The 72089-nt window shown below is 41.9% G+C and overlaps 2 protein-coding genes and 1 long non-coding RNA gene across 3 annotated transcripts in view; 1 reads left to right on the top strand and 2 right to left on the bottom strand.

Annotated features, from left to right (window-relative positions):
- Positions 1 to 1403, top strand: part of LOC123454765 — a 3710-nt gene extending 2307 nt beyond the window's left edge. Inside the window, exon 3 of the long non-coding RNA XR_006633471.1 lies at positions 735 to 1403. This is a non-coding gene — a long non-coding RNA (uncharacterized LOC123454765). The remainder of the gene's footprint in view (positions 1 to 734) is intronic.
- An 11984-nt stretch (positions 1404 to 13387) lies between these two features.
- Positions 13388 to 30267, bottom strand: LOC101600999 (vomeronasal type-1 receptor 4-like). The gene is made up of 5 exons (XM_045133347.1): positions 29551 to 30267; positions 27995 to 28008; positions 16316 to 16400; positions 14302 to 14409; positions 13388 to 13438 (listed from the first exon to the last, which is right to left on the bottom strand). Exons 1-5 carry the CDS (start codon positions 30265 to 30267, stop codon positions 13388 to 13390), a joined length of 975 nt encoding a protein of 324 aa, XP_044989282.1.
- Positions 30268 to 40542: 10275 nt separating this feature from the next.
- LOC123454624 (vomeronasal type-1 receptor 4-like) lies at positions 40543 to 46026 on the bottom strand. The gene is made up of 3 exons (XM_045133346.1): positions 45310 to 46026; positions 43004 to 43016; positions 40543 to 40658 (listed from the first exon to the last, which is right to left on the bottom strand). Exons 1-3 carry the CDS (start codon positions 46024 to 46026, stop codon positions 40543 to 40545), a joined length of 846 nt encoding a protein of 281 aa, XP_044989281.1.
- Between the last annotated feature and the right edge of the window lie 26063 nt (positions 46027 to 72089).

The raw sequence follows: 72089 nt of genomic DNA, 5'->3' as shown, positions 1-72089 counted from the left end.
GGAGGACCTGGTCTGCCCATGGTGGTAGCAGCTGGGATGGCGGTCATAAGGAGGTCCCAGGTAATTAGGAAAATGAGCAAGAGTGCTGCTGTCTTGGTGAACCTGATAATCAGCACAAGGGTGAAGGAAATACACACAGAGAATGCTCAACTCCTACCAAACCAGAGATCCAGAGACACCAAGGCTCCCAAGACCTCATCACTAAAGTAGACCTAAAACGAGCCCAACATGGCTCAGGGAAATTCATGGAAGAGGAGGTGGGAAGATTGTTAGAGCCACTAATTGGGACATTATGCATGGAGACATTGCCTCTTACCCATACCTGATGACTATCTCCACAATGCATGACCTACAATCTCCAACAAAGAAGGTCCCTTCAGAGGGAGGAGGACAGGGAGAAGGCTAATGAAGGTACTAACATGTGCTGTTAACACACTGAGTATGTACATAACTAATGAAGAAAAAAAGAGTCATACTATATATCTGTATAAATAAGATTTTGCTTACATAAAAGAATTTTATCAATATAACATTAAATAGATCAGGTTGTACTGGAAAAAAATAATTATATTATTAATTTAATTCATAGGCATATAGTTATCTCAATATTATGACAAGTGTAATGATATCAATAAGTTTCTATTGATTCAAAAATCAAATGGTATGCCTATTCCCCTACCATCATGGATCTTCTCCTTGAGTCTATAAAATAAGCCTTTTTTCTTTCCCACAAGCTGCTTTTGGTCGGGTGATTTCTACAAGCAATGTGAACCTGACTGCAACAGTAATATTGATACCAGCAGTGATCATTTGCTGCCAGACACCTGACTATGTGGCTTTGGCCTTTTGGAGCTAATCTTCAAGAGGAATGTGAGAGGATTTGAAACCTTGGCCTAAGAGATGCCTTGCAGTGCATCAGCTTGATGGACTATTCTGGTCAGAGTTGAAAGACATGAATGCAGTAAGAACTATGGACTGTGGGTTTTGGGTTATGTGGGTGATAAAGAGCTTTGCTTGGACTGGTATAGAAGCAGTTCATGTGAGAGGCTTGCTGTTATGCCCATGACCTGAGAACTTGTGTAGCATTGCAGTGCATAGAAATGGACTGGCGTATGCAGAGAAAGAAATGGAAACTTTTGTCTGAAACTTCTTCCCATTCAGCTGCAATTGTATAAGATATTACAACCATTGAGAGATTATGCCAGCTGAAGGAGTATACTGTTCTTCAAAGTCTGCTTTACCCCCACCCTCCTGGATCAACAAATTGGCACACCACCTAGTATTACTGGGTATAGGAAATGCAGGAAAGAGAGGGCTATTGCATTTGCAACAAGGTCTTGTGTTTTGGAAACTGCCATTACAGTGTGAAGCAGGTTTGCTGGATTGCCTGCATGGAGACCCAATGGAGCCATGAGGATGCACCATGGGTTGAAGTGGAGATACTGGGACCACAAGATGGCTGTTACACGGAGCTGAAGGCCCCAGATGAAGTTTCCAAGGACTGTGAGCAGCCTAGCTAGAAGGGTGGAATTGAAACTTCAGAGACTTGTTGCTGCTAAGAATTATCAGACTTGGAGACTTGTCACCGACTAGAGTTGATGGACTTCGAGCTATAGAGTTTGATGTTGGCCCTCTTTAAATCTTGTATTGGTTGAATATTTTTTTGCTCTGCCAAACACCATCTTTTGCAGTGTGAGTGTTTATTCTGTGCCATTACGGGTTTTTTCTTCTTTTTTGGTATTATACTTCAGCTAAAAGATCTCAGACTATGGGAATGTTTGAATATCATTAGGATTGATAAAAACTATGGGGAATTTTAAAGATGGGCTGAATGAATTTCATTTTACATCATGAATGGTTATCAGTTTATGAGGGCCAGGGGTGGAATGTGATTGATTCAGGTGTCCCCATAAACTTATGTGTTCTGAATATGAGGTTCCTAGCTGATGGAGAGTTGGGAATCAATGCTTCCTGGAAGCAGTGTACTATTGGGGGTGGTCTTATGGGTATTATAGCAAGTTTCTTCTTGCCAATGTTTGGCATACTCTCTTGTTCCTGTTGTCCACCTCATGTTGGCCAGGAGGTGAAGTCTACCCTCTATTCATGCCATCATTTTCCCTTGCCATTATGGAGCTTCCTCTCCAGTCTGTAAGCCAAAATAAATCTTTTATTTCCCAGGGGAAAAAAGATTTAGTTTGTTTAATAGTTAAAAGCTTGACAGAGAAACATAGCTAACCTGATTAAATACTTTAGTCCAGTCTTTGTAAATGTTATGATGAGCAGATCATTATTATTAAAATATTTTTAGCCTTGACATAATAAAATCTATTAACTTATTAAAAAGTATTTAACCTGAGTGATATTATAATATTAAAGTTTATCTCACTGGAAATTTAAGCTAATTTGTCAGAATTTGTATTTTTAAAGTCTTATATTAATTTTATAACAGGAAATATAGCAAGAGATATTGGCACTTTAATAACCTGAGAGAGTGATATCTTCTAAGACTTCAAACTTAATCTCTGCTTAATAGTACTCAGAAGTTCTTTACATGATTTTACTATTTAACCATTGTAGCAGATATAAAATTACAGAAAACCATCAATAAAAACTTTATGGTTTCTCCACCCCCAGTTATCTTCCTTCCTGTATATCACCACTTACATTCTACTTGACTTATCAACATTAGGGTGGCCTCAACTTACAACATTGTCATTGGATATTTGTTCAACAGTGAATACTTCCCTGCCATTAAAGAACGGTGCTCAATCCAATCACAAACATTAGTCATCTCTGCTCCAATATAACAACTTTCCCACCTCAGGTAAAAGATGTGTTGAACTTACATGCATTTATCTATCTCAGGTCTTAGAGTATCACTTTTTCCAGGATATGCCAGGAAACATGATTCACAAATTACTTATGGATGGTGATCTCAGCACATGAACCATGTAACTGTTCTCAGCCAATTCAGCAGAAAGCAACAGCTCTATGATCATAAATGTATCTGTTGTCCCAGTTCCCACAGATGACAGGAGTGCCCATGTCTCTAGGTTACAGTAGTCTCATCATGCCCAGTTAACAGTGTGTTAATAGTTGTCTGACACTCTGGTACCAGGGATCTTGGCTTCCCCAGGTTAAAATTCATATTAGCCCCTTGATATTTTCAGTGGTTATCACTTCATACAATTAACAGTGGTCTAAGGCCACCCAGATAGTCATAACTCAACCTGGCACAGATTTCTGATCCCATAGTACTTATAGTTGCCCCAGCTACCCGAGGTACAACCATCTCTTGTTTTCTGTCTTCTCAGACCATCAGTATGTTATTCTGGGGGTGTCCACTATATAGTTTTCTCTGTTCCCAAAATTTATAATGATTTTTCTGGTCAGCAAGGGACTCTTTCTTGGCTAGTCCACCCATTCCCCCTATTTATAAGTTGTTACAAACGCAAATGAAATCACTGCTTGTCTACTCTAAGATGCAATAATTTCCTCAACTCCATAAGAAAATAGTAGTTCTCACCATACCCATCAAACAGTAGTCTCATGTCTTAAGTTTATCATTGATTTTCTGTTACCCTAACAGTGGTGCTTAGTCCAACAGAAAAGTTTTGTCCTGAGATCATCCAGATACAAGTGGGCTTCAGCTTCACCCCATAACAATGATTCTCAGCTCGTGCAGGTAAAGTGATCTTAGGTATCCATGCTATAAGCTGGCACAGGTAACTGGTTATCAGCTCACAGGCTCACAGGCATCTCTTATCACACAAGGGAGAGAGGTTCTTAATTCATTTGAGATACGATGATCTAAGCCTACCCAAGTAACTATGGTTCCCAGATGACACAGGCAGCAATATTCTCAGTTCAGTAAGCTAACTATTGTTCAAACAGGAAGCGATGGCTCTCAGATGAACCAGGGTAACAGTTATCCTCAGCATCTCAAGTAAAATCAGTTCTAAGTTCACACAGGAAACAGTAATTCACAGCTCACTCTGGTAACAGAACATGTATCTCTCTCAAGTAAAGTTTGTTCTCAGAGTCTGTAGGTAACAGTGCTCTCAATTCACTTTGGCAATAGGGATCTCAGAAACCCTGGGACCCATAGACTCAGTTATCCCAAGTAACATTGTTTCTTGGTGCCAACAGCCACCCCAGGTCTCACCTCATCTCAGTAGCAGTGGCATCTTGTCCAGGTAACACAGGCCTGTCATCCCCATGTAGATGATAGGGCAAAGTTTGATGCAGGCAGGGGTACCTAATAGGCATACATCTTTGGATGGGTACCTGGCTCTCTCTCCCATGTGTCACTGTTTGGTCTCTAATTTTGCAGCTTGGCTTTTAAAAGTCAAGTGCTTCCAAAACGTTTCTTTCTCCCCATGCTCTGGGCTTACTAAGACTACATCCTAGCACTGTTGCCCATGCACTCACACCAGGCCGGCTGCACGCAAGATTGTTCTTATCTGATAGCCAAAGGGATCTTGAAAGTAACAGTATATGTTTATTTCTAACCTGACTCCAAACTTTACTTCTGCTCCCATAAAAATATCCAGCCATTCAAGATAATAGTGGTGTCTTCATCTTTGCAGGTAAGAGTGGATTTCAGGTCATACAGGTAACAGTGGTCCCCTAAGAAAAAAATGGCTACATCTAGATTCCTCTGCCTCACCTGTAAACAAATGCCCTTATGAGAAAACTCATACTCCCCATGCCATGTCCGCTACTCCCAGGAACAGTGTGGGACATCCATGGCTCATGGATTCTAAACCCATTCTGAGGGCCTTCAGACCCTCTCTGTCCTGTTTTAGATCTACCAGAACTCCACAGGTTCATTCTTCTTCGTTGAACGTTCCATGAGGACACAAAACATGGCAGCCCCTATCTCTATTTCCCCTCATAGCAGATACAAGACTCATATTCTTCTAGGTACCCTGATATATCTCTGAGATTGTTGTCACTAAGTTACCTGCTTTGCTACAGAACACCAGAACGAGTTTCCTCTCTCTGCCTGTCTTTGGCTATTATCATCTGGCTCTTTTGAAAATTCTCCACTGCCATTATGGGAAGAATTAGAGGTCATTACATTAAGTTCAATAAACTTGTTGCAAGAGAGAATACCCCATAATCTCACTCATCTATGGAAACTGAAAAGTCCAGTCCTTCTTACCTCCTCCATGCCAGCAAGGAGTTGTGGAACAGCCTCTCAAAACTCAATGTGGTCTCAAATCCTCATCTTAGTGTCTGCTTCAGAGGAAGCCACAATATTACCTAATTATGGAAGCACTCACTGTGTGGAAAGGATAAGTGAAGAAGGCATAGCATAGACATCAGAGTGAAAGGCAAGAAACCAAGGCCACGGGAGACAAGATGGAAGCAATAAAACCCTTCCTGGTAGTTACCGAGGAAGAGAAATGGACAAACCCCTGGCCTTGTAGCATTCTCAGTATCAGACCGGCAGCTATAGGAATAAGGCTGCTTAATAAATAGTGGGCAGACAACATAGACTACAAATCAATATACATGACTCTGATGATAATGGGAGAGGGAATGGTAAGAGCTTCATGGTACCATGTAGGGAGCTGGGGATTTGTGAGGATGAGAGAGGTCTGAATGTTTAAATCATACACAAAGATAAGCCTGTAATGTATAAGACAGGTCCATAAGAGAAAGCTCCAATAGTCAGTGTTGAGAAGTCAGGTTAAGGTGGGTGATGGTGGGGACCAGAAACCAGGAGACATGTGGGAACAAGAATGAAGGGATAGAAAGGTGTATGTAACTGGTAACAAGAAGTTTCCACCCTGTGTAAATCAGGCCTTGGACCTTTGGAGGGAAGAGGAGACATGACTGTTGTATGAACTTCCCCTGAGGCGAAAAGCAAAGTATACTCACCCAGAGAGCCCTCCAAGGACAGAAAATCTAAAGAAAGGATTCTATCCCAGTGCAGCTTGTGAATGTAAGTGGGGTTCCTTACATGAGCCCTCATGAAGGTTACTTACTAGAGAAAAGGCAACTTATAGACAGGAATAGCCAACCTCTCTCTTTCTGTTTGCTATGAACTGTCAACTTCATAATGATTCTAGAGGATCCTGGAGCCTCAGGAGACCCTCCTTCTAGCAACTTTCCACTACCCATGGTGGTTTGCTTCAGGTGTCTCCCACAACTTAGGTGTTCTGAATGCTAGGTTCCCAGCTGATGGATATTTGGGAATTAATGCCTCCTGGAGGGAATGTATTGTTGGGGGCGGGCTTATGGGCTTTATAGCCAGTTTCCCCATGCCAGTGTTTGGCACACTCTCCTGTTGCTGTGGTCCACCTTACTTTGGCCAGGGGGTGATGTCCACCCTCTGTTCATGCCATCGTTTTCCCCTGCCATCGTGGAGCTTCCCCTTGAGCCTGTAAGCCAAAATAAACCTCTTTTCCCCAGAAGCTGCCCTTGGTTGGGTGATTTCTACCAGCAATGCGAACTGGACTGCAACAGTAAAGTAGTACCAAGGAGTGGGGTTGCTGCTAGACACCTGACTGTGTGGCTTTGGCCTTTTGGAGCTGATTTTCAAGAGGAATGTGGGAGGATTTTAAACCTTGGCCTAAGGGATGCCTTGCAGTGCTGTACAGCTTGATAGACTGTTCTGGTCTGAGCTGCAAGACTTGACTGCAGTAAGAACTATGAACTGTGAGGTTTGGCTTATGAGGGTGAGAAAGAGCCTTGCTTGGACTGGGCTAGCAGTTTGTGTGAGAAGCTTGCTCTTATGCCCATGTCCTGAGAAGTTGTGCAGGGTTGCTTTGCATAGAAATGAACTGGTGTGAGCAGAGGGATATGGCACAGAAGGAAAAATCTTTGGGTGAACTGGTACCCATTTAGCTGCAACTGAGAGATTGGAACCTTTGAGAATGGGCTAGCTGACCTGTGCTGGGGTAACAGGAAGGATGTAGACTCTTCTGAAGGGGCCTGAGTGCTCAAGGAGTGTCCTGTTCTTCAAAGTCTGCTTTATTCCTCCCTGGATTAACAAATTGGCACCCTACCTGGTATCGTGGAGTATAAGAAATGCTGGAAAGAGGGTCATTGAGTTTGCAACATGGTCTAGTGTTTTGGAAATGGCCATGGGCAGTGTGAAGTAGGTTTGCTGGTTGCCTGCATAGAGACCTCATGGGGCCATGAAGATGAACCGTGGCTTGCAGTGGAGACCCAGTGGAGATGCCGGGACCATGAGATGGCTGCAAAGGAGCTGCCGGCCCTGATGAAGTTTCCCAGGACTGTGAGTAGCCTAGCTGGAGGGGTGGAATTAGAATGCCAGAGACTTGTTGCTGTTTAGAATTATTGAACTTGAAGATTTGTCACTGGCTAGAGTTGCTAGACTTGAAGCTACAGAGTTTAATGTTTGCCCTGGTTGTTTTAAATCTTGTATTGGTTGAACATGTCTTTGTTATGCCTAATGCCATCTTTTGCAGTGTGAATATTTATTCTGTGCCATTATGGTTTTTTTGAGGTTATTTTTTGGTATTATGGCTCAGTTAAAAGATCTTGGACTCTGGGGATGTATGTACATCATTGGGATTGATAAAAACTATGGGGACTTTTAAAGTCAGACTGAATGCATCGTATTTTATGTCATGTGTGTATATCAGTTTATGGGGGCCAGGGGCGGAATGTGGTGGTTTGATTCAGGTGTCCCCAATAAACTTAGGTGTTCTGAATACTAGGTTCCCAGCTGATGGATATTTGGGAATTAATGCCTCCTGGAGGGAGTGTATTGTTGGGGGAGGGCTTATGGGCTTTATAGCCAGTTTCCCCATGCCAGTGTTTGGCACACCCTCCTGTTGCTGTGGTCCATCTTATGTTGGCCCAGGGGTGATGTCCACCCTCTGCTCATGCCATCGTTTCTCCCTTGCCATCGTAGAGCTTCCCCTCGAGCCTGTAAGCCAAATAAACATTTTCCCCAGAAGCTGCTCTTGGTTGAGTGATTTCTACCAGCAATGCAAACCGGACTGCAATACTACCTATGAAATCCCTAGGGAGAGGTGGGGTCTTAAGTACCCTTCAGTGTTCATAATGGAAATATATTGTGTTCCGTCTTGAGCTGGAAACATGATGGTAATCATGCCTGCTGATGATCAGAAGTCCAAAGTCATCCTCAGCTACCTTAACATGTTTGAAACCAGTCTAGGCTATATTAACCTTTTCTCCCCCCCCAAAAAAATTAAACCAGATGAATCAGAACAGTATGAATTTGTGAGTCCCACAATCAAAACTCAGAACATACACAAGGTTTACCCTGAATACAACATGCTGTTATTCCTTGGAAAGGCTTCCCACCTCCCCCACTTTCTCAGAAGCTCACGAGCTCACTTCCAGGGTCCAGAGTTTTTAGGATTTAAAAAGTGTAGTTGGAGGGCTGGAGAGATGGCTTAGCAGTTAATACTTGCTTGCAAAGCCTAACTACCCATGCTTGACTCTCCAAATTCCATGTTAGTCAGATGCACAAAGGTGAGGCAAGTGCAAAGTTGCACATGGCCACTAGGTAGCACAAACATCTAGAGTTCGATTGCAGTGGCTGAGGCCCTGACATGCCAATGCTCTCTCTCTAATATAATATAATAAAATAATTTAAAATTTTAAAACCCACAGAATGGGAGAAAATATTTGCAGATTATCCAATTGACAGAGGCCTAATCTCTAGAATCGACAAAGAACTCAAAAACCTAAAGAATAAACAGTCAAATAGCCTGCTCACAAAATGGTGCAAAGAGCTGGACAGGCAGTTCACAGAGGAAGAAATACAAATGGCAAACACACTTAAGAATATGTTCATCATCGCTAATCATCAGGGAAATGCAAATTAAAACAACTATGAGATTCCACCTTACCCCAATATGGATAGCAAACATCAAACAATCAAATGAAAATAAATGTTGGTGAGGATGTGGAGAACTAGGAACCATCATCCACTGTTGGCGGGAATGTAAGATGGTATGATCTCTTTGAAAAGCAATATGGAGACTCCTGAAAAAGCTGACTATAGAATTACCAACAGACCAAGTTATTCCCTTACTGGGCATGTACCCTAAAACCTTTAAACCACAGTCCAGAGAGATTTGCTCAACCATGTTTATAGTGCCTAAAACTCATAATAGCTAAGAGCTGTAATCAACCCACATGTCCATCACTAGAATGGATAACTAAGATGTGGTATATCTACACAATGGAATTCTATACAGCAGTAAGAAAGAATGACACAATGAAATTTGAGGGAAAATGGTTGAACCTGGAACAGATCATTCTCTGTGAACTTACCCAATCACAGAAAGAAAATTGCTGCATAGTCTCACTCATCTATAGCACCTAACCTGAATCTATCCAAGATGCCAACATACCCAGCAAGCATCTTGAGGACTAGATAATAGGGTGGGTGGGGATGGAGGGGAGGGTAAAGGGGGGGGTTGGAGACACAAATCTAGACCCAAACAGCAATGGTACCATAAAATTGTACACCCTAAAAGGCAGAACAAATGGTTGAACCTTCACCAGGCCCTTAGAGAGCACACCTGAGCCACAAGACACTGGAGAGGGTATGATGAAGACTGACCTTAATCTTCTACATCCTCTTTCTCTCTCTCTCTCTCTCTCCCTCTCTTCTCTTTTACTCTTTTATATTAGTTATCTTTTTCTTCCTTTTCTTAGTGGGCACTGACCTGCAACTCCCAGTACCAGCATGTGGCTATCATCTACAATGAGCTTTTGATCAGAGAGACCTACAAGGTTTCCTAAAAGAAAGACAGATTTCTGTCAGAGTACTTGGTGACCCACCAAAGGTTAGTGGTAAGACCCTACTGCTGAAGACACCATATGTGGTGGACACATAAAATGGAATGACATGGCTGGAAGCTGGAAGAGAGTCAGTCCCCAGACAGTCAGCATGTCTAGTGCCAGAAGGTGCTACATGGGTGACTGGGGGAAAATGACCAATATCTGTCCAAGCAACTCATGGTCTAACATACTTAGCAGCAAATAACCTGTTGTGATGCTCACACAAGTTCAGTAGTTGTACTGATCAGTTGGCTAACTGATCCCCTCAGTGGAAGGGGACCCATAGCTGGAGCTGGGAAATAAATCAGAACCATATCCAAACATGAGTCTGCTCTCCATTATCAAGCAACCACCAATCGTGGGATACAAGCAGGCCAGGCCTACACCTATTAAATTCTCTATAAAAAATAAGGATTATCCCATTTGCCTGGTGCTAACTTTACTCTCCATTGGAGACTCTGCTTTTCTTTTTCATATAGACACCAATCCTAAGGAGAGAACCACCCCATCATACCTCAGAAGGGCCCCAGCTGAAACTAAGAACAAGTGGTGAAACAAGCAAGGGTGCTGTTTTCTTGGTGAACCAGGTACCAGCACAAGGGTGAAGGAGATCAACACAGAGAACAATAAACTCCTACAATATCAGATATCCAGAGGTACAGAGGCCCCTAACACCTCATCACTGAAGTAGGCTAAAAATGAACCCAACATGGCTCAGGGAAATTTTGCAGAAGAGGGGGTGGAAAGAATGTCAGAGCCACATGTTGGGTCATGATATGCAGAGACATTTATCCTACCCATAACTGTGGGCTAACTCCACAATGCATGACCCATATTCCTCAACAAGGAGGGGACAAGGGGAGGGGGTAGGACATGGATGAGCCTAACAATGGTACCAACTTGACTGTATTCAGAGTACAAAACTAATTAATAAAAAAATTTAAAAATGTTTTAAAAGTTTAGCTGGAGATGACGGCTATGCTGGGGACAAATCTACTGGTGACACTTCATATCTCCAATGCCAGATATGACAACATGAAGAGGTCTATCTCTTTGCTCACCTGTAAGCTAGACTGGCTCAGAGACCCACTTGTCTCCATGGACCCTGCAACAGTATTACAAGGGCATGCCACTATGCTTAGATGTTTAAGTTGGTTCTGCAGGTCAAACACTAGTTCTCAGTCTTATGAACTTTTAACAAAACAGTTTAGCCCATGGTTTTGTACTACATTGTAAAAGACACTTCCAAGGTCTGAGGACAGAGACAGAGAAGAAGAAAATTCAGGAAACACATTGACCTATGTATGTCCAGAAGCCAAGCTCTGAAGTACAGGTCTGGTGGGTCAACACCTGGAAATTCATCTCCTGAAGAAACCACTGTCAATGGGACCTGCACTGTAGCTATACCCTGAAAGTGGACTTACCAAGGAATTAAGGGAACAGTGGTGACCCCACTGTGTCTGATTATCTCAGCCTGAGTCTTATGTCACCTGGACTCTGTGGACAGATGGGGAATGTGACCACAGGATTCAGTTTGGAGAGGATGAGGAACAGAGCAGCTTTATACTCTCCAACTACCAGAACATAGAGACAAAGGGAAATCACAGGACAGAAATTGAAGTCAGAGTCCTACATAAGCTCATCTGGATATAAGCAATCTGTTGAGACCTCACACATGTCATGGTCTTACCCCCAAAGATGAGAGAAGAGAAATGCCTTAGTCTACTTATGCTTCTATAATAAAATTCTCAAGATGATAATTTATGACTAAGAAAAATCCACTTCTCACAATTCTGAAGGCCTGAAGATCAAAGCATAGGAACTTGGAGGTTCAGAGTTTGTTTGGCATCTCTCTCTCCTTCCAAGACCTGCCTGAAAGCCTGTGGCTTCATCACTGGACAGAAAGATGGAGGGCAAATGGATGAGCAGAGCATAAGTCCACTTTCATGAAGGCTTTAACCCCCTCTACCAGGGTTCTGCTTTTATGACCTCATGCCCTTCTGAAGGCTCCACCCCCTTATGAGATCAAGTCAGCTAGGCCATTTCCCTGTGTTAATCTGGCGGACATCCAGAGTGTGGCAAGAGCTGAAAGCTAGATCAGAACACTTTTCTGGGTTGGTTCATCCTCAGCAATTGTGTCAAGGAGTCTGAGCTACAGCTAGCATGACAAGTGTTCCTACAATAGTGGGTCTGCAGTATATCTATGAATCATTTTACATGGTCTGAGTGTGTAGTGTACACAACGAGTTCCCTACCTGCGCTGGAATGGAGAAATGGAGATGCAGTTGGGTACCACTGTCCCAGAAGCCAACTCTAGAGCTCTAAATGTGGTAGCTGGGATGGGGGATGCAGTAGAGGTCCCAACAAGCTGCAGGAGGAATATTCTCACTGCTGCTCAAGGGCAGTGTGGGCTCTGTCCTGGCACACAGCCCTTGCAATACCTCCCTCCAGGTCCCTTTCCATGCAGGAGGCGGCTTTGTTCTGTGATTCTACTCATTGGATTCCATCTATCTAGAGGGCCCATTTCACACTAAGAAAACAGTGCAGGGAAATAAACTCTATCCTATTCACATTCCTCTTCAGATAGCCACCCTTCTCACATGGAGGCTGAAGGACCCATGGATTCTGTGGCATGAGGCTGCTTCCTCATACCTGAATCAACTGAAAATTGTAAAAGATGTCACTCTTAATACCCAGCAAGTGCGAGAGGCTCTGGTTTTCAACATGATGCAGGAAATAAGAGCCATTGGTAGGTGGGAGGGGAGCACACTTGTTGGTGCTTTTTAAATTTTTTTTTTGTTTTTTATTTATTTGAGAGCAACAGAGAGAGAGAAAGAGGGAGAGAGAGGAAGAACAGGCATGCCAGGGCCTCCAGCCACTGCAAGCGACCTTCAGATGTGTACGTTCCCTTGTGCATCTGACTGACGTGGGTCCTGGAGAACCGAGCCTTGAACCGGGGCCCTTAGGCTTCACAGCCAAGCGCTTAACCACTAAGCCATCTCTCCAGCCCTTGTTGTTGCTTTTTTTAAATGAAGCCTCATTTCTCACTCCATTTTGAGATCTTATCTGCAGTGTAGGACTATTGCAATGTGCTTATTGATAAGCCTGGAGTACATAAAGGTTTTGTCTGACTTGAGACTTTATGATGAAAGCAAGCCACAGTCCCCACATGGCCATACCTTGGGCTTTGAGCAAAAGCTAAGAGAGGTGAAAGCGGCTGGGTTTAGGTGTCATAGTACTGGAAAGTTCTATGCAGGATGCTGGGGGAAAGTCATGAGCAGTTTTAAATAACAGTGAACCCTGCTAGCTACATAACCAGCCAGAATGGCGAGTTGTGCATACTGGTACAACAGGGATTTGCTTGTTATGCAGGTAACCAAGTACTTTCTGATTGGGCTTGAGATCCTCTATACTGACAAAATTCATATCTAGTACTGAAAACCTAGTCAAAAGCCCATTGCTTGAAAGGTCATAGAACCTAGAGGGGAAGCTATTATTGTTGCTTGGATAAATGGGTTTTCTGTGCCTATCAAATTGAACTCTAAGTATGTTTATACATACAGATTATTACTGATCTCATTTTGGATCAGAAAAGCTTCTCGTTGCATATAGCAGTGATGGCAGAGGTGACTCCAGTCTTAAGAAAGTGCAGAGAAGAAGTGACAATTAGTGTTCACAATTAAAACAGACATCTCTATCCTACCCTTCAAGTCTCAAGGATCATTGCAGAAGGGAGGGCAGCAAGAATGTAAGAGCCAAAGGATATGGCAAAGAACACTTAGGAAATCTGCTTTCTGCACACAGAGCACTCGATGAATTCATGTCCTCACAGTGATTTTCATTACCTGCGCACTATTAAATTATCGACATGCCATTATAGATGACAGATGAGGACAAAAATGATATCAATATATAAGCAAGACTAGGTGTAAAGAAGCGGTTAAGTGGAAGGGGAATGGAGCAAAAGAATGTAATGAGCTGGTATTATGATCAAAATAATTATGAACAAGTTTGAAAACTGATAATAAAAAAGGGCCTTGAGGCAACTTTCATACATGCAAAAGGGCTGTCCCTTTCACCTAGTGAAGCATTGTGGGCACTGGTTTCCTGGCATGATGGTTCTCAATGAGGTAAAACTATACCCATCCTGCCAAACTGGGGCACAAGGAGGAGCCATGCGGAATGGTGACATGGGTAAGGCCTGACCTCCAGGAGAGCACTCACTTCCTCAAGGACACTAGTTTACCTTCTGGGAGGAAAACCTCACTTGAACAATCTTGAACCCTACTGTCCATGAAGTGACCACCAGCCACAAGAGGATACCAAGCATCAGATTTACGTGAATATGAACTGATGTGTTTTAAAGGTGAGACTTCTTGTCAAGTGTTTTTCATTTATTATACACCAAGAGGGTGGTCTTGAATAGAATATTTAAATCACTTCTATGTCCACAGAAAATGAATAACTAAAATGTACTATACACATATAATAAAACATTACTTTGCTTTTAAAACCTGAGTCCAGGGGCTGATGAGTAGGCTTAGGCCTCAGATCTGTGTTCTGCAGAGGACACGGAGTCTTCTGGTGCGCTGGCATGGCGAAAAACGCCTGTGTAGAAAGGAGAAATTTAGATGTAGTGCTGTTTCTTGTTACTCTCCTTAAAAGGCTGAAGACTGAACAATTGGGATCACCCAATTGGTCACCTTCTGTGAGGTCAGGCTAGAACTGGTCACTTGACAGACGTGTGCTGGAGGTGCATCTCCGTTGGCTGCTGAGCTGCACATGATGTGTTTGCAGCATCTCTGGTCTGTTAGACCTCAGGGGAGCCTCTTCCACAGCAAGGCACCATTAGGTGAGCCACACCCAGGCAAGAGACTTGTCCTCTCCTGTTGCCTTTAACTTCCAAGGCAACCCAAGGTACACCTCTTAATCAACAGGAGTTCTTGATGCCAGTACAAAACACACAAACACAAAACAAAAGATTTCTGTTCCCATAGTGCAAAGCAGAATGCTCACCTTATTCTGTCATGACTTCCTCCCATCTGCCCCCTCCTCCCCTCCCCTCCTTTCTTCTTTCTCTCTTTCTTCCTTTCTCTTTCCTTCTTCCTTCCTTTCTTCCTTCCTTTCTTTTGTCTTAATGGTGTATGTTTAATGCATGCATATGAGTGTACAGGCATGCACATCCTGTGCACATACATGGAGGGTAGAGAAGAACATCAGGTTTCCTCCTCTACTACTCTTCCACCTTATTCCCTGAGGCAGAATCTCTCATGAACCTGGAGATCTACGCATTTCTATTAGGCTGGCTGACCACTGATCCCTAGAAATCCTCCTGTCTCTGCATCTAGCACTGCAGAGGTGACAGGAGCTTTTGACATGAATGTTTGGGATGGATCTTAGATCCTCATGCTTACACAGCAATCACTGTTACATATATAGACATAACCCAAGCCTCCTTTCTGTTTCCTTTATACAGAAGCACAACAACTAATGACAAGAAACAAGCATGTCCTCACCCCATGCCCTGGTTATCAGGGAGCAGAGCAGGGCAGCAGATTATGTGCAAGGACACAGCTCAGGTGGGGAGCTTGCATACTCTGCACAAGGTTCTGAGTTGTGTTCCCAGCACCAAAAGTGAAATAAGAAAAATAAGCAGGCATGCTTTCTGTGTAAGCACTAACATTTTTCCTTAGCATCAGACACCCAAGCATGAGCTTCAACCCTCCACCTACAGCTTCAGGGAACTCATCCTCTTAGCGGCCCTTCAGACACTCCAGAGTACCCTGGAGTTGACATGAGGGTTATTTTGACCTGAAGCTAACTAAAAGTCAGTAAATACAGGAAAGACTATTTTATTGCCCCCATCTGCATAAAGACATGTAAAAAAAATTCCTTTTATGAAGAGATCCTTGTCCTTAGGAAGATGCTTCTTCATGCTTCAGTCTGGAAAAACAGACACTTCTTTAACTCATGTGTCTGTGTACTAGTTACCGTCCTCTGAAGGCCAATCCTTCCTCCTTTGCTTAGTCACCTCCCTTCACATTCATCACTGTTAAAATGCCATGCAAGGTCTGGGACCTGACCGCTTCTTGGTGTTTTCACTGCCTGTCCTGTGTTATTGTGCATTACATCAAAATCTTATATGACTATCAAGTAGAACTAGCATTTTCTCTGATTATCCTTCTTTGTAAGGTCACAGCCACAGACAGGGTGGAAGAAATAATTTTCTTTCCCTGCTTTCCAGGCATTGCCTATGTGCTGGGAGCCAGCTTAGCAAATAGAGTACGGCAAGTGATCCTGTGAACACCTGGGCCTAGGGGTGATGACGCTTGTGCTCTTGGGTGTCCTGAACCAGCCCCCAAGCCAGATCCAGCCCACTGACTCTTCTGAAAAATACTAGTTTCTCTAGTTAGATCCTGCGTGTTTGTTTACATTGTCATGGAAGCCTGTATGTCCCAGGGTGGAGATGAGACCATGTCACAGAAGACCAAGTAATGGGATTAAAGCAGTTTACACTCTCCAAATACAGGAAATCCCTGAACTCGATGGATTCATTGCCCAAAGCTATGACCTTTGACAGGTAACTAACAGTAATTATTCTTAAAACAAAAAAAGAGAAAAGCATTTATACTATGAAGGTATGTTACCCTGGCAACAGAATCAGATGAAATGCAACACAAAAGAAGTATAGACAAATCTCCCTGATGAAGTTAGACATTAGAATTCTCAGCATAACACTTACAGAGTGCTAGAAATCATTAAAAATGTTGAGCGCTGTAGTCAAACTGGTTCCATTCCAGAGATATAAGTGCATGCAAATCTATAATGTAGTAGAGCATAGAAATACACTCAGGAATTGATAGCACACATTTATCTGAGTAGATGTCCCTTGACAAAATTGAACAACTCTCTATCATAGAAGTCTGTAATAAGTAGAAATAAAAGGATGTAGCTCAAAATAATATAGACAACAAATGAGCAAATTATATATAACAGTATGCTTAAGAATTAAAACTTGAAATAATTCCCTGTAAAATAAGTCACAAGGTAAAAGTGACTTCTCTCCTAACTCTGATTAAATATAATGAGCTAAGTCTTAATTCAGGTAATAAGGTAAGAGAAAAGCATAGAAGAAACAAAAATAAAAAAAGGACAAGTCCATTATTCATATTTGTTAATTATATGATTCTATAGTCAGAAAGTACCAACAAATAATTCTCAGATATGATGACAACTTTCAGCTTATTACCAAATTCACAAAGTCAGCATGAAAAATACAGTAGTTTTTCTATATACTAAGGGTGACATTATTGAGAAAGAAATCATAAGAAAAAAATTCCACCCAAAATGCCATCAATGACACCTAACAATAAAACTATTCAATGAGGAAGGTGAAAGGCATCTGTAAGGAAAACTTTAAAATATTGAAGTAAGAAATTGTGGTAACCACTAGCAGATGGAAATACTTCTCTCATGAACTGGCGAAATTAATACTGAGAAAATACCTATATGAGCCATAGTATTCCACAGATTCAATAGACTTTCTGTGAAAAATTTCAATGTCATCGTGCCCACAATGAACCATTAGTCTCAAATTCATATGGAAACCCAAATGAACAAGTGCAGTAAATGTAATCCTAAGCAGAAAGCGCAATACTAGGGCTTCACAGTACCTGATTTTAAATAATGCTTCAGAGCCACAGGAACAAAAGCAGGAAGAAACTGCTACTAAAAAGATACATATATCAAAGCCGGGTGTGGTGGCGCACGCCTTTAAGCCCAACACTCGGGAGGCAGAGTGGTAGGAGGATTGCCGTGAGTTTGAGGCAACCCTGAGACTACATAGTGAATTCCAGGTCAGCCTGGACCAGAGTGAGACCCTACCTCGAAAAACCAAAAGAAAAAAAAAAAAAAGCTACATCTATCAATGCAGCAGAAAAGAAGTCACAGATACAAACTCATGCAACTACAGCCACTTAAGTTTTGAAAAAGTTACTAAGAACATAGGCTGGGAAAATGATAGCCTCTTGACCACTGATGTTAGAAAAATTGAAGATTCATTTGTAGAAATATAAAAAGAGATATAACATGTCATCCAGTTTCTCTTCTGTGCTTCCCAGAATTCCTTCTTTATAGCAATATTAATCTGTTTGTTATGATATTTATAAGGTGTTCATTGTCTTGAGAAAAGTTGAAATTTTCCTAGTATATTTGAAATTACTTTTTAAAAAAAAATTTATTTATTTATTTGAGAGCGACAGACACAGAGAGAAAGACAGATAGAGGGAGAGAGAGAATGTGGGCCACCAGGGCTTCCAGCCTCTGCAAACGAACTCCAGACGTGTGCGCCCCCTTGTGCATCTGGCTAACGTGGGACCTGGGGAACCAAGCCTTGAACCGGGGTCCTTAGGCTTCACAGGCAAGCGCTTAACAGCTAAGCCATCTCTCCAGCCCTGAAATTACTTTTTTAATACCAATCAAAGCTATGACTTTAAGCAGTACTCACTAGTAAAAGGAATTCTAACAAGGGTTATTTTCTCACTTTTTTTTTTTTTGTTGGAAACTTGGACACAAATTATTTAGTGATGCAGGGAAACTGCTATATTGGTTGGAGAGAGCACAAGTGTATGATTCTTTAGGAACTTGATTAAAAGTCTGTTCACTACAGAAAAAACAAGGCCAACTGCTGGCTGCTTATAAAGGAAGTCCTTGGGCTGGAAAGATGGCTTAGCAAATAAGGAGCTTGCATGTGAAGTATTAGTACCCATGTTCAACACTTAAGATCCCCTGTAGGCCAGATACAAAAGGTGACATAAACATGCAAGGTTGCACATGCATGCAAGGTGGTACACACATGTGGAGTTTGATTTTAGTGGCTGGAGGCCCTGGTGGGCCAATTCTCTCTCTCTTACACACACACACACACACACACACACACACAAAGGGCAGTCTGTTGGGTTTGTCTCAAAAAAATTTCCTTTTCCCTATATATCCAAAGATTTATGTTTTTGTGGTTGGTTAATAAATAATTGTAAGACATCAAACTCATAAGCACAAAAAGCATATTAAATAACACAGAGCCCAATTAAAAATTTTAACCTATTGAAATTGGGGGAAATAAACTTCTACTGCTATAACTCCATGCATCATATCCTGACAGTTAAAAAACAAAAACAGCCCTAAATGGTGCATAGCAGGGAATGCTATAAAGACAGGAAAAAGGTCTGGATCAAAAAATCTTTAAGTACAATGGTGCCCTTATATCTGCCAGTATCTGGTGTTTGAAGATGGAACCAATAAGATATGTCTATAACAGGATTGTTGAGATCCACAATTATGGACCTCAGTCTGCACTCTGGTGTGTAAAAGGTGTCACAGTGGTAGAACACAAAAGTTTTCCTCAGATTCTCACTCAATTGTAAGAAAAGTTGAGATTCCTTTGGCCACATCACAGGGAATCATTCAGTGACTGATATTCAGTTTATTAGCGATTTTCCAGAAATAAATATGTAAAAAAGAAAAGAAGAAACAAGAGAGGAATGAAGAATAGGGTAGAAAGGAGGAAGAAGAAGAGAAAGACATGAAGAAGAAAGACAGAGGAGAAAGATGATAAGAAGGAAGTGGAAGCAAAGAAAGAAGAGGAGAAAGGAGGAGAAGGAAGACAAAGAAAAATAGGTGGAGGGAATGGAGGAGACCTTGTTTCATGATTTCCTTTAAGGGCCCTCCAACCTCATCTATGGAGATCTTTTTTGGTTTTGTTTTGTTTTTCAAGGTAGGGTCTTACTCTGGTCCAGGCTGACCTGGAATTAACTATGTAGTCTCAGGGTGGCCTCGAACTCATGGTGATCCTCCTACCTCTGCCTCCCGAGTGCTTGGATTAAAGGCGTGTGCCACCATGCCCGGCTCACCTTTGGAGATCTTTACACATAGTCTACGTTATAGGAAAACAAACTCTTCCCCCGCAGAACTACCCAGGGACCAAACCTGTGAAGCCTGGGGCTCTGGGAGCGATTGGAATGGAAGCTGCAGCAGGAGGGCTCATTCCTTCCCAGTTGACCCCTGCTCTACCTGTCAGCCTGGAGAACGGCACGTGGGATCTAGCTGTCTGGGAGAGCCTTCTGGCCAGCAGGCGGGGCACAGTGACAAGTGCTATTTCTAGGGGAAGAAAAGACCACAGACATGTTGCTAGTGGCAACATGGGCAGCAGTGAATGTTTCAGCAACCTTCAGAACACAGTGGATGTCACACACACAATCAGCCTGTTAACTAACCCTCAGCATACACCCAGAGTGAGCAAGAGGAAGCATAGGAAGATCAACTTAATCTCCAGAAATGACACCTCTGTTTGTGCTTCTGTCTTTAGGGACTGAACAAGTAAACTCTGGTGCCTGGATTCTTTTTTGATACTTAAATTTCAACACTGGATAGCAAAATGGTTACTGGCACAGAAGCAAGGCAGGGTAAGACAGACTCCCAGGGAAAGTCCTGAAGATCCAGAGAGTGAGATCCCAGCAGTGAGCTGCAGAGGACCACATGCACATCCACCTCCAATACAAGGTGGGGATGCTAGGCAGAAGTCAGAGTCATGGAGTCAAAGGTAGAGTGGGAGACTGTGTGATGTGCAGAGAAGTCTCTGCAGGAACAGCACCTGACCTTGACACTACAACAGGAAACAAGGTCCCTTATCTCTGTGCTGGAAAATAGACAATGAAAGGGAAATTGAATTGAGGTTTGGTCCTTGTGGATCTGAAAAGGGGTATCAAGGATGGAGTCATCACCCTGGTCCCCTGGGTCACCATGCAAACTGCAAATACCCACCCACACACATACACACCCAACATCATCATGACATCAGTCATGTGAGAAGTTACTTCAGGAGCCTTTCACCCATGTACAGAACTGCTTAGAGGAGATGAGTCATGAAGGATGAAAAATAACTACTATGAGTGTCACTTACCCTTGATGACTTGTGGAAGTGAATATCTTTATGGGGGAAGTGTCTGTGGACATCCAGACTAAGTCTCAATAAGTATCCGTATGCCTGCCAACTCCTTTCCCTCCTTACTCTATTCTTCTTCACTCTTTCCTCCTTTCTTCCCTCCTTCCTCCCTCCTTTTAAGTGTATAGTGCGTCCAGAAAGTTACTGGCTCCAAGGAGTAATCAAGAGGACTTACACCAGGCAGGATGATTGGATCTTTAGCTGTGAGAAACTGGCATAGTGGCTCCACTTCTGACCCAAGTACCTTGTGCCCAAAAGTTCCTATGACAGAACTGGGGTATAATTGTAGCTCTAGATAACTCTGTGTCTTATCTAGGCACTGCAGAGGACACTGGGTTCATATGGGCTCAGCACAGAAGCTGAGATGGGACAGAACACCTGTGCCGAAAGCTAAAGTTTGGATATAGTGCTTGTTTATTTCAGAAACTGCCCTTGAGGGACACAAGACTGGTAAGTATGAAGATCCTGATGAAAGGCCCAAGAATTCAGAAGCCCAGAAATACTATCACGTTCCAAAGGGAGCTTAAGCGGGCCCCCTGCATACCTCAAACTCCAGGCTTTACTCTCTGTTGAAAGCAAGTAAAGAGTCCCTCTTCTCATTATATCAGAGCCCGCTCCTAATATAAAACTAGGTAAAAAGGGCATGAGATAGCCCTCAAGGATGGGAAATGAGTAATGAAGTGAACCACTTATTTGGTTTCTGTAAATAGCCTGCACCATAAGCCTTACTAGCCCACACTGTAAGCCTTAGTAGCCTGCACCATAAGCTGTAGCAGCCTGCCTCAGACCACCAAGGTCATAGGAGACTGATACCACACTCTGCTACCCCCACCCAAGGACCTGCGCAAATGCTGACCTCCAAGGTCATAGGAGACTGATACCACACTCTGCTACTCCCACCCAAGGACCTACGCAAATGCTGACCACCAAGGTCATAAGAGACTGATTGGTCCATGAGGGGCTTGAACAAATTAAACTAATTGGCTTAGAAACTATGGGGTGGCACAAACTGACTGGCTCGCACCCCGCGGGCTCCTGATATTAAAAAAATGATTGCTCTAATACACAGGCTTTGTTAGAAACCCTATAAAAACTGTCCCATTCCTGCATTCGGGGCTCTGCAGTCCTCTACCCCTGTGTGGTGTACAACTGTGGGCCCCAGCATGCTTGGAATAAAATCCTCTTGCAGTTTGCATCCAGACCGCTTCTCGTGAGTGATTTGAGGTGTCGCCATATCCAGGCAGAGAGTGGGGTCCTTGTTTTGGGGGTCTTATACTGACTGGTCACCATCAGTGACATCAGGCTGGATTTGGAAAATGGTCAGGGACATGCTGGGGACACTTCTCTAGTGGCTGCCTAGCGTCAGTTGTTGGGTTTGTAGCATCTCTGGTCTGTTAGACCTCAGGGAAGCCTCATCCATAGCAAGGAGCCAGCAGGTGAGCCCTATCCAGGTTCTTGTTCTCTTCTGCTGCCCTAAGCTCTGAGGCAACTCCAGAGATACACCTTAATCAACAGGAGTTCTGGACACTGATATCAAACAGGAAACACAAAACAAAAGATTTATAATCCCAAAAGGCAAAACAGCATGGTCACATTGTCCTTTACAGGCATGTTTGCTTCTGTCTTCCATTAATATTTGGTGTGTGTTTAATGCATGTGTGCGAGGTTCAGACATGCAAACACGTGGAGGCCAGAGAAAAACAGGTTTCCTCATCTATTGCTCTTTCCTTATTCCCTGAGACAGAATCCCTCACTAACGTGGAGATCTCTGTTAGACTGACCAGGAATCCCAGCAATTCTCCTGTGCCACACCATGCAAAGGTTACAAGAGATATCTTGCTTTTGGCATGAGTACTTGGACTAAATCAGGTCTGCATGCTTACACAACAATCACTCTTTCATACTTAGTCATCTCTATAGCCTCATTTGTTTCCTGTACACAGAAGGACAACAAATGACAAAATAGGCAGAGCATACCCCTATCCACCACCAAATCCTTACCCCCATGCTTGGTTATCCTGGAGTATCATAGGATAGCAAATTAGGGGCAAAAGACCATCTCAGGTGGAGATCTTCCTTACCCTGCACAAAGTTCTGGGTTTTGCACCCAGGACCAAAGCAAAAATAACCAAGTTACCCATTTTATTGTGTAAACCCTAAAATATTTCCTTATAATTATACACCCAAGCATGACCTACAACTCTCCACATATGGCCTCATGAACCGGTGATCTTCCTAGAAGCCTTGTGGGACTCCAAAGTCTGCCAGCTTGACATGAGGGTTATTTTGATCTGAAGCCAACTAAAAGGCAGTAAGTGCGGGGAAGACTCTACCCCTCCCACATCTGCCTAAAGACAGGTCATTAGTTTTCTTTAATGAAGGTGACCCTGTCCTCAGGAAAATGGCAGGGCAGGCTTCAGTCTGCACAGACAGGCCTTTTTCAGTGTTGTTGTCAGTGTCACATTGTTGGGATTAACATCCAAGCCAGGCACAATTTAGAACTGGAAAGGGTTTCTTTCAGATTATAGATTCAAAGCGATGTTCCATCAGTGGTAGAAGAAACTGCTTCCATACTTCCAGTCAGAGCAAAACACCAACACCAGGACACAACAAAAGTAGTAAGCATCCCCTGCCACCCCAGCGCAGACTTTTCTGTAGATCTTTAGGCTGCAATTCAGGTCTGCCCCTAAGCATACCTTAGGGTTAGTCCCTAGTCACACCTCTTACAGCCAAGTGGCTGGAAATCAAAATGACAAGCCTTACTAAAACACCTGAGTTTATGGGGGAACACACATTCAAACTAACACATTCAGTCATCTTACTTTCCATGCGTGTGCCATCTAAAGTTAACTCCCCTTGGAGGCTAATCTATCCCTCTTCTTCTGCCTAATCATTTCCCCACACATTGACCACTGTTAAAATGCTATGCAAGGTCTGGGACATGATGACTTCTTGGGATTTTCATGTCCTTTCCTGTGATATTCAGTGTAATGTCAAAATATGAATATTATTAGGTATGTCAGCATCTTGGGAAGATTCAGGTTAGGAGCTACAGATGAGTGAGACCATGTGATGATTATCTTTCTGTGATTGGGTGAGTTCACTGAGAATGATCTGTTCCAGGTTTGACTGTTTCCCTTCAAATTTCATTGTGTCATTTTTCCTTACTGCTGTGTAGAACTGATACAGATCCTGAGGAGAGAGTCCGCCCATTGCACCTCACTTGGGCCCCAGATGAAACCAAGAGTCATTGGGGAAATGAGCAAGAGGGCTGCTTTCTTGGTGAACCTGGTACCAGCACAAGGGTGAAGGAGATAGACACAGAGAACACTCAACCACTACCAAACCAGAGATCCAGAGACACAGAGGCTCCCAAGACCTAATCACTGAAGTAGACCTAAAATGAGCCCAATGGAGCCATTCTGGCTGGACTTGTATCCATATCCCTGGGCTTCTGGCCGCAGGACATTAGCAAAACTTTAACAGCCTTCCTGCAAGTAAGATGTGTATCTTCAGTGTGGAAGCCCTCTGGCAGCAAGACATTAGCACAACCATAAACAGCCTATCTGTAAGCAAGATTCGGTATCTTCAGCCATTGGCTGGTCCTTTGTACTGAGAAATGATTGAAATGCAAAAACTCTGTAACAGAAAGGTTTTTTTTTTTTTTAATTTATTTATTTATTTATTTGAGAGCGACAGACACAGAGAGAAAGACAGATAGCGGGAGAGAGAGAGAATGGGCGCGCCAGGGCTTTCAAGCCTCTGCAAACTAACTCCAGACACATGCGCCCCCTTGTGCATCTGGCTAACGTGGGACCTGGGGAACCGAGCCTCGAACCAGGGTCCTTAGGCTTCACAGGCAAGCGCTTAACCACTAAGCCATCTCTCCAGCCCCAGAAAGGTTTTTTGATAGGAACTTGTAAAGCTCATAAAATCTTTGTCCATGGAAAAACTGTTTGTAAAAAGATATAAAAAGGAATGCTGTGAAATAAACCATGTCTTCAGTCCTGGCTTGAGGCCTTGCTTCAGCCCTGGACTGGAGTCCATGCTTTCACTCTTTCTTCTGTCTTTCCTTAATCCTCACTCCCCATCAGGCTCGAACCCTTTCAGCCGGCAGGCTCCGGCAGCCCAACATGGCTCAGGGAACTTTGCGGAAGACAGGGCAGAAAGATTCTTAGAGCCGCATGTTGGGGCATTAGTCACAGAAACATTGCTTCTTACCCAAATCTGATGGCTAACCCTGCAATGCATGACCCACAATCCCCAACAAAGAGGGTCCTGGCAGAGAGGGGAGGACAGGGAGGAGGCTAATGGTGGTACCAACAAGGTTGTATACACATTGTATACATAACTAATAAAAATATGAATATTAAATAGAAGTTGCATTTTCTCTGTTATTTTCTTTTTCTTCTTCAGTTTATTTTGCAAGGTCACAGCCACAGACTGTGACAGGGTAGAAGAATTGAGTTTGTTTCTCTGCTTCCCTGGCACAGCATCTGGGCTGTGAGTCACCTTAGCAAGCAGTGTTTGGAGGTCTGGGGGTGATGACTCTTGTGCTCTTGGGTGTCCTGAGCCAGCCTGGATGATAGGGGAGCCAAATTACAGCCACCAAACAAGATCTAGGCCACTGACTGTTTTGAACATACAACTTTCTCTAGCACAATCCTGCCTGTTCATATTGTCATGACAGCCTGAATGTCACAGAGTGGAGCTGAAAACTTGTCACCAACACAACATAGCCTGTAAGCCTGAAATAGTTTGCTTTTTTGAAAAAAAATGAATTGCTTCCATTTTTCCTTGCTGTGCTTCTTCCTGTTTATGATGATTGTGTGTGTTCATACATGTGTGTAAGGGCAGGTATGTGCCATGGTATCCATGTGGTAGGTTGTCTATGTGACATGGAGCTCAGGAGGAGGTCAGAGGATAACTTCGGTGTCAGTCCTTGCCTTATTTGAGGTGGGGTCTCATTGTTCATTTTGTTGTTCACCAGACTAGCTGGCCCATGGACTTTAAGAAAATTCTACTGTCTCTGCCACCCTTCTCACCAAAGGTACACTAACGATAGCAGAAAATTGCAACTGAACCCTCCTTTATATAGATTCTGGGTATCTGAACTCAGCTACCTTGCTGGCATAGAAACCTAATTAAAACTATTGTGTGTGTGTGAGAGAGAGAGGGGGGGGGCAGATATGGTGTTTGTATGTATGTAGGCGTGTGTTTGATGCAGAGTTTCATGTAATCCAGGCTGGTGTTGAACTCAGTACATAGCAGAGAATGAGCTTGAACTCCTGACTCTCCTGTCTCCATCTCAGTGTTTGGACTAAGGGTGTGAGTTGATGTAGTACTGGGTTTGAGCCTGGGACTGTGCACATGCTAGACAGCCACTCTTCCCCTGAGCTATATCCTTAGTCACGTTTACCATATTTTGCCTTACAGACAAGATTTTAAGTTCCATCTACCTGCTGGAGAGTCTCTGAGGAGAGAGAAAAGCCTCCTGTGCTCCACACCCTAAGAAAAGCACCAGGGGCTGCAGTCCCCTTATCATGAAACCACCAACAGGAGGGATCCTGGGAGACCTATCAGACCACTTTGTAGTCCATCAGTAGTTCCCAAGCTTTGGACATTGAAACATGACATTCCAGATATAAAAATGTTGGGCCACATTCATAGCTATTCTTGGATGCATGTGCAAGCTGGACATGCCTGGTAAGTCACTCCAGGGAAGACATAATGAAGTGATGATTTTATGCCTCTACACTTTAGGCAACTGATTACACAGAATGAATAATGAGCACTTATTCCCCCACTCAAGAATGTCACTGCTGAGCAGTCCATATGCCAGTGACTCTAAACCACACGTGAGCTGGTTCCTGGCACTTTCACAGCAGAACTAATTGCCATAGTTTTCTAGAGAATCATGATGTGTCACTGAGAACTTGTAGTCAACCATAGGCTTCTGCTTCCTTGTACATCACCTAATTCTCTGCAACACCATGACCATATTTCCTCCATGGATTTGGCCTTTTCCTTGAATCTTAAAACTAGTGAAGGAGGGTAAGAGCCAGTGATGGACAGTAGTGAAGATGGCTTGCATTGAAAGATATACCCATGTGCAGTGAGTGATGTGTGGCTATATAAGTCATCTGAAATTCACACACGGCATTCTAGGACAAATAATAAAGAAAAACATCAAAATATGGAACACTAAAAGCTACAACCTTCTTTCATGCAGGATGATTCAATTTGTGTAATGTGCCAAAGGGAAAATATGATACCTTATTTTAGATATCACATTGTGTTCACTATGGGGACAGCAGGGGAGGATGATGCAATGCCTCTGTGTTACTAAATTTTCTTTGTTTTGACATAGGAGCTGCCTGCAAGAGCTGTGCTCTTATGGTAAAATCTCAATGACTAGTGCTCTCATGACAACATGAAGCTATTTAAGCAAAACCATATTAGATATATTTAAAAATACAGTTTGGTGCAGGGATGTGGCTCAGCCAGTAAAATGCCTGCTGCAAAAGAATGAAGACCTCCGATTGTATTGATAGAACCATATAAATACCAAGAATGACAGTACTTGCCAGTAATCCCAGGTCAGGGGAGGTAGATGCAGAGAATCCCTATGACTCATTAGCTCTCTGGTCTAACTGGTCTGCGAGCTCTAGATTCACTGAATCACCCTGTCTCTAAAAAAAATGTGGGCAGTGATTGAGGAAGAGACCCAGCATTGACCTCTGAAATCAAACTTCACGTGAACACATGTGTAAATGGACCAGCACACACATCCATAAACATATATAAACATATATCCACACACATGCTGACACACATACAAACACGACAAACACAACAGATATTTTATAAATGCCTGGAGAGAATGTTCATTGTATGTAGCCCACACTGCACATGCATGAACCACTGAGGTTGGAACTGCAAACATCATATGAATATTTGGGTGCTGTAGCAAGAGCATCTACAAACTGTGTCCCTACAATGAGAAGGAGAGCACAGAGATAAGAATCCCCCATAAGCTCATAAAAGAGGTGCAATGGTAAACACAGCAGTGAACAAGAGACACTGCCTCAAACCAGGGAGAGGGTGTGGAAAGACACCTGAAGATGTCCTCTGACCTTCACGCATGTGTTGTGTCTTGTGACCACCCATATATACATACGTGAACACACATACCTTTCAAAACCATGCTAAAATTTAAAGGTAGAAAAAGCAGTACTAAAGGAATATCACTTTTTAACAAAAATAAAAGGGAGAATTATGTGAATAAGTTCCACAGAAGAAATGCACATAGGACAAAGAGAAAGTAATATGAGGACAATGAAATTCATAGAATTTATTGAATTATAATTCCCATATTTTTCCATTACTGTTGTAACATACAATATGTACATTTCCATATTCCATACTGCACAGTACCAAATGTGTTCTTTTCATGAGTATAAAGTATGTAATACAATTCAAATTAACTGATTAAATCTTTTACAAAAATGCCATAATAGTTAATGTAAATATTAAATATACTTAACCAGATTATAAAATAGATTACATGATAAAAAATCAAATGATAAATTATACTGGTAAGTCACTGACAATTTAATTCTTTACTTCCTTAGGTATAATTCATTTGTCTGTGTGGTGTGGGTATGGGTCCTTAATTATATGCATGTTCATGTTGGAGGGATCACATATGTATGTGGGTAAGTGTATATGGAGACCAGGTGACTTTGGACGTTGTCTGCAAGAAAAACATCAAGGTCTTTTGAAAAAAGGTCTTTAACTGGTAATCAATTATGTTACACTGGATAATCAGTGAACACCAGTGATCTATGTTGTCAACATTGAAATAGAGACACATGTCACCTCATTCAGCATTTCACTAGTGAATGAGAACTTAACTCTACTTCTCATGCTTGGGTGTCAAGTATTTTACTGGCTTGTCTATATTTCCAGCCCCTTGGTAATATTTCAAAACTAAAATTAAGGCTGGAGCCATGGCTCATCAGTTAAGAATACATGCCATGTAAGGATGAAAACTTTTTGGACTAAAGACTATCATGTTTGACTCACAGACCCATATCAAAATCAGAACACGAACATATACATTTGTCAAGGTCAAAGACCTAGCATTGCTGGGCTTCCCTGATGGACATCAGCTGAGGGTTGAGGGAGAGACCTGTCCACAATGAAACACACAGAGTGGAGATAAAGAAGGGTATGTGATGTTTGCCTTGGGCCTTCAAGTGGCCCAATGCATGTGGCACATTAGCACCTGAATCCAGGTGTGCATGTAACTCACTACACACATGCTCCACACACAATTCACAATTTATATAAGATTTCTTCTTATGTAAAAGGCAAGCAGCATAATCCTTGCCATGAAAACTGAATATAATAACTTGGACAAAACGAATCTTTATGTACTGGCATGTATACCAGCCACTTTCAGGATATGCCTTTCTTGTCAGTGCTGTTGAATGTGCATTGATGATGGAACAGACAACAACACATTGTGAGAAAACAGAAAATATCCAAATTTATGTTTTTATGTTTCATATCTGGTTAGAGCAGAGAGTAGATTTACATCTCATCAGCAAAAAGGGACTCAAACATGGGAAACAGCCAGCAGCTATTCCAGCCATGTTTACAAGCCACCAGCTGGGATTATAAGCCAAACCAATAAAAATTTTAGAAATGCATGAAAATATGTAAAAAGTGATAAAGGTGCTCACCAAAAGAAGAATGGTTTTGGTAGCCCTGGAATAAGCATAGGATCTTGGGGATACGTTTGTTCTGTGCACACAGCTCATTTTCTGTGTGTGTCTGTACAAGACCAAGACCATGAAGCTGCTAGACAACAGCATTAATGCCATGCCTAACACATCGGGAATTGACTCAAGCGTTGCATAGAGTATGGTAAACTTTTTTGCATGACGAACTGAAAGACAGTACCCAAAGTCTGTAAAATGTGTGATGTTTGCCTTGGACAGTTTTCCGAAGATGTGCATAGGAAACATTACATTTACAAGGATGGAAAGGGCCCAGGTCAGGTTTACAGAGCAGCCAATGTACCTGAGAGCTTTGGCTCTAAGCTTTGCCCAGCTGAGTCCAGCAGGGCTGATGGTGATGGCCTGGATCACACTCAACAGGCAGGTAGTGCCCATGGACACACTTCTTCCCACTCTGTGGAGATAGAAAAGGAGTTTGCACCCAACATCACCAAGAAAAACTTCCATGCCCAGCGCTGTCATTGCCTGGGGTACTCCTTTACACAGGAGAGTTGAGAAGTTGGCTACTATCAAGTGCATCACAATCACGTCTGTGGACCTTAACCTGCTCCCTGTGATGTAAAGGAACAAATACTGGAAGAGGAGACAGAAATTGCCCAGAACTCCAGCTGAAGTCTGTGATATGAAGATTATTCCCATAGTCATCTCACTGGCTGCCATACTGTGGCTCCTGTTGTTGAGTTAGGTGATCATCCCTGCATGGAAGATGGGGCACAGGCTGAATGCAGCAAGCCAATATGCTATGTTAGAAAGGATTAAGGGTTGAATAAGATTTTTCTTTTGCTGAGAGGATTCCAAAAATCGTGCTAAAAGTCTGGAGAGAATTTATAATATACGCATCTTAGATTGATAGGACGTGCATATATTAAATTCTTAATTGTTTGGAATCTATAACAGTGGTGTGATTTTAATTTTTTTTTTTTTTTGGTTTTTCAGTGTAGGGTTTCACATGAGCTCAGGCTGGCCTGGAATTCTCTATGTATTCTCAGGGTGGCCCAGAACTCATGGTGATCCTCCTACCTCTGCCTCCTGAGTGCTAAGATTAAAGGAGTGGGCCACCACACCCAGCTTATGATTTTAATTTTTATATTGATAGTTCTATGAGTAGGCATCAAAGAGGTTAATGTTTGTAATTACTGCTAATAAAGTGTCAAGTAGGAACCTAAGAGTCTTTGCATGTTCAGAGATACAGTGGTGCAACTTGCTCCCTAAAAGTAACTAGACAAGATTTTCTGAAAATATTCAATATTTTATTTTGTATTTTTTTTAATATTTTTTGTTCATTTATTTATTTATTTATTTGAGAGCAACAGACACAGAGAGAAAGACAGATAGAGGGAGACAGAGAATGGGCGCACCAGGGCTTCCAGCCAATGCAAACGAACTCCAGACGCGTGTGCCCCTTTGTCCATCTGGCTAACGTGGGACCTGGGGAAGCGAGCCTCGAACCGGGGTCTATAAGCTTCACAGGCAAGCGCTTAACTGCTAAGCCATCTCTCCAGCCCTTATTTTGTATTTATACATTAAATTCATATTCCAATCCTGAGTTGGACTATCATTTTGTGTATATGTTTATATTTTAAATGAAAGTATTCAATTTATGAAGACAATATATATGGTTAACAGATGTTGATTTTATTTTCAGTTTCAGATTTTAAATTAATAGTTTAGAAAGAGAAGTTTCCTAAGAGAGGAAAAATAAAATAGAAGATAGAGAGAAAAAGAGAACAGGAGAGTTGAAATACAGCTGGACTAAAATAGGTTGGAGAGAGGATAAAAGGAGAGAGATAAGGTATGCATTCACTAGGAAGCAGAAAGTCAAAAGGCATGACTTTAATGTATCATGGGAAGAGGATTGTGGGGAAAGTTACCTTTGATGAGCAATATTCAAGAATGCATTGAGGGTTCAGTATGGACAACTGTATTGCTTAGTTTCATTTTTTTCTGATAAACATGAGTCCTGTAACAATTGTGATAAGAATTAGTCAGTAATTAAAGACCATGCCATAACTTCAAATGAAAGGAACAGGAAAATGAAAAGGGACTATAAGCTAGAAAGAAAACTAAAATAGGTTGTTGCTGATTAACCTATATCCTAATTTAATCATGAGTTAACATTTTAATAACAAGGGAAGGTGTTTGAAAACACATTCACCTGTAGTATGTTTATCTGTATCGTGCTGTTTTCTAATCATTCACAGTTAACTGTTAAAAAGACAAACCATGGTATTTCCTTCCCCTCCTCCACTTTCCCCTTCATAACTCTGTGTCTGTCATATCCCCTCCCTCTCACCTTTAGTCTCTCATTTAGTGTACTTTTGAAATAATAATTTTTAGAACTAGTAAAATTATGGTGATACATATTAGATAGGTTTCATTAGAATATCAGAATGACACTACTAGCTGTTTGTTAAAGATTCCTCAGTTGACAAGAAGAGAAAAACAGCCTTATCATTACCTTATCCTCTGAGCATTCTCTCCAACTCATTTCTCTGCTTCTTATCTGGCTTTCTCAGTCATGCATGTTCAATCCCATCTCAGTTTTCTTGAGAAGATTGCTTACCAAGATTCCTGACTTGGGCTATCCCTTTATAAATTCTGCCCCTTATACAGCCCGTAGAAACAGCATGTTCTCCCTTATGCCACAATGGTCAATTTAGTGCCATGGTTCTTTGACCGAGAATATTCTGGAGTTAGAAAGGCAGTGCCTGAGATATAGGTCTGTTACTCTGTTGCCTCATCTCCCTGCAGAACTGCAGTTCTCATTTCATCAGTAGTAATAATTGGTTTTCAGGCCTGGGGAGTCAAGGACATTTCTGAGAGTTTTGTTCCCTTATGACAATTATAAAATTACCCACTGTGTATTTGCTACTAGCATCGCTGTCTTTACATGGTATTGGGTAATTGAATCAGGATCAGAAAGTTTTGCAAGCAAACACCTTTAACAACTTCATTATGTCCCCAAACCTATAGCTGTCATCTGCACTGAGAGCACTGGAGAGTTTAGGAAGACTCTTGCAATCTATGATCCCTGCAGGCAGACACAGTCTTACGCAGAGTGATGAGAAAACCTTGCTGTCTCTATGTGTTGGTCTACTAATATGAATATTCATGTCCATTGTGCTCTTGGCCTCAGGACTCATTTTTCTTCCAAATCTAGTTATGTCTATTACTTTTGTTTACTGAGTGGGGCCATCATCTTTTTTTCCTAGAAAGACAAAGACATGATAAAAAAATTTCTCAGGACAGACTTCCTTTTCTAATATTCAATCGTTTGTATGTTTGTTTATTTGTTTGAGAGAAAGACAGAGAAAGAGGCACTCAGAAGGAGAGAGAAAAATGCATGCAAATGGACCTCTTGCTACAGGAAAATAACTCCAAATACATGTATTTCTTTGTACATATGGCTGTATTGGGTACTGTGGGAATTGAACCTTGGCTGTCAGGTTTTGCAACCATGCTTCTTGAACAGCTGCCCATCTCTCCAGACCAACTTCCTTTTTGGATAATGGATAAAAGTGTCTTAATGATAATAAATCATGAAGTTCTTTCTCTTAAATGATTCTCTGTTATAATTTCACCACAAATTAAAGATGAAAGTACATTTTCATGCTACTGACACGGATACCCTCACTTATTTCTACATAAAATGTTATATGAACATTTGGTGTTCCAGAATCTGAATCAGAATCTTCAATGTTTTTCTCAGTTCATCAATATTTTGACTGTATCGTCAACACTTTAGAAAACATTCACTCAGACAAATATATAACATAAATTGCAGAATATGTGCGGGGACCATCTATGATGTAACCATGCACAATGTCCGTATCAGATTTTAATTGTAGGAAAGGGAAACTCATTCCCAGGGAGAGGCTTAGGTTGTTTGTGGAAAACCACAGGACTAGTGAGCTCCTTGAGGTAAGAGATGAGAAGTCAGGTAATCCTTTGATATCTATCCAGCTGAAAATTCCTGGAGAAAACATTACTTCCTTTGCTTTTAGCATCCAGTCACCCTAACCTACTTAACAAAGCTACCTAGTCCCCTCCCAATCTGAGCAGTTTCTGTGGTGAATAGGCATCTGTTCATGTACCCTCATCAACAATAACAACACATATTACAACTTGCATCTAAGGGGATGAGAAGAACCAAACCTGAGCTGGTCAAGATCAGCTGCCTGGACCTTGGAAAGGGTTGACAAGATACACAATTTTTGCTAATGTGGGGGAAAAATAAGTGAAGGGGCAGTATCCAGAATACTTTCCCTGTAAGACACGGGACAACATCTTCTTGCTATAGTGACAACGTATGTTCCCTCGCATAGATAAGAGGGCCTGCAACGAAGGATGAGCTACCTGAAGGTGGAGTGCCACTAGCATGTTTCACAAATGCCGGCACCTGTGGTGTAATTTATACCTTTTAACAGTGTCCCACTGCAGATATACAGAAATTCTCCAACAACAGTTGAAGGAGTAGAAGTATGTTTTATAATGTCTGACAGCAGCATGTGTCAGACAGGATCACAAGGAGGATGTTACAGCCTTCCCATGGGTTTTATCATAGGCAAAAATTTTAGGAAGGGAAAAAACCAACAAAGAAAAATCCAGTCAAAGCCTTGTTTGTGAGGATCCAGGACATGTGGTGCAGAGTATCATAGGAATGGTGAAATACCATAGCATAACAACCTATTTTCCTTGAGACAGAGGCTGTTTAACCTGAAATGATACATGACAATGCATTTCCTGATGTACCAGTTCACATGACCCACCAGGACTATTGGCTTTTGCCATCTTAGTCCCTTATGAATCCAAGGGAATAAAGCACAATACAGGAAGGACAGACAAAAGTGAAGCACCTGAATATATATGTGGCAGTTACTGATACTCAGTTAAGCCAATAGAACTATTTTCACAGCAAAATTGAGAAAAAAGGTAACTCAGCAAAGATCTTGGGACTGACTACAAAGGAACTATGGGGGTTTTGTGGATGTATATATTGCAATGTAGATTGATTTGTAAATTGCTAACACAAATAAAGGAAGGGGGACAAGAAAATGACAATGCAGCTGAATGAATCTGCCCAGTTCACTAGATTACAAGTGTGGCAAGATTCATGTAGAGCTGAATGTCATTGAGGAATATTATGAAAAGAAAGTGTAGGTCTAGTGAGCATCTGGAAGATATAATGCTTTACCAAGAGTATCCAGGAGACAAGTGGGTAGTTATTCCTCCAAAGTGTTCTGTGCATGCGTAGTAATGGTGAGAACTGTTTTCCAATTTGTGGCCCTGTCATCAGCCAGGAGTGTCCGGTTGCAAAGACCATGATTGTTTCCCAAACCATCATAGAGCAAAAGGACCATCTCAGCAGAAGGCGTCCCACGTTTCAGCATGACGCAGCACCCTTGTGCAGTGTCAGGCCTAGTGACAAACTGGCCCCTCCTTAACCTCTGAGATGTACTGTGCCCAACACAGACACACCCTGTGATGGCTGAGGCTATGTCACATTGTGGTAAGTCTTGGGACAGCAAGAGGAGCCAGATGAGACCTCTGTGAAAATCAACCATGCTGTCATTTGAAAATGGAGCTGCCTGAAGTGGTGTGCTCATCTGGGGAAATCTCAGTGACTGGTGATGTTATGACTTACACGTGAAATTATTCTAAAGGAAACATAATAGATGTATTCAAAAGTACTCTTCAGTGCTTGGGAGGTGGCCCAGTCAGTAAAGTGCTTGCTGCACAAGCACGAAGTCTCAGTTTGCATGGATAGAACCATGGAAATACTAGGAATGCAGTAAGACAAGTCACCCCAGATCTGGGAGACATGGAATCCCGGGGCCTTACTAACTACCTAGTCTTACTGAATCTGTGAGCTCTAGATTCACTGAATTACCCTCACTCAAAAAGTGTGGAGATTGACTGAGGAAGATACCCAACATTGACCCCTGATATAAAACTGCATGTGAACACATGTGTACATGGGCCAACACACACATACATATATCCACTTGTATATAGAAACCTAAAAACCCAGCAAACATATTTAAACACCTGGAGACAATGCACATTTAATCTATCTCTTTCTGCACAGCAGGAACAACTGAGCTTGGATTCGAAGCCTTCACAAAAATGCTGGATACTGCTGCATGTACATCTATCTTCCATGTGAGCTACAATGAGTAGGATAGCACACATCTAAGGATCTCCTCACAGGCCATGTGCCATGGTAAACACAGAACTGAACAAGATAGCCTGCCTTAAACCACGTGGAGGGTGTGTAAAGATAGCTGGAGATGTCATCTGACATTCATGCACATTCTGCACATGGTGAACACCTTCATTCACACTCATGCACACACACACAAACACACATATACACATGGTAAATGCAATACAAACAAAATTACACTTTGGTAGTCAATAAATAAAAAAGGGAAAGAGTACTTGTAGTGCAAAGAAGGTGAAAAAATTAACGTGAATGGCAGTGTGACTGTTTTACAAAATCATGCTCAAGTTTCCTATCAAAAAAATGTAATAAATAAATACCACGTTATAACACAAGTAAACCGGAGAATAATGAGAATAAGTTTCCTGAAAAAATTCACACAGGATAAGGAGAAATAATACAAGGGCAATGAAAAGCACATGATTTATTTATTTATAATTCCCATTGTTATTATAATATTAAATACTCATATTTTCATGTCACATACTGTACAACATGTGAATGTGTTACTTTCATGTGCATAAAATATGTAAAATCATTCAAATAAATCCATTTTACATTTTTTGCAAAAATAGTTATAAGAAGGTAATACAAACATTCCATATATTTAACCATGTTATAAAATGGAATACAAGCTAATAACAAATCAATAAATTGTATATAAAAGCACATTGTCAGTTTTAATTAATTAATTTATTTATTTATGACAGAGAGAGAACATGAGAGGGGCGATGGGCACGCCATAAAAATGAACTCCAAATGCATGTGCCATATGCATCAATGCGTTAGACTGGATAACCAGTGAACACCAGTGATCTCTCTGTATGTTGTCAACATTGACTTAGAGACACATGTCACTTCATTCAGCATTTCACATGTGAATGTGATTTTAACTCTAGATCTCATGCTTGGGTGTCAAGTATTTTACTGGCTTGTCTATATTAACAGCCCCTAGGCAATATTTCAAAATTAAAATTAAGGCTGGAGCCATGGCTCATCAGTAAAGATCACATGCCATATAAGGGTGAAGACTTCTTGGACTGAAGACCATCATGTTTGACTCACAGACCCGTTTCAAAATGCAAACACGAACACATACATTTGTTAAGGTCAAAGACCTAGAATTGCTGGGCTTCCCCGATGGACATCAGCTGAGGGTTGAGGGAGAGACCTGTCCACAATGAAACACACAGAGTGGAGATAAAGAAGGGTATGTGATGTTTGTCTTGGGCCTTCATGTGGCCCAACGCATGTGGCACATTAGCACCTGCATCCATGTGTGCATGTACCTCACTACACACATGCTCCACACACACAATTCACAATTTATATAAGATTTCTTATTATGTAAAAGGCAAGCACATAATCCCTGCCATGAAAACTCAATATAATAACTCGTGAAAAATATGTCTGTATGTACTGGCATGTATACCAGCCACTTTCAGAATATGCCTTTCTTGTCAGTGCTGTTGAATGTGCTTTGATGATGGAACAGACAACAACACATTGTGAGAAAACAGAAAATATCCATATTTATGTTTTATTTTCATATCTGATTAGAGCAGAGAGTAGATTTACATCTCATCAGCAAAAAGGGACTCAAACATGGGAAACAGCCAGCAGCTATTCCAGCTATGTTTACAAGCCACCAGCTGGGATTATAAACCAAACCAATAAAAACTGTAGAAATGCATGAAAATATGTAAAAAGTGATAAAGGTGCTCACCAAATGAAGAATGGTTTTGGTAGCCTTGGAATAAGCACAGGATGTTGGGGACACCATTGTTCTGTGCACACGGCTCATTCTCTGTGTGTGTCTGTACAAGACCAAGACCATGAAGCTGCTGGACAACAGCATTAATGCCATGCCTAAAACATCGGGAATTGACCCAAACATTACATATAGTATATTGAACTCTTTTGCATGACGAACTGAAAGACAATACCCAAAATCTCTAAAATGTGTGTTGTTTGCCTTGGTCAGTTTTCCAAAGATGTGCATAGGAAACATTACATTTACAAGGATGGAAAGGGCCCAGGTCAGGTTTACAGAGCAGCCAATGTACCTGAGAGCTTTGGCTCTAAACTTTGCCCACCTGAGTCCAGCAGGGCTGATGGTGATGGCCTGGATCACAGTCAACAGGCAGGTAGTGCCCATGGACACACTTCTTCCCACTCTGTGGAGATAGAAAAGGAGTTTGCACCCAACATCACCAAGAAAAACTTCCATGCCCAGCGCTGTCATTGCCTGGGGTACTCCTTTACACAGGAGAGTTGAGAAGTTGGCTACTATCAAGTGCATCACAATCACGTCTGTGGACCTTAACCTGCTCCCTGTGATGTAAAGGAACAAATACTGGAAGAGGAGACAGAAATTGCCCAGAACTCCAGCTGAAGTCTGTGATATGAAGATTATTCCCATAGTCATCTCACTGGCTGCCATACTGTGGCTCCTGTTGTTGAGTTAGGTGATCATCCCTGCATGAGAAGATGGGGCACAGGCTGAATGCAGCAAGCCAATATGCTATGTTAGAAAGGATTAAGGGTTGAATAAGATTTTTCTTTTGCTAAGAGGATTCCAAAAATCGTGCTAAAAGTTTAGAGAGAATTTATAATATACGCATCTTAGCTTGATAGGACGTGCGTATGTTAAGTTCTGAATTGTTCGGAATCTATAAGGATAACAGTGCTGTGATTTTAATTTTTTTTTTTTCAAGGTAGGGTTTCACATGAGCTCAGGCTTGCCTGGAATTCTGTATGTAGTCTCAGGGGTGGCCCAGAACTCACGGTGATCCTCCTACCTTTGCCTCCTGAGTGCTGGGATTAAAGGAGTGGGCCACCACACCCAGCTTATGATTTTAATTTTTATATTGAGAGTTCTATGAGTAAGCATCAAAGAGGTTAATGTTTGTAATTACTGCTAATAAAGTGTCAAGTAGGAACCTAAGAGTCTTTGCATGTTCAGAGATACAGTGGTGCAACTTGCTCCCTAAAAGTAACTAGACAAGATTTTCTGAAAATATTCAATATTTTATTTTGTATTTTTTTTAATATTTTTTGTTCATTTATTTATTTATTTATTTGAGAGCAACAGACACAGAGAGAAAGACAGATAGAGGGAGACAGAGAATGGGCGCACCAGGGCTTCCAGCCAATGCAAACGAACTCCAGACGCGTGTGCCCCTTTGTCCATCTGGCTAACGTGGGACCTGGGGAAGCGAGCCTCGAACAGGGGTCTATAAGCTTCACAGGCAAGCGCTTAACTGCTAAGCCATCTCTCCAGCCCTTATTTTGTATTTATACATTAAATTCATATTCCAATCCTGAGTTGGACTATCATTTTGTGTATATGTTTATATTTTAAATGAAAGTATTCAATTTATGAAGACAATGTATATGGTTAACAGATGTTGATTTTATTTTCAGTTTCAGATTTTAAATTAATAGTTTAGAAAGAGAAGTTTCCTAAGAGGAAAAATAAAATAGAAAATAGAGAGAAAAAAAGAACCGGAGAGTTGAAATACAGCTGGACTAAAATAGGTTGGAGAGAGGATAAAAGGAGAGAGATAAGGTATGCATTCACTACGAAGCAGAAAGTCAAAAGGCATGACTTTAATGTATCATGGGAAGAGTATTGTGGGGAAAGTTACCTTTGATGAGCAATATTCAAGAATGCATTGAGGGTTCAGTATGGACAACTGTATTGCTTAGTTTCATTTTTTTCTGATAAACATGAGTCCTGTAACAATTGTGATAAGAATTAGTCAGTAAATAAAGAACATGCCATAACTTCAAATGAAAGGAACAGGAAAATGAAAAGGGACTATAAGCTAGAAAGAAAATTATAATAGGTTGTTGCTGATTAACCTATGTCCTAATTTAATCATGAGTTAACATTTTAATAACAAGGGAAAGTGTTTGAAAACACATTCACCTGTAGTATGTTTATCTGTATCGTGCTGTTTTCTAATCTTTCACAGTTAACTGTTGAAAGGGACTTGTATATTTGGACAAGAAACCATGGTATTTCCTTCCCCTCCCCCACTTTCCCCTTCATAACTCTGCTGTCTGTCATATCCCCTCCCTCTCACCTTTAGTCTCTCATTTAGTGTACTTTTGAAATAATAATTTTTAGAACTAGTAAAATTATGGTGATACATATTAGATAGGTTTCATTAGAAAATCAGAATGACACTACTAGCTGTTTGTTAAAGATTCCTCAGTTGACAAGAAGAGAAAAACAGCCTTATCATTACCTTATCCTCTGAGCATTCTCTCCAACTCATTTCTCTGCTTCTTATCTGGCTTTCTCAGTCATGCATGTTCAATCCCATCTCAGTTTTCTTGAGAAGATTGCTTACCAAAATTCCTGACTTGGGCTATGTCTTTATAAATTCTGCCCCTATACAGCACCTAGAAACAGCATGTTCTCCCTTATGCCACAATGGTCAATTTAGTGCCATGGTTCTTTGACCGAGAATATTCTGGAGTTAGAAAGGCAGTGCCTGACATATAGGTCTGTTACTCTGTTGCCTCATCTCCCTGCAGAACTGCAGTTCTCATTTCATCAGTAGTAATAATTGGTTTTCAGGCCTGGGGAGTCAAGGACATTTCTGAGAGTTTTGTTCCCTTATGACAATTATAAAAATACCCACTGTGTATTTGCTACTAGCATCACTGTCTTTACATGGTATTGGGGAGTTGAATCAGGGTCAGAAAGTTTTGCAAGCAAACACCTTTAACAACTTCATCATGTCCCCAAACCCATTGCTATCATCTGCACTGAGAGCACTGGAGAGTTTAGGAAGACTCTTGCAATCTATGATGCCTGTAGGCAGACACAGTCTTACGCAAAATGATGAGAAAGCCTTGCTGTCTAAATTTGTTGTTCTACTAATATGAATATTTGTGTCCTTTGTGTTCTTGGCCTCAGGACTCATTTTTCTTCCAAATCTAGTTATCTCCATGTCCTTGTTGTACAGAGGGAGGGCATCATATTTTTTTCCTAGAAAGACAAAGACATGATATATAATTTCTCAGGAAATACTTCCTTTTTCTAATATTCATTCATTTGTTTGTTTATTTGTTTGAGAGAAAGACAGAGAAAGAGACACACAGAAGGAGAGAGAAAAATGGATGCAAAAGGGCCTCTTGCTACAGAAAAATAACTCCAAATACATGTATTTCTTTGTACATATGGCTGTATTGGGTACTGTGGGATTGAACCTTGGCTGTCAGGTTTTGCAACCATGCTTCTTGAACAGCTGCCCATCTCTCCAGACCAACTTATTTTTTGGATAATGGATAAAAGTGTCTTAATGATAATAAATCATGAAGTTCTTTCTCTTAAATGATTCTCTGTTACAATTTCACCACAAATTAAAGATGAAAGTACATTTTCATGGTACTGACATGGTTACCCTCACTTATTTCTACATAAAGCGTTACATGTTAACTGAACATTTGGTGTTGCAGAATCTGAAGCTGAATCAGAATCTTCAATGTTTTTCTCAGTTCATCAATATTTTGACTTTATCATCAACACTTTGGAAAACAATCACTCAGACAAATATATAACATAAATAGCAGAATATGTGAAGGGACCATCCATGATGTAACCGTGCACAATGTCCGCATCAGGTTTAAATTCTAGAAAAGGGAAATTCCTTCCCAGGAAGAGGCTTAGGTTGTTTGTGGAAAACCACAGGACTAGTGAGCTCCTTGAGGTAAGAGATGAGAAGTCAGGTAATCCTTGATATCTATCCAGCTGAAAATTCCTGGAGAAAACATTACTTCCTTTGCTTTTGGCATCCAGTCACCCTAAACTATCTAACAAAGTATGTTCCCTCGCATAGATAAGAGGGCCTGCAACGAAGGATGAGCTACCTGAAGGTGGAGTGCCACTAGCATGTTTCACAAATGCCGGCACCTGTGGTGTAATTTATACCTTTTAACAGTGTCCCACTGCAGATATACAGAAATTCTCCAACAACAGTTGAAGGAGTAGAAGTATGTTTTATAATGTCTGCCAGCAGCATGTGTCAGACAGCATCATAAGCAGGATGTGACAGCCGTCGCATGGGTCTTATTATAGGCAAAAGAAATTAGGAAGGGGAAAAACCAACAAAGAAAAAGCCAGTCAGAGCCCTGCTTGTGAGGATCCAGGATATGTGGTGCAGAGTATCATAGGAATGGTGAAATACCATAGGAAAACAACCTATTTTCCTTGAGACAGAGGCTGTATAACCATAAATGATACATGACAATGCATTTCCTGATGTACCAGTTCACATGACCCACCGGGACTATTGGCTTTTGCCATCCTAGTCCCTTATGAATCCAAGGGAATAAAGCACAATACAGGAAGGACAGACAAAAGTGAAGCACCTGAATATATATGAGGCAGTTACTGATACTCAGTTAAGCCAATAGAACTATTTTCACAGCAACATTGAGAAAAAAGTTAACTCAGCAAAGATCTTGGGACTGACTACAAAGGAACTATGGGGGTTTTGTGGATGTATATATTGCAATGTAGATTGATTTGTAAATTGCTAACACAAATAAAGGAAGGGGGACAAGAAAATGACAATGCAGCTGAATGAATCTGCCCAGTTCACTAGATCACAAGTGTGGCAAGATTCATGTAGAGCTGAATGTCATTGAGGAATATTATGAAAAGAAGTGTTGGTCTAGTGAGCATCTGGAAGATATAATGCTTTACCAAGAGTATCCAGGAGACAAGTGGGTAGTTATTCCTCCAAAGTGTTCTGTGCATGCGTAGTAATGGTGAGAACTGTTTTCCAATTTGTGGCCCTGTCATCAGCCAGGAGTGACCAGTGGCAAAGACCATGATTGTTTCCCAAACCATCATAGAGCAAAAGGACCATCTCAGCAGAAGGCGTCCCACGTTTCCGCATGAAGCAGCACCTTGTGCAGTGTCAGGCCTAGTGACAAACTGGCCCCTCCTTAACCTCTGAGATGTACTGTGCCCAACACAGACACACCCTGTGATGGCTGAGGCTATGTCACATTGTGGTAAGTCTTGGGACAGCAAGAGGAGCCAGATGAGACCTCTGTGAAAATCAACCATGCTGTCATTTGAAAATGGAGCTGCCTGAAGTGGTGTGCTCATCTGGGGAAATCCCAGTGACTGGTGCTGTTATGACTTACACGTGAAATTATTCTAAAGGAAACATAATAGATGTATTAAAAAGTACTCTTCAGTGCTTGGGAGGTGGCCCAGTCAGTAAAGTGCTTGCTGCACAAGCACGAAGTCTCAGTTTGCATGGATAGAACCATGGAAATACTAGGAATGCAGTAAGACAAGTCACCCCAGATCTAGGAGACATGGAATCCCGGGGCCTTACTAACTACCTAGTCTTACTGAATCTGTGAGCTCTAGATTCACTGAATTACCCTCACTCAAAAAGTGTGGAGATTGACTGAGGAAGATACCCAACATTGACCCCTGATATAAAACTGCATGTGAACACATGTGTACATGGGCCAACCCACACATACATATATCCACTTGTATATAGAAACCTAAAAACCCAGCAAACATATTTAAACACCTGGAGACAATGCACATTTAATCTATCTCTTTCTGCACAGCAGGAACAACTGAGCTTGGATTCGAAGCCTTCACAAAAATGCTGGATACTGCTGCATGTACATCTATCTTCCATGTGAGCTACAATGAGTAGGATAGCACACATCTAAGGATCTCCTCACAGGCCATGTGCCATGGTAAACACAGAACTGAACAAGATAGCCTGCCTTAAACCACGTGGAGGGTGTGTAAAGATAGCTGGAGATGTCATCTGACATTCATGCACATACTGCACATGGTGAACACCTTCATTCACACTCATGCACACACACACAAACACACATATACACATGGTAAATGCAATACAAACAAAATTACACTTTGGTAGTCAATAAATAAAAAAGGGAAAGAGTACTTGTAGTGCAAAGAAGGTGAAAAAATTAACGTGAATTGCAGTGTGACTGTTTTACAAAATCATGCTCAAGTTTCCTATCAAAAAATGTAATAAATAAATACCACGTTATAACACAAGTAAACCGGAGAATAATGAGAATAAGTTTCCTGAAAAATATTCACACAGGATAAGGAGAAATAATACAAGGGCAATGAAAAGCACATGATTTATTTATTTATAATTCCCATTGTTATTATAATATTAAATACTCATATTTTCATGTCACATACTGTACAACATGTGAATGTGTTACTTTCATGTGCATAAAATATGTAAAATCATTCAAATAAATCCATTTTACATTTTTTGCAAAAATAGTTATAAGTAGGTAATACAAACATTCCATATATTTAACCATGTTATAAAATGGAATACAAGCTAATAACAAATCAATAAATTGTATATAAAAGCGCATTGTCAGTTTTAATTAATTAATTAATTTATTTATGACAGAGAGAGAACATGAGAGGGGCGATGGGCACGCCATAAAAATGAACTCCAAATGCATGTGCCATATGCATCAATGCGTTAGACTGGATAACCAGTGAACACCAGTGATCTCTCTGTATGTTGTCAACATTGAAATGGAGACACATGTCACTTCATTCAGCATTTCACATGTGAATGTGATTTTAACTCTAGATCTCATGCTTGGGTGTCAAGTATTTTACTGGCTTGTCTATATTAACAGCCCCTAGGCAATATTTCAAAATTAAAATTAAGGCGGGAGCCATGGCTCATCAGTTAAGATCACATGCCATATAAGGGTGAAGACTTCTTGGACTGAAGACCATCATGTTTGACTCACAGACCCGTTTCAAAATGCAAACACGAACACATACATTTGTTAAGGTCAAAGACCTAGAATTGCTGGGCTTCCCCGATGGACATCAGCTGAGGGTTGAGGGAGAGACCTGTCCACAATGAAACACACAGAGTGGAGATAAAGAAGGGTATGTGATGTTTGCCTTGGGCCTTCATGTGGCCCAACGCATGTGGCACATTAGCACCTGCATCCATGTGTGCATATACCACACTACACACATGCTCCACACACACAATTCACAATTTATATAAGATTTCTTATTATGTAAAAGGCAAGCACCATAATCCCTGCCATGAAAACTCAATATAATAACTCGTGAAAAATATGTCTGTATGTACTGGCATGTATACCAGCCACTTTCAGAATATGCCTTTCTTGTCAGTGCTGTTGAATGTGCTTTGATGATGGAACAGACAACAACACATTGTGAGAAAACAGAAAATATCCATATTTATGTTTTATTTTCATATCTGATTAGAGCAGAGAGTAGATTTACATCTCATCAGCAAAAAGGGACTCAAACATGGGAAACAGCCAGCAGCTATTCCAGCTATGTTTACAAGCCACCAGCTGGGATTATAAACCAAACCAATAAAAACTGTAGAAATGCATGAAAATATGTAAAAAGTGATAAAGGTGCTCACCAAATGAAGAATGGTTTTGGTAGCCTTGGAATAAGCACAGGATGTTGGGGACACCTTTGTTCTGTGCACACGGCTCATTCTCTGTGTGTGTCTGTACAAGACCAAGACCATGAAGCTGCTGGACAACAGCATTAATGCCATGCCTAACACATCGGGTATTGACCCAAACATTACATATAGTATATTGAACTCTTTTGCATGACGAACTGAAAGACAATACCCAAAATCTCTAAAATGTGTGTTGTTTGCCTTGGTCAGTTTTCCAAAGATGTGCATAGGAAACATTACATTTACAAGGATGGAAAGGGCCCAGGTCAGGTTTACAGAGCAGCCAATGTACCTGAGAGCTTTGGCTCTAAACTTTGCCCACCTGAGTCCAGCAGGGCTGATGGTGATGGCCTGGATCACAGTCAACAGGCAGGTAGTGCCCATGGACACACTTCTTCCCACTCTGTGGAGATAGAAAAGGAGTTTGCACCCAACATCACCAAGAAAAACTTCCATGCCCAGCGCTGTCATTGCCTGGGGTACTCCTTTACACAGGAGAGTTGAGAAGTTGGCTACTATCAAGTGCATCACAATCACGTCTGTGGACCTTAACCTGTTCCCTGTGATGTAAAGGAACAAATACTGGAAGAGGAGACAGAAATTGCCCAGAACTCCAGCTGAAGTCTGTGATATGAAGATTATTCCCATAGTCATCTCACTGGCTGCCATACTGTGGCTCCTGTTGTTGAGTTAGGTGATCATCCCTGCATGGAAGATGGGGCACAGGCTGAATGCAGCAAGCCAATATGCTATGTTAGAAAGGATTAAGGGTTGAATAAGATTTTTCTTTTGCTAAGAGGATTCCAAAAATCGTGCTAAAAGTTTAGAGAGAATTTATAATATACGCATCTTAGCTTGATAGGACGTGCGTATGTTAAGTTCTGAATTGTTCGGAATCTATAAGGATAACAGTGCTGTGATTTTAATTTTTTTTTTTCAAGGTAGGGTTTCACATGAGCTCAGGCTGGCCTGGAATTCTGTATGTAGTCTCAGGGGTGGCCCAGAACTCACGGTGATCCTCCTACCTTTGCCTCCTGAGTGCTAGGATTAAAGGAGTGGGCCACCACACCCAGCTTATGATTTTAATTTTTATATTGAGAGTTCTATGAGTAAGCATCAAAGAGGTTAATGTTTGTAATTACTGCTAATAAAGTGTCAAGTAGGAACCTAAGAGTCTTTGCATGTTCAGAGATACAGTGGTGCAACTTGCTCCCTAAAAGTAACTAGACAAGATTTTCTGAAAATATTCAATATTTTATTTTGTATTTTTTTTTTAATATTTTTTGTTCATTTATTTATTTATTTATTTGAGAGCAACAGACACAGAGAGAAAGACAGATAGAGGGAGACAGAGAATGGGCGCACCAGGGCTTCCAGCCAATGCAAACGAACTCCAGACGCATGTGCCCCTTTGTCCATCTGGCTAACGTGGGACCTGGGGAAGCGAGCCTCGAACCGGGGTCTATAAGCTTCACAGGCAAGCGCTTAACTGCTAAGCCATCTCTCCAGCCCTTATTTTGTATTTATACATTAAATTCATATTCCAATCCTGAGTTGGACTATCATTTTGTGTATATGTTTATATTTTAAATGAAAGTATTCAATTTATGAAGACAATGTATATGGTTAACAGATGTTGATTTTATTTTCAGTTTCAGATTTTAAATTAATAGTTTAGAAAGAGAAGTTTCCTAAGAGAGGAAAAATAAAATAGAAGATAGAGAGAAAAAGAGAACAGGAGAGTTGAAATACAGCTGGACTAAAATAGGTTGGAGAGAGGATAAAAGGAGACGGATAAGGTATGCATTCACTGGGAGGCAGAAAGCCAAAAGGCATGGTTTTAATGTATCATAGGAAGAATATTGTGGAGGAAAGTTACCTCTGATGAGCAATATTCAAGAATGCATTGAGGGTTCAGTATGGACAACTGTATTGCTTAGTTTCATTTTTTTCTGATAAACATGAGTCCTGTAACAATTGTGATAAGAATTAGTCAGTAATTAAAGACCATGCCATAACTTCAAATGAAAGGAACAGGAAAATGAAAAGGGACTATAAGCTAGAAAGAAAATTAAAATAGGTTGTTGCTGATTAACCTATGTCCTAATTTAATCATGAGTTAACATTTTAATAACAAGGGAAGGTGTTTGAAAACACATTCACCTGTAGTATGTTTATCTGTATCGTGCTGTTTTCTAATCTTTCACAGTTAACTGTTGAAAGGGACTTGTATATTTGGACAAGAAACCATGGTATTTCCTTCCCCTCCCCCACTTTCCCCTTCATAACTCTGCTGTCTGTCATATCCCCTCCCTCTCACCTTTAGTCTCTCATTTAGTGTACTTTTGAAATAATAATTTTTAGAACTAGTAAAATTATGGTGATACATATTAGATAGGTTTCATTAGAAAATCAGAATGACACTACTAGCTGTTTGTTAAAGATTCCTCAGTTGACAAGAAGAGAAAAACAGCCTTATCATTACCTTATCCTCTGAGCATTCTCTCCAACTCAGTTCTCTGCTTCTTATCTGGCTTTCTCAGTCATGCATGTTCAATCCCATCTCAGTTTTCTTGAGAAGATTGCTTACCAAGATTCCTGACTTGGGCTATGTCTTTATAAATTCTGCCCCTTATACAGCCCGTAGAAACAGCATGTTCTCCCTTATGCCACAATGGTCAATTTAGTGCCATGGTTCTTTGTCCAAGAATATTCTGGAGTTAGAAAGGCAGTGCCTGAGATATAGGTCTGTTACTCTGTTGCCTCATCTCCCTGCAGAACTGCAGTTCTCATTTCATCAGTAGTAATAATTGGTTTTCAGGCCTGGGGAGACAAGGACATTTCTGAGAGTTTTGTTCCCTTATGACAATTATAAAAATACCCACTGTGTATTTGCTACTAGCATCACTGTCTTTACATGGTATTGAATCAGGATCAGAAAGTTTTGCAAGCAAACACCTTTAACAACTTCATTATGTCCCCAAACCTATTGCTGTCATCTGCACTGAGAGCACTGGAGAGTTTAGGAAGACTCTTGCAATCTATGATCCCTGCAGGCAGACACAGTCTTACGCAGAGTGATGAGAAAGCCTTGCTGTCTCTATGTGTTGGTCTACTAATATGAATATTCATGTCCATTGTGCTCTTGGCCTCAGGACTCATTTTTCTTCCAAATCTAGTTATGTCTATTACTTTTGTTTACTGAGTGGGGCCATCATCTTTTTTTCCTAGAAAGACAAAGACATGATAAAAAAATTTCTCAGGACAGACTTCCTTTTCTAATATTCAATCTTTTGTATGTTTGTTTATTTGTTTGAGAGAAAGACAGAGAAAGAGGCACACAGAAGGAGAGAGAAAAATGCATGCAAATGGACCTCTTGCTACAGGAAAATAACTCCAAATACATGTATTTCTTTGTACATATGGCTGTATTGGGTACTGTGGGATTGAACCTTGGCTGTCAGGTTTTGCAACCATGCTTCTTGAACAGCTGCCCATCTCTCCAGACCAACTTCCTTTTTGGATAATGGATAAAAGTGTCTTAATGATAATAAATCATGAAGTTCTTTCTCTTAAATGATTCTCTGTTATAATTTCACAACAAATTAAAGATGAAAGTACATTTTCATGCTACTGACACGGATACCCTCACTTATTTCTACATAAAATGTTATATGAACATTTGGTGTTCCAGAATCTGAAACTGAATCAGAATCTTCAATGTTTTTCTCAGTTCATCAATATTTTGACTTTATCAGCAACACTTTGGAAAACATTCACTCCGACAAATATATAACATAAATTGCAGAATATGTGCAGGGACCATCCATGATGTAACCATGCACAATGTCCATATCAGATTTAAATTCTAGGAAAGGGAAACATATTCCCTGGGAGAGGCTTAGGTTGTTTGTGGAAAACCTCAGGACTAGTGAGCTCCTTGAGGTAAGAGATGAGAACTCAGGTAATCCTTTGATATCTATCCAGGTGAAAATTCCTGAAGAAAACATTAATTCCTTTGCTTTTGGCATCTAGTCACCCTAAACTATCTAACAAAGCTACCTAGCCCCCTCCCAATCTGAGCAGTTTCTGTGGTGAATAGGCATCTGTTCATGTACCCTCATCAACAATAACAACACATATTACAACTTGCATCTAAGGGGATGAGAAGATCCAAACCTGAGCTGGTCAAGATCAGCTGCCTGGACCTTGGAAAGGGTTGACAAGATACACATTTTTTGCTAATGTGGGGGAAAAATAAGTGAAGGGGCAGTATCCAGAATACTTTCCCTGTAAGACACGGGGCAACATCTTCTTGCTATAGTGACAACGTATGTTCCCTCGCATAGATAAGAGGGCCTGCAACGAAGGATGAGCTACCTGAAGGTGGAGTGCCACTAGCATGTTTCACAAATGCCGGCACCTGTGGTGTAATTTATACCTTTTAACAGTGTCCCACTGCAGATATACAGAAATTCTCCATCAATAGTTGAAGGAGTAGAAGTATGTTTTATAATGTCTGACAGCAGCATGTATCAGACAGGATCACAAGGAGGATGTTACAGCCATCCCATGGGTTTTATTATAGGCAAAAATTTTAGGAAGGGGAAAAACCAACACAGAAAAAGCCAGTCAGAGCCTTTTTTGTGGGGATCCAGGATATGTGGTGCAGAGTATCATAGGAATAGTGAAATACCATAGCAAAACAACCTATTTTCCTTGAGACAGAGGCTGTTTAACCTGAAGTGATACATGACAATGCATTTCCTGATGTACCAGTTCACATGACCCATCAGGACTATTGGCTTTTGCCATCCTAGTCCCTTATGAATCCCAGGGAATAAAGCACAATACAGGAAGGACAGACAAAAGTGAAGCACTTGAATATATATGTGGCAGTTACTGATACTCAGTTAAGCCAATAGAACTATTTTCACAGCAACATTGAGAAAAAAGGTAACTCAGCAAAGATCTTGGGACTGACTACAAAGGACCTATGGGGGTTTTGTTGAGGTATATATTGCAATGAGAACTTTAGAAGTCATGGAGGACCCAGTGAATCTGAGTGATTTCCATTGATATGTAGATTGATTTGTAAATTGCTAACACAAATGAAGGGGGACAAGAAAATGACAATGCAGCTGAATGAATCTGCCCAGTTCACTAGATTACAAGTGTGGCAAGATTCATGTAGAGCTGAATGTCATTGAGGAATATTATGAAAAGAAAGTGTTGGTCTAGTGAGCATCTGGAAGATATAATGCTTTACCAAGAGTATCCAGGAGACAAGTGGGTAGTTATTCCTCCAAAGTGTTCTGTGCATGCGTAGTAATGGTGAGAACTGTTTTCCAATTTGTGGCCCTGTCATCAGCCAGGAGTGTCCGGTTGCAAAGACCATGATTGTTTCCCAAACCATCATAGAGCAAAAGGACCATCTCAGCAGAAGGCGTCCCACGTTTCAGCATGACTCAGCACCTTGTGCAGTGTCAGGCCTAGTGACAAACTGGCCCCTCCTTAACCTCTGAGATGTACTGTGCCCAACACAGACACACCCTGTGATGGCTGAGGCTATGTCACATTGTGGTAAGTCTTGGGACAGCAAGAGGAGCCAGATGAGACCTCTGTGAAAATCAACCATGCTGTCATTTGAAAATGGAGCTGCCTGAAGTGGTGTGCTCATCTGGGGAAATCCCAGTGACTGGTGCTGTTATGACTTACACGTGAAATTATTCTAAAGGAAACATAATAGATGTATTAAAAAGTACTCTTCAGTGCTTGGGAGGTGGCTCAGTCAGTAAAGTGCCTGCTGCACAAGCACGAAGTCTCAGTTTGCATGGATAGAACCATGGAAATACTAGGAATGCAGTAAGACAAGTCACCCCAGATCTGGGAGACATGGAATCCCGGGGCCTTACTAGCTACCTAGTCTTACTGAATCTGTGAGCTCTAGATTCACTGAATTACCCTCACTCAAAAAGTGTGGAGATTGACTGAGGAAGATACCCAACATTGACCCCTGATATAAAACTGCATGTGAACACATGTGTACATGGGCCAACACATACATACATATATCCACACATATATAGAAACCTAAAAACACAGCAAACATATTTAAGCACCTGGAGACAATGCACATTTAATCTATCTCTTTCAGCACAGCATGAACAACTGAGCTTGGATTCGAAACCTTCACAAAAGCCCTGGATACTGTTGCATGCACGTCTATCTTCCTTGTGAGCTACAATGAGAAGGAGAGCACAAACATAAGGATCTCCTCACAGGCTATGTGCCATGGTCAACCCAGCACTGAACCAGACAGCCTACCTTAAACCAAGTGGAGGGTTTGTAAAGATAGCTGGAGATGTCATCTGACATTCATGCATATGCTGATCATGGTGAACACCTTCATTCACACACATGCACAGACACACAAACACACATATACACATGGTAAATGCAATACAAACAAAATTACACTTTGGTAGTCAATAAATAAAAAAGGGAAAGAGTACTTGTAGTGCAAAAAAGGTGAAAAAATTAACGTGAATTGCAGTGTGACTGTTTTTCAAAATCATGCTTAAGTTTTCTATCAAAAAATGTAATAAATAGGGCTGGAGAGATGGCTTAGGAGTTAAGTTCTTGCCTGTGAACCCTAAGGACCCCGGTTCGAGGCTTGGTTCCCCAGGTCCCATGTTAGCCAGTTGCACAAGGGGGCGCACGCGTCTGGAGTTTGTTTGCAGAGGCTGGAAGCCCTGGCGCGCCCATTCTCTCTCTCTCCCTCTATCTGTCTTTCTCTCTCTGTCTGTCACTCTCAAATAAATAAATAAATTAATTAATTAATTAAAAAAATATTTTTTAAAAAAATTTAATAAATAAATACCACTTTATAACACAAATAAAAGGGAGAATAATGAGAATAAGTTTTCTGAAAAAAACTCACACAGGATAAAGAGAAATAATACAAGGGCGATGAAAAGCACATGATTTATTTATTTATATTTTCCCTTGTTATTATAACATTAAATACTCATATTTTCATGTCACATACTGTACAACATGTGAATGTGTTATTTTCATGAGCATAAAATATGTAAAATCATTCAAATAAGTCTATTTAACATTTTTTGAAAAATAGTTATAAATAGGTAATACAAACATTCCATATATTTAACCATGTTATAAAATGGAATACAAGATAATAACAAATCAATAAATTGTATATAAAAGTTCATTTTAAGTTTTAATTGTACTTATTTATGTATTTATGAAAGAGAGAGAAAGAGAGAGGGGGGATGGGCACACCATAAAAATGAATTCCAGATGCATGTGCCATGTGTATCTGGTTTAGGTGCATCCTGGGGAATTGAACCTGGGACTTTTGGCTTTGGATGCAAGTGCCTTAGCCCCTAAGCAATCTCTCCAGCCCTTAAGTTTATTTTTTTTAATTATTTATTTATTTGAGAGTGACAGAGAGAGAGAAAGAGGCAGATAGAGAGAGAGAGAAAATGGGTGTGCCAGGGCTTCCAGCCACTGCAAACAAACTCCAGATGGGTGCGCCCCCTTGTGCATCTGGCTAACGTGGGTCCTGGGGAATTGAGCCTTGAACCGGGGTCCTTAGGCATCACAGGCAAGCACTTAACCACTAAGCCATCTCTCCAGCCCAAGTTTAATTTTTATTTACTCCTTGCCTGTGTGTGGTGTGCATGCCTATATAAATACATATCTATGTATGTTCAGGGATGCATGTTCATATGTTTGTAGTGAATATCAGATCACAGAATAGCATTGGTATTAGGCCTTCAGAACAACACCAAAACCCTTTGAAATAAAGTTGATTGAAACTACTTTTTGCCAGGAGCTCACTAATTAGGCTACCCTGGTTAATCATTGGGTTCCTGTGATCTTTCCCTGTCTCTGACTCTCCAGCGTTGGAATGCAGCCTCTCTCATCCCACCAGAGAAACCACTTCACTTGTGAACTACAATTTTCTTTTGCTTCTCATGGTTGTGAAGCAAGAATTTTACTGACTTGGGAAGATACCCAGCCCCTTAGTACTATTTAAAATTTAAATTTTCAAAATGTCAGGAGGCATGCCTGGCCAGTTAAGAGCATTTACCACTTAAGTTTGAGGGCATCTGGGGCCAAAGACCACAAAGTTTGACTGAACAGACCCACATCAAGGCAAAGCCACACACATTTTCAGAGAGCAGAGACATGGAATTGCTGGGGCTCTCTGATGGATATCAGCTCAGGGTTGAGGCAGAGACCTGTTCACCATGAAGTTGCACAGAGGAGTGATAAAAGGGTATCGTGCTTTCTTTGGCTTGCACTAGCGTACACTTGAGATCTCCCAGCAATGTGTGCACATATGACAAATCACACACACTACACACATATTCTACACACAAAATTTACAATTTATAAAAATATTTTTGGGCTGGAGAGATGGCTTAGCGGTTAGCCTGTGAAGCCTAAGGACCCCGGTTCGAGGCTCAGTTCCCCAGGTCCCACATTAGCCAGATGCACAAGGGGGCGCACGCGTCTGGAGTTCATTTGCAGAGGCCGGAAGCCCTGACGCGCCCATTCTCTCTCTCTCCCTCTATCTGTCTTTCTTTCTGTGTCTGTTGCTCTCAAATAAATAAATAAATAATTAAAAAATAAAAAATAAAAAAAGTCATGATGCAAAATTTAAAAAACATATATATATTTTTAACATATTAATGGGAAACAACATAACATGTGGATAGAAAACCTTACTATAACAAGGCAATCAAAATGCATGAGTGTGTAATAATACCAATGTTGAGTAAGTGACTTTATTAGCAGTGCAGAGAAATGTGCATAGATAAAAAAGACAACAAAATTCTGTGAAAAATGCATAATTTTCACATTTATGTTTTTATATACCTTATCTGGTCAGAACAGAGTCTTGATTTGCATCTCATTAGTAGAAAGGGACGCATGCGTGGAAACACCCAGAAGCTATGGCAGCTCTATGGCCATGATCCAGTTGGGATTAAGAGAAAGAGAAACAATGTTTTAACAAATGCAAGAAAGCTTGTTAAAAGTCAAAGGTTCTCACCAAATAAAGAATTGTCTGGTAGTGTGGAGTAAGCGGGGGATCTTGGCGACCCCTGCTTGCCGGGTATGGGCTTCCTGCTCTGTTTGTGTCTGTACAGGATGAAAACCATGGAGCTGCTGGACACAGCATGAATGCCATGCATGAAACATCAGGAACTGACAAAAACACTGCATATAGAATGGACCTCATTTTGTCATGAGAAACAGAAATACAGTACCCAATTCTGGTACATGTGTCAGTTTGCATTGCTCCATTTCCCAGTCATGTACCTAGGAAAGGTCATCTTTACAAGGAGGGACAGGATTCAATTAAGGGGTAAGGGGAAGGATAGGAGGTACCCATGTTACATTCTTCATAACCTATGAGGACAATACTACTATGATTTTAATTACGAAGATGTAAACTTAGTTTTGTGAGTTAGCCCCAGAGAAGATTACAAAGTGTAAATTGGGACTTAAACTCTCTGATTGGCAATATATTGATTTTATTGTCATGGTCTGGAGTGAGGTAGGCAGGTGCCTTGCATGTGGGTTTCTGGTTCTGAGATCACCTCCTCTTAGATCTATAATGAGCATTTCACCTTCAGTGGAAATGGGTACACAGGTGAAATGACACAATAACTTTTCTTACCATGTATTTCTAAGAAATATTTATAAAATAATTAATTTTTTCTGTAATAACTTAAGAGAACATCATGTCATGTAGAATAGACCTTATCTGCCTGAGGTCCCTGGATGTAAATTGTTTAGAAAGTAAGATTTAATGAGGTCTATCTGAGGTGTATGTTTGATCCATTTACTTGCTGCACCATTTTTGCTTCCCTGATATGTTATGTCCCCAAATATAGTTTCTCCATTCTTGACTTAGTAAATAAGATAATAGTTGAGTCATCGCTGAATAATTATTTTGTTCATTTTTATTTATTTGAGAGTGACAGACAGAAAGAGGCAGATAAAGAGAGAGAGAGAAAGAAAATGGGCGCACCAGGGCTTCCAGACACTGCAAACGAACTCCAGACGCGTGCGCCCCCTTGTGCATCTGGTTAACGTGGGTCCTGGAGAATGGAGCATCAAACCGGGGTCCGAAGGCTTCACAGGCAAGCGCTTAACCGCTAAGCCATCTCTCTAGCCCATCGTTGAATAATTTTTTGCCAATAAGCCGATTGGTATTTTTACAGACAGAAGAAAAAGAATAAAATGCTACTAATTCACACTGGAAAGCTTTACTTTCAGCTCGAGATATCTCACTTAATTCATCCTGCTCACTTTAACAAGTTAAAGCAATTTGTGGTTGACATTCTGTACAAAACTATCTTATCAATATTATTAACTTTTAGCAATGGATTGTTGATACAGCAATTACTAGAAAATTAACAAAATGCCCCAAAAGAGTAACAAATGGCAATCACATCAAGTGACTACCTGTCACTTCTACATCTGTAAGTAACTACTCTGATACCCTTACAAGCCAGCAATTGGCAGAAAGTTTTCTTCTTTGGCTGCCACCTGGGCACTTTCTGTAGGGAATACACATTTGCTCATGTATCCTAAAGAAGAAAAACACAACACACTTGTTGACTAAGAGGGATTAAAAGAATCTAACAGCTGATGAAGATCAATTGCATGGGTTCTGGGAAGGGTGAAAAGATATATTATTGTGGCTGACTTGAAAGTGAGATGATCTCAGGTACAGTGCTAATGAGAATATGTGCCCTGCGTGCTCACAGAAACATATTTCTGAATAAAGCTATTTTATTAGTTGGAAATAGAAAAGAATTGGCAATAATTACTCACCTTGAAGATAAATAGGTACTGACTGTTTTGGTTGTTTTTTGTTTTTTTTTCCAGTTTTAAACCTGTAAGTGTGTAAGGTTTAATAGAGAAAGTGATAATATACACTTAGATGGGGAGGTAATATGATGGAGAATGGAATTTCAAATGGGAAAGTGTGGGGGTGGGGAGGGATGGAATTACCATGGGATATATTTTATAATCATGGAAAATGTTAATAAAAATTAAAAAAAATAAAATAAAATAAAAAAGAAATAAAAAATATACACTTAGATTGCATGATGCAAATGCTTGTAAGATATTTGTTTCTTGATTTACTAGTATTGGGCTTGGATCCTAGAGATTCACTCATGCTGGGAACATGACCTACAAATGAAGTACATATTTATCCATAGAATAAAAAGTATAATGAAAATATTAACTATAATGAGTTACCCAAATAATATTTTATCCAAAATTAATAGATTTTACTTTATAGAGCATTCATACATCAGCCGGTGAAATACCACTGAATATATATTATATCACTAAGGAGCTGTAATTCTCTGTAAACTTTTATTTATTTATTTATTTATTTATTTATTTAAGAGCTACAGACAGAGAAAGAGAGAAAGAAAAAGAGAGAGAGAATGGGCGCACCAGGGCCTCCAGCCACTGCAAACGAACTCCGGATGCGTGTGCCCCCTTGTGCATCCGGCTAACGTGGGTCCTGGGGAATCAAGCCTTGAATCTGGCTTCACAGGCAAGCACTTAACTGCTAAGCCATCTCTCCAGCCCACCTCTGTAAACTTTTATTATCATGATTCAATACTTCAAACATTATGCAAATACACAGAATAAACCTCCCAAACATCATCAAACTTTGGGTAATAATTTCTAACTAACAATTCGGATGATGGCTCACACTGAAAGATACTCCACTGTACAATGTGTGATGAATGACTGTATTAATCATCTGAAATTTACTCTACTGAGTTCTACGAGAAATGACATATAAAATAAAATACTTTTAAAGCACATAGAAATATAGAACTTTAAAAGCAGAATTCTTTGTTTATCTGTATGACAACATGAATAGAAAGTACTACAAAGATAAATGTGATACCTAATTTTAGATGTCACACTGTGGTCATTCTTGGGGACAGAAAGGGAGGAAAATGAGGGGGCATCTGTGACAGAGAAACATTCAGTCTCTTTATACAGGAGCTGACTGCAGGGGTGTGCTCATCCGGTGAAATCTCAGTGGCTGGTGTTCTTATGATGTGTGAATAACATTATTTTAATAAAAATATAAAAAATATTTAAAAAATACTTTTGTGCTCAGAAGGTCAACCTAATGTGTAAAGAAAAGGTGAAAATTTTAATATAAATTATCATGTGACTTGTTTTAAAAATCATTCTAAAATTTCAAGGTTAAAATCTAAGTGGTGTTAAATTAACAACACTTTATAGAAGAATTATGCAATTAGGTTTCACAGAAGAAATTCACACAGTATTAAAAGAAACTAATTAAAGAATCATAAAGAGTATCGGGTTTATTCATGTAAAATACCCATTAGGTTTCACAGAAGAAATTCACACATATTAAAAGAAACTAATTAAAGAATCATAAAGAGTATCGGGTTTATTCATGTAAAATTCCCATTATTTTATATACCTGTTTTTTCATTAAATACTAACTTTTTCATGCCCAGTACTGTATAGTATCTGAATATGGTCTTTTCATGAGAAAAAGGGAAGCAAGGCTATTCAACTATGCACACGGAAAATGTTACAAAAATAGCCATAACACAATGGATAATATAAACATTCCATACAGTTAACCATGCCATAAAGTAGGATAAAAGACAACAGTCAAATGAATAAATTATACATTGTTAACTTTAAATGTTTTAGAATCCAGTTATTTATAGTTTATTTGCCTCTGTGTGATGTGCATATAGATATAGCGATGTGTGTGTGTGTGTGTGTGTGTGTGTGTGTGTGTGTGTGTGTGTGTTATGTGCATGGTCAGACATAGGAATATTCGTGTGCATGTGTGGTCAGACATAGGGTTGGTCATGTGTGTCTGTGGTGTACATGGTCAGACATAGGGATGTTCATGTGTGGGTGGGTCAGGGTGCATGTTCATGTTTATGCATTGCACATGGAGGCCAGAGGACAATTTGGTTGTTGTCCTCAAGGACAACATCAAGGTCTTTGAAACAAGGTCTTTTATTGACCTGGTGCTTATTAATTAGGTTAGCTTCATTAATCAGTTATCCTTGGTGATCTGTCTGTCTCTGACCTGCATCCTTGAGATACAAGCACATGGCAATACATCCAGCATTTCACTAGAGTGCAATTCTGGTCCTCATGTGTAGGAGGCAAGAACTTTCATGCTGGAGTATATTCCCAGCCCTTAGTGCTATTTCACGTGAAAATTTCAAAATGGAGATGGAGATGAGCCTCAGCGGCTAAGAACACTTGCCACTTAAGTATGAGGGCCTCTGGGGCCAAAGACCACAAAGTTCAACTCCTCAGTACACACACACACACCCACAAAATCCAGATGTACAAAATGGCCCATGTAACTGGAGTTTGTTCATGGTGGCAAGAGCACCTGGCAATCCCATTCTCTCTATCTATCTGCCTCTTTCTCGGTCTGTCTCTCAAGTAAATAAGTAAGATATTAGAAAAAGGAAGTCCTTCCTGTGAATCTCGTATAATTTCTTTGTCTTTCTAAGTAAAAAAAAAAAAAAAAATGTGGTGGTGCCACTCACTAAATAAGGAGATGGACATAACTAGATTCTGAAGAAAACTATGAGTCCTGATGCTGACTGCAAAAGACACAAATATTCTTTAAGTGGGCAGTGGGGAATCAAACCTGGGCCAGAAGGCTTTGCAAGCAAACATCTTTATCCACTTCACATCTCTCCAGTCTTGTCGCTATCCTCTCCATAGAGAACATTTAAGAGTTTAGGAAGACTCTTACAATCTATGACCACAGTCATAGCTGGAGGGATGAGACAACTTTTCCATCTCTTTGTGAAGGTCTAGTAGTATGAATATTGAACCTTGTCTGTCTGGCTTTGAAAGTGAGCACTTGTAACATTTGAGCCATCTCTACAGCACAGCTGTCTTTATGGATAGTGACTAAAATTTTCTTAGTGGTAATAAACCATAAAGCAATTTCTTTAAAAGAATTCTCTGTTATAGTTTCATCACTAATTAAAGATGAAAGCAAATTTACATGCTAATGACATGGATGTCCTCACTTATTTCTAGTGAAGCACTAAATCTTTGGGACAACTATATTTGGTAAGGCAGAATGTACAACATCCATCATAAATGCTTTTCTGAGTTGATTGATATTATGACTTTATTGTCAACAATGATGTGAACATTCATTCACATACATACACAGTGTAAAGGGCAAAATTATGTTTTGGGCCATTTTAGAATTTATTACAAGTTCTGAAATAATGCATAGTCAAAATTCATTGAATTATTTCAAATGACTCACATTAGCATCTCAAACATCAGTTTGTAATATAAAATATTCTAACATGGGCTGGAGAGATGGCTTAGCAGTTTAAGGCACTTGTCTGCAAAGACTAAGGACCCAGGTTCAATTCTCCAGGTCCCATGTAAGCCAGATGCATAAGCTGGTGCATGTGTCTTGAGTTTGTTGGCAGTGGCCCTGGCACACTCATTCTCACACCCTCTTCCTCCCTCCCTGCCTCCCTCCCTCCCTATCCCCCCACCATTTACTGCTCTCTCTCTCTCTCTTATTGTCTCAAATAAATAAATAAAATAAAAATATTTTAAAGTCAGACACGCGCCCCACCCCCACGTGCCCCGCCCCCCCCACCCCCCACCCCCACGCGCCACACGGCATCCTGTGCCCCAGTGTGCCTCGACGTGCCCCACGCCCCCGCGCGCCCCATGCCCCCAGTGGACCCCCCCGCACCCAGAGCACCCCGGCGTGCCCCGCACACCCCGTACTCCCCCCCCCCCCGTGCGCCCCGCGCCCCCCACCGCGAACTCCACGCCCCCTGCGTGACCTGGTGCACGCCACAGCGTCCCGTGCCCCGGCATGCCTCGGAGCACCCCGCGCCTCCCGCGCACTCCACCGCACCCCCCTGCCCAGCCACGTGCCCCGGCACATCCCACGCGCCCCAAGCCCTGTGCACCCCGCGGCGCCCCACTCACCCTGCGTGCCCTGCACACCCCCCGTGCGCCCCGAGCCCACCGTGTGCCCCTTGCCCCCCCGACCGACCAGAGTGCCCCATGACCCCCGCCCCCCCTGGGCGCCCCCTCACGTGCCCCCTGCACCCCGCTGCCTCTCACATACCCCGCCCTGAGCACCATAAGCCGTAGAAGCCTGCCTCAGACCATCAAGGTCATAGGAGACTGATACCACACTCTGCTACCCCCACCCAAGGACCTGTGCAAATGCTGACCTCCAAGGTCATAGGAGACTGATACCACACTCTGCTACTCCCACCCAAGGACCTGCACAAATGCTCACCACCAAGGTCATAGGAGACTGATTTGTCCACGAGGGGCTTGAACAAATTAAACTAATTGGCTTAGAAACTATGGAGTGGCACAAACTGACTGGCTCGCACCCCGCAGGCTCCTGATGTTAAAAAAGATGGTCTAATGCACAGGCTTTGTTAGAAACCCTATAAAAACTGTCCTGTTACTGCATTCGGGGCTCTGCAGTCCTCTACCCCTGTGCGGTGTACGACTGTGGGCCCCAGCGCGCTTGGAATAAAATCCTCTTGCAGTTTGCATCCAGACCACTTCTCATGAGTGATTTGGGTTGTCGCCATGTCCGGGCAGAGCGTGGGGTCCCCATCTTGGGGTTCCTTCATTGGGGGCTCGTCCTGGACCTGAAGGCCCCCACACACACCCGAGAACTGACTCGGAGGTAAGGGGGCCCCCTCTGGAGTGACTGTGTGCCGGTCGGTGTTTTCGTTCTGAGTATCTGGTTTCTGGGACGCGCGCTTTTGGCTTGGTTTGATTTGCAGCTGTCCTCTAGGGCCATAAAGGACCAGAGGGCCGTTATTAGCAGATGTGCTAGGAGGATCACAGGCTGCCACCCTGGGGGACACCCTGGGAGGTGAGGAGAGCCAGGGACTCCTGGTGGTCTCCTACTGTCAGCCAGAGGACCGAGTTCTGTTGTTAGTGCGGAAGCCGCCTCCTTCACGGCCGTCCTATTCTTTTGCCTGCTTGTGGAAGTCGTGGACGGGTCACTGGTGTCTGGATTTGTTAGTCTCAGTTGTGTGTGTTGTTGTTCTTTGTGTCTTTGTCTATAGTTCTAAAATGGGACAGACGGTGACAACGCCCCTTAGCTGGACTCTTGACCATTGGACTGAAGTTAAGTCTAGGGCCCATAATTTGTCAGTTGAGGTTAGAAGGAGACCCTGGCAAACGTTTTGTGCCTCTGAGTGGCCAACTTATGAGTTTGGATGGCCATCAGAAGGAACCTTTAATACCAAGACTATTCTGGTTGTTAAAGATATTATTTTTCAGAATGGACCAGGCTCCCGTCCCAACCAGGAGGCTTATATCCTCACATGGATGGATTTGGTGGACAACCCCCTGCCATGGGTCAGGCCGTGGCTGAATAAACCAAGGAACTCAAGCTCCAGAGTCCTGACTCTAAAAAATGCAAAAAAGCCCTCTCCTGAGGGAGCCAGACCTCCCCCTCGCATCTATCCCAAGATTGAGGAGCCTCCAGCTTGGCCAGAGACTCAGCCTGCCCCTTCCCCCCTTACCTAGTCCCAGGAGCTGAGAGAGAGCCCCTTGCCCTTCCCGAAACTCTTCCCTCCACCCTTCCCAAACCTCCGCCCCTTGCCCTTCCTGAAACTCCGCCCTCCGCCCTTCCCAAACCTCCGCCCCTTGCCCTTCCTGAAATTCCGCCCTCCGCCCTTCCCAAACCTCTGCCCCTCACCCTTCCTGAAACTCCGCCCTCCGCCCTTCCCAAGCCTCTGCCCCCCCCCGCTCTCCCTGAGGCTCTGCCTCCCGGCTTTCCCAAGCTTCCTCCCTCCGCCCCTCCCGAGCCCCTGGAAATGGGAGGGCTGGCCGCAAGGACGCGGAGCCGGAGAGATGCTACCCCAGAGGGAACATAATTGAATTGTAACACTGCCGCTACACGAGGCAGGTCCTCCCATGCTGGGGGGCCAACTACAACCCCTCCAATATTGGCCTTTTTCCTCTGCAAATCTTTATAACTGGAAAGCTAACCACCCCCTTTTTCAGAGGAACCCCAATGCCTCACAAGGCTGATGGCATCTCTTATGTTTACTCATCAGCCTACTTGGGACGATTGCCAACAGCTGTTGCAGACACTCTTCATAACTGAGGAATGAAAGAGAGTTTTTTTTTTTAATTATTTATTTATTTATTTATTTATTTATTTATTTGAGAGCGACAGACACAGAGAGAAAGACAGATAGAGGGAGAGAGAGGGAATGGGCGCGCCAGGGCTTCCAGCCTCTGCAAACGAACTCCAGATGTGTTTGCCCCCTTATGCATCTGGCTAACGTGGGACCTGGGGAACCGAGCCTCGAACCAGGGTCCTTAGGCTTCACAGGCAAGCGCTTAACCGCTAAGCCATCTCTCCAGCCCAAGAGAGAGAGTTTTAATAGAGGCCAAAAAAAATGTCCCTGGGGCCGACGGGTGGCCCACGCAGCTGCAGCATGAGATAGACATGGGGTTCCCTCTGACTCGCCCTGTTTGGGACCACAATATGGCTGAAGGTAGGGAGAGCTTAAAAATCTATCACCAGGCTCTGGTGGCGGGTCTCTGAGGTGCCTCCAGAAGGCCCACCAATGTGGCCAAGGTGAGAGAGATGATGCAGAGGCCAACGGAGTCTCCCTCAATGTTCCTTGAGAGCATTTAGGAGGTTCACACCCTTTGACCCCACCTCTGAGATTCAAAAAGGCTCAGTAACATTAGCTTTCATAGGACAGTCAGCTCCTGATATCAGAAAGAAACTTCAGAGATTGGAGGGATTACAGGAAGCTGAGCTGTGTGATTTAGTAAAAGAGGCAGAAAAGATATATTACAAAAAGGAGACAGAAGAGGAAAAGGAGCAAAGGAAAGAAAGAGAGAGAGAAGAACGTGAGGAGAGACATGATAAAGAGAGAGAAATATTCGAAAATTTAGAACAGGCCCTAGGCAGATAGGGAACCTGGGCAACAGGACCCAACTTCATAGAGATCAATGTGCCTGTTGCGAGGAGAAAGGGCACTGGGCAAGAGACTGCCCTAAGAAGAACAGCAAAGGACCTAGGATCCTAACCCTTGGAGAAGATGAAGACTAGGGAGGATGGGGCTCGGAGCCCCTCCCCAAGCCCAGGGTAACTCTGAAGGTGGAGGGGAAGCCAGTCGAGTTCCTCGTGGACACTGGCGCTGAACATTCAGTACTCTTGCAACCACTGGGAGGGGTAAAAAATAAAAAAAATCCTGGATGCTGGGTGCTACTGGACAATGGCAATATTCATGGACTACCCGAAGAACCATTGACCTGGGAGTGGGACGGGTAACCCACTAATTCCTAGTCATTCCTGAATGTCCAGCGCCCCTCCTTGGTAGGGACCTGTTAACCAAGATGGGTGTTCAAATTTCCTTCAAATCAGAAAAACCAGAAGTGTCTGCTGGAGGTCGACCCATCACCGTGTTGACTCTCCAACTAGATGATGAGTATCAATTATACTCTCCCCCGGTAGAGCCTAATCAAGATCTAAAGCCCTTTTTAGAACAATTTCCCCAAGCCTGGGCAGAAACTGTGGGCATGGGCTTGGCGAAACAAGTACCCCCACAGGTCATTCAAATCAAAGCCAGTGCTACGCCGGTATCAGTCAAACAATTTCCCATGAGCCGAGAGGCCTGAGAAGAAATTCGGCCCCATATCCTAAGACTGATTCAACAAGGTATTCTGGTACCGGTTCAGTTCCCCTGGAACACTCCCTTACTGCCAGTTAGAAAACCCAGAACCAATGATTACCGCCCGGTACAGGACTTGAGAGAAGTCAATAAAGAGTACAGGACATACATCCAACTGTCCCAAACCCTTACAACCTCCTTAGTGCCCTCCCACCAGAGCAGATTTGGTATACAGTGTTGGATCTAAAAGATGCTTTCTTCTGCCTAAGATTACATTTGGACAGCCAACCTCTTTTTGCCTTTGAATGGAAAGACCCAGACACAGGAAGGACTGGGCAGCTCACCTGGACTCAGTTGCCCCAGGGATTCAAGAACTCCCCAACCATCTTTGCTGAAGCCCTACACAGGGACCTAGCCAATTTTAGAGTTCAACACCCCCAGGTAACCCTCCTTCAATATGTTGATGACTTACTCCTGGCAGGAGCTACCCAACAGGACAAAAAGCGTTACTACTGGAGCTGACTGACCTTGGTTACCGAGCCTCAGCTAAGAAGGCCCAAATATGCAAAAGAGAGGTAACATATTTGGGGTAGTCCTTGCAGGATGGCTGACAGAGGCACAAAAGAGGACTGTAGTACAAATACTGGTTCCAACTATGGCCAGACAAGTTAGAGAGTTCCTGGGGACAGCTGGGTTCTGCAGACTATGGATCCCAGGGTTTGCAACCCTAGCAGCACCCCTCTATCCACTAACTAAAGAGAAAGGAAAATTCACTTGGACCTCTGAACACCAGGGAGCTCACCCTGGAGGAGGTCCCTAGAGAAGTCCACTCTCATGTGGCTAAGCAGGCACTCACACAAGGGGTCGTCTCCCAAGGCCAATACATGGCAGACAGCCCGGGGTGCAGCTCTGGGCCCACCCAACGTAAGATGCAGCATACTCCATTTTATGTCTGCCCCCGAATTTCTAAATGAAGTTGTGGAGGGATAAAACAGTTCTACTGTAAATACTGGGGTTGTGGGACTACAGGCAATACCTACTGGCACCCAGTTTCTTCCTGGGACCTGATTACCGTGCAGGAAGGATTAGATGGAAAGAAAGCAGTTCCTCTCAGCATCTCTTTCACCCCCCAAGGTCGAGAGTCCCGAGACTGGATAAAAGGAAAAACTTGGGGACTCAGGTTTTATATGACAGGATGGGATAAGGGTCTAACCTTTACTATACAACTTAAGATAGAGCCTCCCACCCCAAGACCAGTAGGACCTAATAAAGTAGAACAGGGACCCCCCTAAAGTGGCATTACCCAAGCTCCCACCCACAGTGGCAGCCAAGACCCATCGCATAATGACCGCTAGAACCCCTTTGACTAGCCCACTCTCGGAAGCCCCACAAGGGACAGGACAGAGGCTCTTTAGCCTAATCCAAGGGGCCTTCCTCGCCATAAATGCCACCAACCCCAACGTTACCTCTGCCTTCTGGCTTTGTTTATCCTCAGGACCACCCTACTATGAGGGGATGGCAACTATGGGAGAGTTTAATGTGACTAAATGCCGGAGCCTGCCAGCTGAAAGGGTTCGAGCCTGATGTGGAGTGAGGATTAAGGAAAGACAGAAGAAAGAGTGAAAGCATGGACTCCAGTCCAGGGCTGAAGCCAGGACTGAAGACATGGTTTATTTCACAGCATTCCTTTTTATATCTTTTTACAAACAGTTTTTCCATGGACAAAGATTTTATGAGTTTTACAAGTTCCTATCAAAAAACCTTCCTGTTACAGAGTTTTTGCATTTCAATCATTTCTCAGTACAAAGGACCAGCCAAATGGCTGAGGATACCTAATCTTGCTTACAGGTAGGCTGCTATAGTTTTGCTAATGTCTTGCTGCCAGACAGCTTCCTGACACTGAAGATACATAATCTTACTTGCAGGAAGGCTGTTAAAGTTTTGCTAATGTCCTGTGGCCAGAAGCCCAGGGATATGGATACAAGTCCAGCCAGAATGGCTCCCGACAACTAAAGAACATAATAGCCGGTGTTCATGGGGGATCAAAAACAAGTTGACTCTCCCGGAGATCTCAGGAAGGGGGGCATGTATAGGAAAAGCCCCCCCCCGTCCCACCAACATCTTTGTAATGTTACTCTGACATATAGTCAGACCTCAGACAACCAATATCTAGTGCCAGGGTATAACAGGTGGTGGGCATGTGATACTGGGCTAACTCCCTGTGTTTCTACTTCAGTTTTTCACCCATCCAAAAATTTCTGTATAATGGTCCAGCTTGTCCCCCGGGTTTACTACCATCCTGAGGAAGTAGTCATCAATGAATATGACTATCATCCCACCCAATCCAAAAGGGAGCCTGTAACCCTTACCCTAGCAGTCATACTTGGCTTAGGGATAGCTGCCGGTGTGGGGACGGGGACCACAGCCCTGGTCACGGGACCACAACAATTAGAAAGAGGGCTTGGTGAACTACATGCTGTCATAAATGAGGATCTCCAAGCTTTAGAGAAATCTGTTAGTAATCTAGAGGAGTACCTGACCTCCTTATCCGAAGTGGTCCTACAAAACCGGAGGGGATTAGACCTACTGTTCCTAAAAGAAGGCGGATTATGTGCAGCCTTAAAGGAAGAATGTTGCTTTTATGTAGATCATTCAGGAGCTATCAGAGACTCCATGAGCAAACTCAGGGAAAGACTGGAAAAGCGTCGAAAGGAGAGGGAAACTGACCAAGGATGGTTTGAGGGATGGTTCAACAAGTCCCCCTGGATGACTACTCTGCTTTCCACCCTGATGGGACCCTTTATGGTTTTGCTCCTGATGCTTTCAGTTGGGCCTTGCATACTTAATAAGATTTTTACTTTTGTTAGAGAACGAATGAGCGCAGTCCAGATCATCATACTTAGACAACAATACAAGGGCCTTCAGGGCAAAGAGGAAGCTTACATTTAGTCCTTCCAAGTTCTAGGATTAGAACTATTAACAAGAGAAAAAGTGGGAAATGAAAGGCCCAAGAATTAAGAAGCCCAGAAATACTATCACGCTCCAAAGGGAGCTTAAGCGGGCCCCTGCATACCTCAAACTCCAGGCTTTACTCTCTGTTGGGAGCAAGTAAAGAATCCCTCTTCTCATTATATCAGAGCCCTCCTAATATAAAACTAGGTAAAAGGGCATGAGATAGCCCTCAAGGATGGGAAATGAGTAATGAAGTGAACCACTTATTTGGTTTCTGTAAATAGCCTGCACCATAAGCCTTAATAGCCCACACTGTAAGCCTTAGTAGCCCGCACCATAAGCCGTAGCAGCCTGCCTCAGACCATCAAGGTCATAGGAGACTAATACCACACTCTGCTATCCCCACCCAAGGACCTGTGCAAATGCTGATCTCCAAGGTCATAGGAGACTGATTGGTCCACGAGGGGCTTGAACAAATTAAACTAATTGGCTTAGAAACTATGGAGTGGCACAAACTGACTGGCTCGCACCCTGCGGGCTCCTGATGTTAAAAAAAAATGATTGGTCTAATGCACAGGCTTTGTTAGAAACCCTATAAAAACTGTCCTGTTACTGCATTCGGGGCTCTGCAGTCCTCTACCCCTGTGCGGTGTACGACTGTGGGCCCCAGCGCGCTTGGAATAAAATCCTCTTGCAGTTTGCATCAAGACCACTTCTCATGAGTGATTTGGGGTGTCTCCATATCTGGGCAGAGTGTGGGGTCCCCATCTTGGGGTTCCTTCAGCACAACCCATTTTCATCAACAAGGAGGGTCCAATGGGAGGGGGTAGATCACAGATGAGCCTAAACAATGGTACCAAACTGCCTGTATTTACTGAAAAGTAAACTAATAAATTAAATTTTAAAAAAATGTCTATTCACCACAGAAAGTACTCTGACTTAGAGGGAGTCAGGTAGTTGTTAGATAGTTTAGGGTGACTGGGCCTCAAAATTAAAGGCAGGAGGCCGGGCATGGTGGCGCACGCCTTTAATCCCAGCACTCGGGAGGCAGAGGTAGGAGGATCGCGGAGAGTTCAAGGCCACCCTGAGACTACATAGTGAATTCCAGGTCAGCCTGAGCCAGAGTGAGACCCTACCTCAAAAAAACAAAAACAAACAAACAAACAAAAAAAAATTAAAGGCAGGAGTGTTTTCCCTTGTAATCTTCATCTGGCTAGAGATGAAAGAATGATCTGACTTATCTCTTGCCTAAAGGACTGCACTAGTTCTGTGGTTTTCCATGAACAACCTGAACCCCTTCCTTGGAAGGAGTTTCTCTTTCCTAGAACTTAAATCTGATCCTGACATTGTGGGTGGTTACACCATGGATGGCCTCTTTTTGAACCAGCCCCTAGCCCAGATCAACCAGCCCTCACCCTGGCTCATCTGAGCCTGAAAGTGAAGTCCACCAGTATAAGTTCATAAACAGACCCTTACCAGGGACAAGGCTCTCTTAGCTGCTCCTTCTTCACTACTGAACCTCCAGGTACTGGTGAGACCCTTAATCTCACCCAGCAAGATTGGGACAAGAGGAGACCCTTGGACCTCTCTTTATTCATCTTGCCTTCCACATGGCAGGAGCTCCTTGTACTTTCTTTCCTTTTGTACCTCTCTCTCTCTCTCTCTCTCTCTCTTTTGTGGCACACAGGCCACATGACAATATGAACAATCAGGCAGGATTGTCCTAGAAAAACTTATATTTGCACAGTTTTCTTTTTAAATTATTTATATATCTATTTATTCATTTGTAATCAAAGAGAGTCAGAGAGAGGAATAGAAAGGGAAAGGGGGAGACAGAGAGAGGGAGGGAGGGAAAATGGCCATGTCTGGGCCTCTAGCAGCTGCAGATGAACTCCAGACGCATGTGCCACTTTGTCATCTGGTTTTACATGGGTAATGGGTAATGGATCCCAGGTTGTTCAGCTTTGCAAGCAAGTGCCTTAACTGCTTCTCCACAGGAGGTAACCTGGAGACTGGCACATACATGTAAAGTAAGGGTACAAGACCTGTTTGTGCAGAATGAAGCCTGGCAAGCCCTGTTCTTTGGGACAGGGTCATGTCCATAAAAGGAAATTTGTGACCTATCTCTGCAGACAGGAAGGGAAAGAGTGTTTCTTGAACTAAGTTCTTTTTAGTTGGATCCAGAACAAAATAACCCTCCTGTCAAGCTGGTGGACTGGATTCCCAGAAGGCCCTTAGGAAGATCACTGTCTCATGAGGCTGTATATGGAGAGATGAATGTCATGCTTGGATGTCTGGATTAATAGAACGTTAGCTCTTCTAGAATAGACACTTGGAGGGCTTGGTTATTTTCTTTATGGTGCTGAGAACAAAATCCAGAGCCTTTAGACGCCTGGGGAAGCTTCCCCACCCAGCTCTGGCCTTCCCCTCATTGGCTGTGCAGTGCTGCCTCATGCCCTCTGTTTCCTGTCACTCATTGCTTCTATCTGTGCAAAGAAACAGAAACAAAGACAAGGGGATTTTTCAGGGAATAAGTGCAAGCTCAAGGATCTGATTTGATCCCCAGCACTAGCGTAAGAAGCTAGGTATCTCCGAAACCCAAGCACTGCTGAGTGCTGAGACAGGAGGATTGCAGGGACTCCTAGTCAGTCAGTCCAACAGAACGACTGAGAGCTCCAGGTTAGTGAGAGATTCGGTCCTCTTCAGACATCAACTTTCCTCATGTGGAGGCTGAAATGAAGCTGTTAAATGAAGTATTTAAGTCAGTTTTACCTTCACAGAAAATGTGCAACTAAAATGTGTATACATATATAATAAAATATTACTTGCTTTTAAAACCTGGTACTATCCCGCCTGGCTTTACTTTTTTGTTTTTTAAAAACATTTCATTTATTTTTACTTATTTATTTGAGAGAGAGAGAGGAAGAAAGAGGCAGATAGAAAGAGATAATGGGTGTGCCAGGGCCTCCATCCACTGCAAAGAAACTCCAGATGTATGCGCCATCTTGTACACCTGGCTTAAGTGGGTCCTGGGGAATTGAACTTGGGTCCTTAGGTTTCTCAGGCAAGCCCCTTCTTCTTCTAAGGCTTCTTTTAGCAAAAGACTGCTAAGCAATTTTCTAGCCCCAAAATACTACTTTTTGAAAATGCTTTCAGAGCTGTCAGTATGTCAAGGGGATAGTTTTGTCACCCGAAGTCTTGTCTATGTTCTCTCTATGCATCTGTATCGTCTATCTACATTGATAAGCTATCTGCTAGTCATCTATGGTCTATAGTTATCTAGTGTCTATCCATCTGTCTCTCTCTCTCATTATTTTATGCCATCTACATATATCTATCTATTATCTGTCTATTACTTATCATATACCTGCAACCATCTATATCAATCAATCAAACTGCAATATATCTATTATCTAAAAATCATCTATCATTAATCTATCCATTATGCTTATACTATTTATCTTTCTTTTTCTGAGGTAGCATTTACCTACAGCCTATGTGTACTTGGAATTCACTATGTAGTCTCAGACTGGTCTTGAAATCACAGTGCTCCTCCTACCTTTGCTTCCAAAATACTGAAATTAAAGGCATGCTCCACCATACTTAGCTTATCTTTCTTTTTTTTCTTTTATTTTTATTTTGTTACATTTTTATCTGTTCATTTGCGAGGAGAGTGATAGAGAGAGCATGGGAGAGAGAATATATATAAAGGCACCATGGTCTCTAACCACTACAAATGAACTCTAGATTCATGACCCACCTTCTGCATATGGATTTAGGTGAGTACTCAGGAATCAAACCTGGGTACATAGGCTTTGTAGGCAAGTGCCTTAACTGCTGAGCTATCTCTCCAGCTCTATTATTTATCTTTCAATTACCTATTTACCTACCATTTGCTTTTATTCTATCATCTAGATCTATCCATCTATCACCTATTTATATGTCTATTATCTATCTCTCATCTACCTATCAGTCATCTGTAATCATCTATAATCTAATTCATATCATCATTCAGAAGCAATTTTGGTGAAACAGGTAGAAGAAAACATTGAAGATATATGTGTTGAAAAAAATCTACATATGAGCCTTCTTTTTAGAGTGTCTCTCAAGTAAATGGAACATGACTTATTCTTTGGGGGTTGTTTATGCTAATAAACTGTTTTCCAGAAACAACAGCAAGAAAGACTTAGGAATCAGACAATGTCCCTATAGACTTGGAGATGCATATGAACTATATCCAATTATGTCTGTGTGGGGGAGAGACAGGGAGTGGGGTCTGAAGTGAGGTAAGGAGTAAAAATACATAAATGGTTGAGTAATATTTTTAAATTATATACCACAATGTGATAAAAAAATATTTTTATTAGATTTGTACTCAGTGAATGCCGTCAAGTTGGTACCATTGTTAGTCTCCTCCCTGTCCTCCCCCCTCCACCTGGATCCTCCTTGTTGGAGTATATGGGTCATGCATTGTGGGGTTATCTGGAGCTGGGAAACAAGTCAGAATCATATCCAAAAATGAGCCTGCTCTCCATTATCAAGCTACCGCCAATCTTGGGCTACAACAGGGCCTACACCTATTAAATTATCTCTAAAAAAAATACAATTTTATTTCAAATTTTTAAGAAGAGCATTGTGGAGATGGCTCAACTGGTAAAGCACTTGACATCCCTGCATGATGGCTTGAGTTCAGAACTCCAGCACCCAACAAAATGTCGGGCAGGTATGGCATCCTGTCTACAATCTAGCACAGGAGGCAGGGATACTTGGGGCAAGATGGATAGCTAGACTAGCTGAATGGGTGACATGAGGGTTCAAGTTGGAGACCCTATCTTAAAAAAAAATGTAGAACAATCAAATAAGACACCTGATGCTAATTTCTTCACATTTTTGTGCACACAAACACATGTATACACATTTATAGATGTGTGTCTCTAGACATGTGAAATACACAAATGTAGACATAGATGAAAAATAAAAATATTTTTTATATATGAAAAATTACTCATTTTAAAGTAGTGTTTT

Source organism: Jaculus jaculus, chromosome 14 (assembly GCF_020740685.1).
Source record: "Jaculus jaculus isolate mJacJac1 chromosome 14, mJacJac1.mat.Y.cur, whole genome shotgun sequence".
NCBI classification, from domain to species: Eukaryota; Metazoa; Chordata; class Mammalia; order Rodentia; family Dipodidae; genus Jaculus; species Jaculus jaculus.
Note: the sequence above shows the minus strand (reverse complement) of the source record. Positions and strands in the feature narration are given on the sequence as shown.

Excerpts from the sequence above, each read along its gene's own strand:
- LOC101600999 (XM_045133347.1), bottom strand. The coding sequence starts at position 30,267 with ATGGCAGCCAGTGAGATGACTATGGGAATAATCTTCATATCACAGACT. Across the intron at positions 14,410-16,315 it reads ATTTCCTGTATTTGGAGAGT|GCGTTTTTCGCCATGCCAGC; the intron begins GTAAACTGCTTT and ends CTTTCTACACAG. Across the intron at positions 13,439-14,301 it reads ACTCAGGTTTTAAAAGCAAA|ACTGGAGTCACCTCTGCCAT; the intron begins GTAATGTTTTAT and ends CACTTTCTTAAG.
- LOC123454624 (XM_045133346.1), bottom strand. The coding sequence starts at position 46,026 with ATGGCAGCCAGTGAGATGACTATGGGAATAATCTTCATATCACAGACT.